General features: G+C 47.9%; 1 protein-coding gene across 1 annotated transcript; it reads right to left on the reverse strand.

Annotated features, from left to right (window-relative positions):
- Nucleotides 1-13,884: 13,884 nt before the first annotated feature.
- On the reverse strand, nucleotides 13,885-59,406 carry EIF3E (eukaryotic translation initiation factor 3 subunit E). The gene is made up of 13 exons (XM_073679769.1): nucleotides 59,226-59,406; nucleotides 55,686-55,803; nucleotides 55,239-55,356; nucleotides 44,203-44,245; nucleotides 44,008-44,112; nucleotides 34,176-34,301; nucleotides 33,805-33,929; nucleotides 30,419-30,545; nucleotides 29,325-29,426; nucleotides 27,283-27,392; nucleotides 22,258-22,360; nucleotides 14,781-14,915; nucleotides 13,885-14,028 (listed from the first exon to the last, which is right to left on the reverse strand). Exons 1-13 carry the CDS (start codon nucleotides 59,313-59,315, stop codon nucleotides 13,990-13,992), a joined length of 1,341 nt encoding a protein of 446 aa, XP_073535870.1. The 5' UTR covers nucleotides 59,316-59,406; the 3' UTR covers nucleotides 13,885-13,989.
- Nucleotides 59,407-72,089: the final 12,683 nt, after the last annotated feature.

Here is a 72,089-nt window from a genome sequence, read left to right on the forward strand (position 1 = left end):
TAAAGAAAGCTGTGTTAACATTTTTATAGTGGCTTATATAAAATAAATCCACATTCTTCATGTTTAATAGTAAGAAATGAGAAATGAGATCCAAACGTCAGCGGTCGGGTCAAGCTAAGACAGATAACCGCCACGCTAGACGGCACGCCATGTACTGGACGTCATGTTCCCACTTACATAAACACCGTAATGTATGGATGACACTTGGTATAAATCGCCATAATCCTCTTGGATAAATGCGTCACACATGGAGCCTCTTCAGATATAAAACTTTTTCTATTCACTGGGTGTTTGGTGATGTTCGTTCCGGATGAAATCTTACTTCCGGCTGTTTTATAAGAAAGGTTACAAGACTGTATTATTTACCAATGAGCGGCATGTGAGATCCGCATGCACGAGGGTCATTGTACATCTGCATGTCTCAAGTCTCCTCTATAAGACAAATCAGTCTTTGAAGACTGAAACCGTATATCAGAAGGACGGAGGATGAGTCACCCTGCAAACACTAATTTCTGTTGAGTGCAATATGGTATTTATCACTTTCATGACCTAGAAGTCAGATTGGAGGACATATACAATATGTTAAACTACCCATTGACTACCCATTGTCTACATATTCTGTAGAGCTGTACAGATGTCACAGTTTCATTAAAGGGGTTGTCAATGCTTAGAAAAACTGCCTTATTCTAATTATAGTGCCACCTGATTACAGTTTGCGCATGGTATTGCAGCTCAGAGCGCCAACGCCACACATGACTTGCAGACAAAGTTTTGGAAGAAGGCAGCCATGTTTTTCTAACCAATGCCACACATAACTTGCAGACAAAGTTTTGGAAGAAGGCAGCCATGTTTTTCTAACCTTTGACAATCCCTTTATTTAATGGTAGCCAGTGGTATAATAATCTGATTTCTCCAATTCAGGAAACAAGTTCCCCTGTGCATGTTTTAGGGCATAAGAGAAGCTTGTAAAACCAACGAAACCAGTTCAATAACAAGGTGATGGTACAAAACTTCTTCCGATGTTGTGTACAATACATTGCGGCGGTATCAAAACGAGAACCCCTCATGATTCACCTATTTAAAGAGAAACTCTCACAAGGTCAAATGTAGCCAGATTATTACTGTTATTTTATTTCTGAGAATTCTGATGCTTGTGTTTTGTAAATCCGCCATACGGTTCCAGAGATATGGGCCTGTTTAGTGCTAATTTTATAGTCTTTAACAAAGGGGCGAGGCTCACTGGGTTCTATTGGGGTGTGTCCTTAGACTGCTTTGCATAACTAAATTAGAGACACGTCCCCTTATCAAGGCCATAAAAATTAGCACTAAATAAAAAGGCCCATATCTCTGGAATTATATGGCGGATTAAAAAAAAAAAAAATGGAATACTCAGGGGAGCAGTGGGAATAAAATAAGAGCAAAACTTTTGACCTGATGACAGGACCTCTTTAGCCCGTACAGGGACTTTACCACCTTCCACTTCTTGGTTTGACATAGTTGTCACATTGTTTTTTTAAAGCTCCTTTGTACATTGCTTATGGGAAGTGGGAGCCCCGCTCTTACCCTGGGGCGGGAGTCCAATACTGGTTGGTCTTCTACCATCTCTCTCTTATATGAGATAACAGTGCATAGACCATGATAAGAGAAGCCATGCATGGAGTCAGTCTACTCAAAGGAAATGGGCTCAATTTTAGCTGAACTGTATTCCTATAGTAGTAGTAGACGGTGTCTATCCTGGTGGGGATGCATCGCTAAAGCTTCGCTGTATCCTCGTCATCCATTGGGACCCTGAAGGATCACAAGGCATTCCTAGAGACATGCCATCATATTCTGTGATGAGGTAAACTAAGCCTGGGCAATGGCAACCCCTCATTATTGAAAGCCTATGTAAGACACTTATGTAGGCCCTCAGATAACACAAGAGTTATCTCAAGATTAAACCCAAAGTATTCCCAGCTTGGTACCATCTTGTGACATAAGGGATTAATTTAAGAATTCTCTTAGGCCAAATCTACACATAGCATTTTAAAATGCTTTTATTGCGTTTTCCATGTGGCTTTTTTCCCCTTTAAATCACAAATTCTGCTTCAAAATTCTAAAGTAAAACCTCCCTGCACAGTGGTTTGGGTATTTGGGGTATTTAGAGTCAGTTTGTTACTCACCTGTCCCAGCTCCAGTGTCAGGTGCTGTGTCCTCCTGCCTCAATCAGTTTCTTCTCTTATAAGGATTGCTTTGTCGAAACACTTCTGTGATACAACTCTCTCAGGTCTTATATGCTGGCTCAGGTGGCAGAAGGTCGCCTGAGTATTTAGGTACCATGGACTGCTTTTTTTTTGTCATAGAAGCTCAGCTATATCAGCTCAACTCTGCCAAACCACTGTTCCAGCTTTGCCATACTTCTGTTTCAGTGCTGCATTAGACTCTGCTACAAACTCAGTTCTGCTTCATTGCCAAATTACTCTGCTACTTTTCTTGGCCAGGTTGGCCTCTGAATATCTTGTGCAACGCAGACCCGCCTAATCAATTCCTCATCGCTGAGTCTTCTCTGCTGCGTTTGGATTACAGCTCTGCTACACCAGCTACTGTAGCTTCATTGAATCCTGTGGTTCCAGTTTGCTCCTCATTTTGTCATCCAGCCACAAGAGCCTCCATTGTTCCATCTGGCTCTTTCTGCTGCACCATCATGTATCCGTGCTGTATAACAACTGCTCATCCGAACCAAAGGTTTCGAGCATCCACCAGGTGAGACATAACAGTTGCATTTCTTGTTTATGTTGCTTTGAAATGCTGCTTGCTTTGGGTATTGCATTTTTCTTATAGGCTTTTCTATAGGACTTCAAAAAGACATAAAAAACATGAATAAAATGTGATAAAATAAAAAAAATGCTGTCAAAAGTGAAATTCATTCATTTTTAAGGTAATTTAAAAATCCTGGAAAAATACTTTGAAGGAGGCCTTAGGTCATGTGCACACGGCGTCTTTGTCAAGCGGATTCAGCCCAGAATACGCTTGAAAAAGAACCGTAAAGACGCCCCATGAAATGAAGATGACATGTTCATTCATCTGGTGCCTTCTACTTCATGGTATAGAGCAAGAACGGCTGTAAGAACGACATTAAAGCCGCCTAAGGAAAACCACCTCCAACATTCTCTTGAAGCGGCTTTGCCTGGGAAAACTCTGCTCTGTGCCAGTGTCAAAAAGACCCCATGTAAACAAAGCTTTAAGGAAGTTTTGGGTCAGTTTTTAATCAAAGCCAAGAGGAAGATGAAGGAAAAAGGAAAGACTTACAGTGGGTACGGAAAGTATTCAGACACCTTTAAATTTTTCACTCTTTGTTTCATTGCAGCCATTTGGCAAATTCTAAAAAGTTCATTTTTTTCTCATTAATGTACACTCTGCACCCCATCTTGACTGAAAAAAAACAGAAATGTAGAATTTTTTGAAAATTTATTAAAAAAGAAAAACTGAAATATTACATGGTCATAAGTATTCAGACCCTTTGCTCAGTATTGAGTAAAAGCACCCTTTTGAGCTAGCACAGCCATGAGTCTTCTTGGGAATGATGCAACAAGTTTTTCACACCTGGATTTGGGGATCCTCTGCCATTCTTCCTTGCAGATCCTCTCCAGTTCCGTCAGGTTGGATGGTGAACGTTGGTGGACAGCCATTTTCAGGTCTCTTCAGAGATGCTCAATTGGGTTTAGGTCAAGGCTCTGGCTGGGCCAGTCAAGAATGGTCACAGAGTTGTTCTGAAGCCACTCCTTTGTTATTTTAGCTGTATGGTTAGGGTCATTGTCTTGTTGGAAGGTGAACCTTCAGCCAAGTCTGAGGTCCAGAGCACTCTGGAAGCGGTTTTCATCCAGGATATCTCTGTACTTGGCCGCATTCATGTTTCCCTCAATTGCAACCAGTCGTCCTGTCCCTGCAGCTGAAAAACACCCCCACAGCATGATGCTGCCACCACCATGTTTTAAGGATGGGATTGTATTGGGCAGGTGATGAGCAGTGCCTGGTTTTCTCCACACATACTTCTTAGAATTATCACCAAAAAGTTCTATATTCGCCTCATCAGACCAGAGAATCTTATTTCTCATAGTCTGGGAGTCCTTCATCTGTTTTTGAGCAAACTCTATGCAGGCTTTCATATGTCTTGAACTGAGGAGAGGTTTCCGTCTGGCCACTCTGCCATAAAGGCCCGACTGGTGGAGGACTGCAGTGATAGTTGACTTTCCCATCTCCCTACTGCATCTCTGGAGCTCAGCCACAGTGATCTTGGGGTTCTTCTTTACCTCTCTCACCAAGGCTCTTCTCCCACGATTGCTCAGTTTGGCTGGACGGCCAGGTCTAGGAATACTTCTGGTGATCCCAAACTTCTTCCATTTAAGAATTATGGAGGCCACTGTGCTCTTAGGAACCTTGAGTAATGCAGAAATTCTTTTATAACCTTGGCCAGATCTGTGCCTTGCCACAATTCTGTCTCTGAGCTCCTTGGGCAGTTCCTTTGGGCTCATGATTCTCATTTGGTCTGACATGCATTGTGAGCTGTGAGGTCTTATATAGACAGGTGTGTACCTTTCCAAATCAAGTCCTATCAGTTTAATTAAACACAGCTGGACTCAAATGAAGGAGTAGAACCATCTCAAGGAGGATCACAAGGAAATGGACAACATGTGACTTAAATATGAGTGTCTGAGCAAAGGGTCTGAATACTTATGACGATGTGATATTTGTTTTTCTTTTTTAATAAATTTGCAAACGTTTCTACATTTCGGTTTTTTTTCAGTCAAGATGGGGCTCAGAGTGTACTTTAATGAGAAAAAAAATGAACTTTTTAGAATTTACCAAATGGCTGCAATGAAACAAAGAGTGAAAAATGTAAAGGGGTCTGAATATTTTCTGTACCCACTGTATATTTGTCCTGTGGCGCCGGACTGGAAGATGTGCAGCCAAGCTGTATCTGAAGACCCCAACGCTATGTGGTTCGGCAACAAATCGGCAACACTTGAGTCTGCAGTCTTTACAGGTGGTTAGGAAGTTTTACCTGTGCAAGAGAACGTCCCAAAAACCACATGGACTTGAAGCCACAGCCAAAACTGTGAGTGCTGCTTGTGTAGACTTTTAAAGCACTCGTACCGTAATAAATAACTGATGATCATTGTAAAATGTATTTATGGTTGTTTTCTACCAAAGGGAGAATATAACATTTATTTGCTGTTAATGTCATTCATATTTAAACTAATTTACTTTAAACCATAAATCATTCTGATCGTATTCAGTCTCTCCACATATGTCTTCCCATTTCCTGAAATAAATCATCTATACTTGTGCTCTCCAAGGCCCAGTCAAGAATCCAGGAAGTCTGAAGTCTGCAATAAGCGGCAACAATAATCTTACAGATGTTCACGGATAGGTTTCCCAAAACCCCGCAGTTCACCAGCATCACCCATAGAGAAAGTGACCAACCTGACTGCTCATCTACAATGTACAAGATCATACCGAAGACAATCTGAAAAGAATCTTTTTTGTGTCAAATACATTATCTAGAGTCTTCCCTTCAAGGGGCAGAGTGACCAGTCTGGTCAACTGTACTAAATCTGGTGGGATGTATTCAGTTAAAATAAAAATTGTCAAAAAAGCACTTCTCAAAAAAATGAAGGGAACATTGCAATGACACATCGGATCTCAATGAACGAAAGATTCAAGTTGACTGATATAAACTATAGTTTGTTGAAAAAACAATATTCTGTATTAACCGTCGATAGAAACCAAAATCATCAACCAATTGTGGGACGGATTCAAAGTCACCCCGAAAATCAAAGTAAAAAATGTAAAATAAAGAAGGATCCAATGTATATGAATTTCATCAAGTAAATTCCTAACGTGACTCTGTAAGAGAAAAAAGTTTTTGGCTCACCAGTGTCCATACATCCACTACGACATATGGCTCCGGGACTTGCAGAGTAGCCCGTCGGCCAGGGCTCATATCACGATTCGATCCAAACAAAAGAGCCGAGATCTCCAGTAAAAGAATTTCTCTTTATTTCAAAATCAGTTACAATATCTCCATTGCTGACCGGTAAAACATTGATGACACATTTCGACCCTCTGGTCTTAATCGTACTATTAAGACAGTTGGTCGAAACACATCAACGATGTTTTACCGCCCTACTATGGAAATATTTTAAATGATTTTTAAATATAGAGGAATTATTTTACTGGACATTTCAGCTCTTTTGTTTGAGTGACTCTGTAGTGTGTGGCAAGCATGTGCCTTTTTGCACTTCTGACATCATCTGGGCATGCTCCTGATGAGACAGTAGATGATGTCCTGTGGGTCTTGTCCCAGACCTGGATCCTGGCATCAGTGAGCTCCTAAACAGACTTTGCTGCTACTTGGCATTGTCGGATACATAAGGTCTCAAAGTTTCTCCATTTGATACAAGTCTGAGGAACATGAGGCCTAGTCAATAGCATCAATGTCTTCAATGGCCTACATACTCTGGCCACACGAGGCCAAGCATTGTCCTAAACCTGGAGGAAGCTAGAGCCCACTGCACCAACGTAAGGGCTGACGATGCCTCCAAGTTCCTAATAGCAGTCAGGGTACCGTTGGCTATCACATGGAGGTTTGTGCAACCCTCCAAAAATATGACTCCCCCGTATGCCAAGATAATATGGTTCTTATTTGGTCAAGTCATAGGTTGCAGGAATTATGTTCTCCTTGGTGTCTCCAGACTCTTACACATCTGTCACATTCCCAGTGTAAATGTACTCTCATCGGTAAAGAAAACAGTACCGTAATGGCAGACCTACCAATTATGGTGTTATCTGGCAATCAAGCTACACGATGCTTGGCTACGAGCCCAGGCTACAGGACGTTAAGCCCTCATTGCACCTTCATGAGTTTGGTCAGAAATATGCACACTCGTGCCCAATGTAAGTCATTTTGTAGCGCTTTATCAGTGCTCCACCTCTTAAAAAGGAGTATGTACTGGTCCTGCTGCTTTATGGATGCCCTTCTACAGGCTTGTTCAGCTCTTCTTGTGTAATGGCCCGTGTTAGAAACACTGCTCCTTGTTTGAAACAGTGCTGGGAGACCTCGCAAACGTTCTTACGATGGTATGTGTGGATGTGCCATACCAAAAGGTGGTGCTGATCTACATGTGCAACCTGAATGGGCGGCTGATACTGCCTCATGTCTTCAGTATGAGAAGGACACTAACAAAATGCAAAACTAGAGAAGAACCATTCAGAAAGGAGAGAGTAGGTGTCTTAGATCACCACCTGCAAAATCCTCCCCCTTTTGGTGAGTTGTCTAGCTGTCACCTCTCCAGTGCTCCTGTGGTCACTTAAAGCTACATCAAAGCAGGTGAAATCGATTCTCAAACACTTATGCTTCCTAAAAGGAACACATTGATGTCCCGAAATATCATTGATTTGGGGTTATACTATGATGATTAAATGGTTCTTTAGTATTTTTTGAGTAATGTGTGTTTATATATTGGCTCCTTTTAACCCCTTAAGGATAGAGATACTTTGAGCATAAATGAAAGAGCCTCATTTCTTAAATCTGACATGCATCACTTTATGTGGTAATAACTCTGGAACATATCCCAATACATGTTATGCTTTATGTAAATGTAAACTTTGGTCGATATGATTTGCGTTTATGAAAATATCGAAAATTTAACAATTTTAACATTTTGCAATTTTCAAACTTTCAAATATTATGCCCTTAAATCAGATAGTTATAGCACACAAAATAATTCATAAATAACATTTCCCATAAGTCTACTTCACATCAGCACCATTTTTGAAACATATATATATTTTTTTTTATTAGGAAGTTAGAAGGGTAAAAAGTTTCAGCAATTTGCCAATAAAATTTACAAAATCTGTATATATATATATATATATATATATATATATATATATATATATATATATATATTTTTTTAGGTACCACATCACATTGGAAGTGATTTTAAGTGACCCGTTTTATAAACGACACCTCTTAATACAACAATATAGTGGTACAGTGAGCACATTGACACATTTCACAACATTTTCTACCATTGAGCAATGAAGGAAAATTAAATTTTGACCACTATAATGTTGTTTTAGCCTGATTTTACATTCTACACTTACAGAGCCTTAAAGTGCCCGAAGAGCAGAATCCCCCTGAATTGACCCCAATTTGGAAATTACACCCCTCTGGGAATAATTCTACAGGTGTATTGACGATTTTGACTCCATGGGTGTTTTCCAGAAACAAGCAGCAGTGGATGTTGCAGAGTGAAAATGCAAATCTGCCAGTGTAGTGCCCAGCTCGTGCTTCCGGAGACATGTACCCTGTAAATTAAGCAGGCTCTCATCATTACAGTAATGCCAAACATATGGATGCTGGCTGCAGTTTAGATACACTGGGGTTCATAAGGGAGGGGGGGCATTTAGATTTGGGAGCGCAGATTTTGCTGGATTTCTTTTGGTGGGAGCCACGTCACTTTTCCAGAGCCTTTGTGCTACCACTAATGTGGAAGCCCCCTGTATTTCTGTTAATAGATGATGCACCTGAGGGGGGACTTGTTTTTTTGTGGGTTGAGTAGAATATTTTATTGGTGGCATTTTGGGGTACAGAACATTTTGGATCACATTTATCCTGTTATCTACGCTGAGCACTTACATTGGGGTTTCCATATAAATCTACAAAATAAGTGATTTGGATGCAACCCCCCCCCCACCCCCTCTCCGGGATCCAGTCACTAATGAGGGAGCAGAGTTACTCTGGTCTCCGGCTTTTAGGAGGTGCACAAAAGTAGCAGACCGTGCTTTAATGCACGTCTAAAAAGACGGACCCAGCCGGATCATAGGCCAGACAGAGACCAGTGTCTCCATCTGCCTCATTATAGGGAATCTTCAGCTGGTGGTTCGGTCTGATTCACATTTCAGATTTTTACACGGAAACCCCGGTGAAAGCGCTCAGCAGAGAGCGCAGGATAAACAAATCAACATGTCAAGAATTGGTTTTATTTTTTTTATGCCGTTCCTCGTCCGATATAAGTCATTAGACAACTTCATTTCGGGTCGGTGAAATTACAGCGATACCAGATCCATATACTCTAAGTTTGGCTGCAGTCACACATTAAAAAACTTTTTTTTTTTTTTTTTTTTTTTTTTTTTACAGAAACAAGTTTTTGCACCTCCATATTTTGAGAGCTATAATTTTTCTATTTCTGCTGACAGTCATGTGAGGGCTTGTTTTTTTCGGGACGAGTTAACGTTTTTATTGGTATAATTTTTAAGCACAATATTTTTTGATTGTTTTCTATTCTGATTTTTGGGAGGCAGAACGGACAAAAACCAACAATTCAGGAACTGTTTTTTGCCGTTCACTATGTGGTAAAAGTGATGAGGCAGCTTAATTCTTCGGTCATAACGATTTTATAGAAAAACTATTGTTTTTGCATTGCTGTATTCTGAGAGCTATAGCCTTTTTATTTTTCTAGTGAGCTGTGCGGTGGCTTGTTTTTTGCGGGACAAGATGACCTTTTCAGCGGTACCATTTTATTTAGATTTGTCTTTTAACGCATTTTTTTCCCTTTTTTTCCAGTGCTATGATGAAAAAGCATAATATTTTGCCACGTTTATTTGTTTTACATTGTTCACTGAAGGGGTTAACGAGTTTGACAGATTGGGTTGTTCCAGATACGGCGATACCAAATGTGTATTTTTACAAAAATATGTATTTATTGGTGTAATATTTTGTGTTCTTTATTTTGTTTTTTTGCAATAATTTTTTCAATCTTCAATTTTTTTTTTCCTTAGTTCCTCTATGGGACTTTAACTTGTATTACTCTGATCACTGGAGTCATGTATTGCAATGTACCAGCACTGCAATGCATGAGACCTGTGATATTTCACAGGCAGATGACCTGTTGCACCCTGCCTATGGCTTGGTCTAACAGGCCACCATACCTGTGCTAGGAAGTCATTGTTTGACCTCCCGGTGCCATGATGACCATTAGCTCACCGTGATTTAGACCGCGGGGTGCCGATGAGGGTAAGAAAGTGAGCCCCCTCCTTTTCACAACCTTCTATATGCTGCGATCGCAGCATCTGAAGGGTTAGTTAGCCAGGGGTGGTGCGGGCATTGGCCCTGGCGGTTACCGCAGAAGCTCGGCTGTCAGCTGTGCCGAGCTCTCGGCGGTGATCGTGGGTGGAAATGCCGATATCTCAGCATTTCTCATCGATCAGATTACTTTGATCAGTCAATCAGCGAGGGGATCGCTGAAATGGGTCCCCACATCTCTAGCCGTGCCAGTCAGCTGTCAGTGTGTATGCGGATGGCAATGGTCGGACTGACTGCAGGCCTCCCAAACTGAACCTATACCGACTATATGTCTAACATTACCCTACTGAATAATGGAGATAGACCACAGAGTGCAATTGCCGAGACCTCCACTGGTTTCTACATATTTGGAATTTGATTCGCCAGGACCAAGAAAGTGACTAAGAAGTTTCAAGTCTACGGCATTGGTGAAAAAAAAAAAAAAAGCCACATAAATTTCAGCAAGGTGATGTAGACACAGTATGGGCATAAATGACCTATTTCTGCATAGTCCATAGAGCTACTGGGTAGATTTATAAAAGGTCCTGAATTGCTATGACGCGACGCTCCAGACATTGAATCATCACATTGTCTTCATGTAGTAGTTTTGGCCATTTTTTGGGCAAGATTATCCCCATGACAAACGAGCTACTGTTTACTGAACCACTGACGTAATAGATTGACCATCATCCATCTTCTAAGGAGAATTGCTCAACAATTATTTATTAAGAAATCTTGGTAATATTCTGGAACATCAGTCGTCACATTTGTCTCACACAGTGACGGAAGTTGTCTAGATAAAGGCAAGGCAGGGACTGGACCGTCACACCTTTATAGTGCCTGTTGCCCAACTGAAGAATGCATAACCTGGCTGGTATGTACTATTGGCTCAGATCAAAAGGATCACGCCAACCTGTAAATTCCTGAGAAGTGGTTTGTTACTCATACACACAATATATACAGTATCTAATTTTTGTCCGTTATTCCGCTCTCCCCCATCAGGACCTTTTATGACCCCTCCCCCCATCGTAAATACATAGGTGGGCCCCTTTGCAGCTATAACAGCTGCTGTTTTGGGAGGACTTTCTACAAGATTTTGGAGGTGTCTGTGTGAATTTTTGCCCATTTATCCAGAACATTTGTGAGGACAGATACTGCTGTTGGACGAGAGGACCGGGCTCATATGCAGCTACTGCAAACATCAATGAGATAGAGGATAACTTATTGAACTAGGAGTCTGACCGCTAGAACTCAGCAATCCCAAGAATAGTAATCTGAAGAGCCCCAATCAGAATGGAGTGGAGCACTCGGACCACCGTTGCCTCTCGAGATAGCCCAAAGCGGTATTGTTCAGCAGCCCCACAGAGAATGAATGCAACGGAGGTGCGGATGAAATATCTTCACTCCATCTTGAGAACACTGGAGATCTCTGCCGTTGGACCCTCAGAAATCCAGATTGATTGGGGATCATTAACAACTTGGTAAAGGCCCTTTAGGGTCTATTCTGGCAAAGGCGCACGCAGCTTATAATCAGAAATTCGTCTTTCTCGTGTCATGGTATGATGCATGCAATGACCATCATTAGATTATGACGCCCCAAATTGAACAAAGTTGCTCTTGTGGCCTCTTCAACTGACCAGAGGCTTCAGATGGTAGGAAACACCTCGATGGTCCATACACATGATCCAATAATAGCTCAGTGCCATCCCTCATTGATATGGAACTGGTCCCAGTCAGTGGGATCTACTGGATCTTATTTCTTCCAAGGAAAAATTCTTCCATGATACGAAGCTGCATAAATGTGTCAAAACTCCAGGTAGGTGGTCTGCTACACGCTGTCTAATTGGGGGATAGACAGATCCAAGAGATCGTTCCAGTCTAAAGGGTGCAATTAGGTGCCCCCATAAACAAAGGGCAATCGATTTATTAGCGTGTGTACAAGGAGAGGCGCTTGTTTATGGCTCTTTTACAGGGACAGAATGCATTAATGATCAATTGTTCCTTCTCAATTATCGGCACATGTAACGGTGGCAGAAGTCACCCAACTACCAGGAGCGGCTGTATGGTTAATGATCTTTATGCTGGCATACTCAGCAGCACATCACGCAGTGTAAATGTAGAATGTGCTGCCGACATCATGGATGCTGTACGGGGACAGAATAGTCTTATCAATCATTCTGCCCCCATTAATTTGTGTCCGCCCGTATAAATATGCCATTTAACAAGCTACAATTGACTTGTATATAATTGATTGGTGTTTGTTGTTAACGTCCCGAAATCTAAAAGGACCTTTACACGGGGTGATGTGCTGCCCTCACAGATTATTTAATAACTCACAAAAGGATCCCATGAGATGTGAATAAATCCAGACATTTTATAAGTCCAGGTATCCTATATCATCTCAATCATCTCACCCCAACCGGTATTATACCACCTGTTATATATTCTAAAATAGTAACTACATACTTTACTTTTAAACATAACATCGATAGAAAAAAAGAGAATAAGAAACTATTTTATTAGAGAAAAATGCCCCTTTCCAACTATTATCACTTTGTCTCTTTCACTAATTACTCAAAAACTGCTCAAATCTGTATACAGGTCTGTCTGCAATGAGGGATGAAATCACATCTGCTGCCTCTATGTGAAGGGGAGATGAAGGAGCTGGAGGGAAATAAAAGCAGAAAGGCATAAAGGAGAAGCTACTGAGAGTTCAAGTGCAAAACTTCAGGATACAACTGATGTAATGGCCAGAAATAAGTTATTCTTCATACACGCACATCAGCTCCTGGAGACATTTACATTGAAACCTTTGAGTTAAGCAGATGGGAGGATCGAGATTCATTATGATGTATAAATGTATCGGGAAGATAAGTTTGGTGCGGTTACCGGATACACGGAGCAACGATGCCATGAATTTCAGATGTTCGGAGCTCCGTGTAGATGGAGAGGTTTCTAATGAGACCACGTCAGACGGCAACCAATTCCTTGTGACAGTAAGTACTGGAATACCTAATACAACATATATATTAGTTATGGATGACACATAAAAAGAATTGCCGTCTGGAGGCCATGCAAATGAGAACGTTGGTATCAAAGTTTACATCATCAGCCTTGATCACATTGGAGAATGGCCTCCATAATTCAGAGGTCACATGCCTTAGGTATAAGGCAGCCTCAGGGGGTAAACACGGACGTTGAAGGGTCTCTGCACTTTGTACAATCTCTTTGGTATAAGGCTTCCCTGGATATCCTATTGGTGCAATCCCCAGCGATCAGCGGTTATCTGTGGAGAAATCCTGCAGCACTCCCGCAGGAGATACAAAGTATTACACCGTTCACAGTAACATCAGTATGTTGTCCAAGTAAGGAGCGTATAGATGTATTGGTTCTTCCAGAACGAGAACCCTTCTGTGCTGTGGCTAATGGATAAGGCTACCAAGCAGGCAGGAAGGGTCACCACCCGCCGTGTCTCCATACAGGATTGTCACTAATTTATTTGCTTTGTAAGAGGAGTCATAAACTGGTGGTGACATGTGCCATCATGAAGAAGAGAGCTCAGACAGAGAGGGGTCCAGCCGAACCATTGTGGACACATGAAAAGAGTTCCAAAGGAAGGGGAGTGCGCATGTACCATCCAAGGGTAATTTGGCACTGCCACTTCACATCTTTGTTACACGGTCGTGCAGCTTATACCAGAGAGGGCAGAATCTCTGGTATAACCAAAATAAGAGAGAAATTGTAGACAGACATGTAATAAACTCTTTAACACGCTGTTAAAAGGAAAAGTAGCCAATTTTATTCTAAACATACTGTAACCACCTTACACTGAGTCGGGGAAACTGTAAGACGCAATATAATATATATTATAGGAATTGTGGTCAGTAGAAGCCGGAGTCCTGAGCCGCCCAGTTTGGTGCCTGCAATAGAGAGAAAAAAAAAAAGATGATGAAACTTTTGCTGGTAGAATATCCTCAATCCATCTTTAAGTGCAGGCGAAAGTAATGACTGACAGCCTGGGTGCTGAGAGGTGCAGGCGCCAGTAAAGACTGACAGCCTGGGTGCTGAGAGGTGCAGGCGCCAGTAAAGACTGACAGCCTGGGTGCTGAGAGGTGCAGGCGCCAGTAATGACTGACAGCCTGGGTGCTGAGAGGTGCAGGCGCCAGTAATGACTGACAGCCTGGGTGCTGAGAGGTGCGGGTGCCAGTAATGACTGACAGCCTGGGTGCTGAGAGGTGCAGGCGCCAGTAAAGACTGACAGCCTGGGTGCTGAGAGGTGCAGGCGCCAGTAAAGACTGACAGCCTGGGTGCTGAGAGGTGCAGGCGCCAGTAATGACTGACAGCCTGGGTGCTGAGAGGTGCAGGCGCCAGTAATGACTGACAGCCTGGGTGCTGAGAGGTGCAGGCGCCAGTAATGACTGACAGCCTGGGTGCTGAGAGGTGCAGGCGCCAGTAATGACTGACAGCCTGGGTGCTGAGAGGTGCGGGTGCCAGTAATGACTGACAGCCTGGGTGCTGAGAGGTGCAGGCGCCAGCAATGACTGACAGCCTGGGTGCTGAGAGGTGCAGGCGCCAGTAATGACTGACAGCCTGGGTGCTGAGAGGTGCAGTGAGTAGCAACTAGAGTTTTTCCGCCGGGCAGGGCCCTCAGTGCAGCATTCATTATTCTCACCTCGGTTCTGGTGTTCTGGTTCATCTTCTTCTCTATATTCATCGCCAGCATCTGACTGCGGAAGGCCAGACTCTTCGTCTTCTCAATGACTTGCTGGTAGGGCGATACGGCATTGTTTCCCATTACAACATGACCCTAAAATAAAAGCAAGAGGCACATTATGCAGCGACCGGCCGTATTTATCATTCGGCTAGGAGAACAGGCTGTTCGGACCAATTGTAAATCAAATGACGGTGCAGGGAGAGGGACGGCTTTGCATTTCTGAATGATGCAAAGTGCGAAGCTTCACAAAAAGTGGTATATGGCTGCATAAGGGCGGGAGACATGACGCTATAGGTTTAAAATAGAAAATATGAACCACCACTATGTCTAAAATAATAAATTGCATGACGGAGGAGAGGAAAAGCTGAAGGTTAAAAGGATTATATGCCCCCTCCCCACCTCTGTCTAGGCAGGATTTGGCATTGTGAGGTTGTCCTGTGACGTTAGGAGCTGTGTAAATCAGCAGACGTGCTCCCTCAAAATCAGTCACTGACATCAATGTCAAAATTAGAAGTGTTATTCCTCTATAAGGGTTGCTCTACGTCTAGAGAGGCGAGAAGGACACCAGTGATTTGCACTCCCCCCAATGAGAGGATCGCACCATGTACATCTAGTCATGATTAGGGCATGTGTGCACCTCATAGTATCTCCAGACAATATGAGATGATCACAAGGACAGCAGAATTTAGTTTTGTGGGGTGTCCTGATAATAGTCCTACTGAACACAGTAATGCAAAGGAGGTTAAATGTATAATCGATGACGTGAAACTGCAAATGTGAATGGAGTAGTGGTGCCCAGACTTCCTGCGCTCCATTCATTTCTACAGGACAGAGCGAGCAGCCATCTCTATATACGGCTCGCTCAACATGCGGCCCGCGGAGAATCAGGAGACTCTGGTTCTTAGCTTCCTATATTCAACTGTATTTGTGTCTTACACACACTGGGGCGGACAGGGCGGGGCCGAGAGGGGCCGAGAGGGGAAGACGGGGCCGAGAGGGGAAGACGGGGCCGAGAGGGGAAGACGGGGCCGAGAGGGGAAGACGGGGCGGACAGGGGAAGACGGGGCGGACAGGGGAAGACGGGGCGGACAGGGGAAGACGGGGCGGAGAGGGGCGGACAGGGGAAGACGGGGCGGAGAGGGGCGGACAGGGGAAGACGGGGCGGAGAGGGGCGGACAGGGGAAGACGGGGCGGACAGGGGAAGACGGGGCGGAGAGGGGCGGACGGGGCGGAGAGGGGCGGAGAGGGGCGGAGAGGGGAAGACGGGGCGGAGAGGGGCGGAGAGGGGAAGACGGGGCGGAGAGGGGCGGAGAGGGGAAGACGGGGCGGAGAGGGGCGGAGAGGGGAAGACGGGGCGGAGAGGGGCGGAGAGGGGAAGACGGGGCGGAGAGGGGCGGAGAGGGGAAGACGGGGCGGAGAGGGGCGGAGAGGGGAAGACGGGGCGGAGAGGGGCGGAGAGGGGAAGACGGGGCGGAGAGGGGCGGAGAGGGGAAGACGGGGCGGAGAGGGGCGGAGAGGGGAAGACGGGGCGGAGAGGGGCGGAGAGGGGAAGACGGGGCGGAGAGGGGCGGAGAGGGGAAGACGGGGCGGAGAGGGGCGGAGAGGGGAAGACGGGGCGGAGAGGGGCGGAGAGGGGAAGACGGGGCGGAGAGGGGCGGAGAGGGGAAGACGGGGCGGAGAGGGGCGGAGAGGGGAAGACGGGGCGGAGAGGGGCGGAGAGGGGAAGACGGGGCGGAGAGGGGCGGAGAGGGGAAGACGGGGCGGAGAGGGGCGGAGAGGGGAAGACGGGGCGGAGAGGGGCGGAGAGGGGAAGACGGGGCGGAGAGGGGCGGAGAGGGGAAGACGGGGCGGAGAGGGGCGGAGAGGGGAAGACGGGGCGGAGAGGGGCGGAGAGGGGAAGACGGGGCGGAGAGGGGCGGAGAGGGGAAGACGGGGCGGAGAGGGGCGGAGAGGGGAAGACGGGGCGGAGAGGGGCGGAGAGGGGAAGACGGGGCGGAGAGGGGCGGAGAGGGGAAGACGGGGCGGAGAGGGGCGGAGAGGGGAAGACGGGGCGGAGAGGGGCGGAGAGGGGAAGACGGGGCGGAGAGGGGCGGAGAGGGGAAGACGGGGCGGAGAGGGGCGGAGAGGGGAAGACGGGGCGGAGAGGGGCGGAGAGGGGAAGACGGGGCGGAGAGGGGCGGAGAGGGGAAGACGGGGCGGAGAGGGGCGGAGAGGGGAAGACGGGGCGGAGAGGGGCGGAGAGGGGAAGACGGGGCGGAGAGGGGCGGAGAGGGGAAGACGGGGCGGAGAGGGGCGGAGAGGGGAAGACGGGGCGGAGAGGGGCGGAGAGGGGAAGACGGGGCGGAGAGGGGCGGAGAGGGGAAGACGGGGCGGAGAGGGGCGGAGAGGGGAAGACGGGGCGGAGAGGGGCGGACAGGGGAAGACGGGGCGGAGAGGGGCGGACAGGGGAAGACGGGGCGGAGAGGGGCGGACAGGGGAAGACGGGGCGGAGAGGGGCGGACAGGGGAAGACGGGGCGGAGAGGGGCGGACAGGGGAAGACGGGGCGGAGAGGGGCGGACAGGGGAAGACGGGGCGGAGAGGGGCGGACAGGGGAAGACGGGGCGGAGAGGGGCGGACAGGGGAAGACGGGGCGGAGAGGGGCGGACAGGGGAAGACGGGGCGGAGAGGGGCGGACAGGGGAAGACGGGGCGGAGAGGGGCGGACAGGGGAAGACGGGGCGGAGAGGGGCGGACAGGGGAAGACGGGGCGGAGAGGGGCGGACAGGGGAAGACGGGGCGGAGAGGGGCGGACAGGGGAAGACGGGGCGGAGAGGGGCGGACAGGGGAAGACGGGGCGGAGAGGGGCGGACAGGGGAAGACGGGGCGGAGAGGGGCGGACAGGGGAAGACGGGGCGGAGAGGGGCGGACAGGGGAAGACGGGGCGGAGAGGGGCGGACAGGGGAAGACGGGGCGGAGAGGGGCGGACAGGGGAAGACGGGGCGGAGAGGGGCGGACAGGGGAAGACGCGGCGGAGAGGGGCGGACAGGGGAAGACGCGGCGGAGAGGGGCGGACAGGGGAAGACGCGGCGGAGAGGGGCGGACAGGGGAAGACGCGGCGGAGAGGGGCGGACAGGGGAAGACGCGGCGGAGAGGGGCGGACAGGGGAAGACGCGGCGGAGAGGGGCGGACAGGGGAAGACGCGGCGGAGAGGGGCGGACAGGGGAAGACGCGGCGGAGAGGGGCGGACAGGGGAAGACGCGGCGGAGAGGGGCGGACAGGGGAAGACGCGGCGGAGAGGGGCGGACAGGGGAAGACGCGGCGGAGAGGGGCGGACAGGGGAAGACGCGGCGGAGAGGGGCGGACAGGGGAAGACGCGGCGGAGAGGGGCGGACAGGGGAAGACGCGGCGGAGAGGGGCGGACAGGGGAAGACGCGGCGGAGAGGGGCGGACAGGGGAAGACGCGGCGGAGAGGGGCGGACAGGGGAAGACGCGGCGGAGAGGGGCGGACAGGGGAAGACGCGGCGGAGAGGGGCGGACAGGGGAAGACGCGGCGGAGAGGGGCGGACAGGGGAAGACGCGGCGGAGAGGGGCGGACAGGGGAAGACGCGGCGGAGAGGGGCGGACAGGGGAAGACGCGGCGGAGAGGGGCGGACAGGGGAAGACGCGGCGGAGAGGGGCGGACAGGGGAAGACGCGGCGGAGAGGGGCGGACAGGGGAAGACGCGGCGGAGAGGGGCGGACAGGGGAAGACGCGGCGGAGAGGGGCGGACAGGGGAAGACGCGGCGGAGAGGGGCGGACAGGGGAAGACGCGGCGGAGAGGGGCGGACAGGGGAAGACGCGGCGGAGAGGGGCGGACAGGGGAAGACGCGGCGGAGAGGGGCGGACAGGGGAAGACGCGGCGGAGAGGGGCGGACAGGGGAAGACGCGGCGGAGAGGGGCGGACAGGGGAAGACGCGGCGGAGAGGGGCGGACAGGGGAAGACGCGGCGGAGAGGGGCGGACAGGGGAAGACGCGGCGGAGAGGGGCGGACAGGGGAAGACGCGGCGGAGAGGGGCGGACAGGGGAAGACGCGGCGGAGAGGGGCGGACAGGGGAAGACGCGGCGGAGAGGGGCGGACAGGGGAAGACGCGGCGGAGAGGGGCGGACAGGGGAAGACGCGGCGGAGAGGGGCGGACAGGGGAAGACGCGGCGGAGAGGGGCGGACAGGGGAAGACGCGGCGGAGAGGGGCGGACAGGGGAAGACGCGGCGGAGAGGGGCGGACAGGGGAAGACGCGGCGGAGAGGGGCGGACAGGGGAAGACGCGGCGGAGAGGGGCGGACAGGGGAAGACGCGGCGGAGAGGGGCGGACAGGGGAAGACGCGGCGGAGAGGGGCGGACAGGGGAAGACGCGGCGGAGAGGGGCGGACAGGGGAAGACGCGGCGGAGAGGGGCGGACAGGGGAAGACGCGGCGGAGAGGGGCGGACAGGGGAAGACGCGGCGGAGAGGGGCGGACAGGGGAAGACGCGGCGGAGAGGGGCGGACAGGGGAAGACGCGGCGGAGAGGGGCGGACAGGGGAAGACGCGGCGGAGAGGGGCGGACAGGGGAAGACGCGGCGGAGAGGGGCGGACAGGGGAAGACGCGGCGGAGAGGGGCGGACAGGGGAAGACGCGGCGGAGAGGGGCGGACAGGGGAAGACGCGGCGGAGAGGGGCGGACAGGGGAAGACGCGGCGGAGAGGGGCGGACAGGGGAAGACGCGGCGGAGAGGGGCGGACAGGGGAAGACGCGGCGGAGAGGGGCGGACAGGGGAAGACGCGGCGGAGAGGGGCGGACGCGGCGGAGAGGGGCGGACAGGGGAAGACGGGGCGGACAGGGGAAGACGGGGCGGACAGGGGAAGACGGGGCGGACAGGGGAAGACGGGGCGGACAGGGGAAGACGGGGCGGACAGGGGAAGACGGGGCGGACAGGGGAAGACGGGGCGGACAGGGGAAGACGGGGCGGACAGGGGAAGACGGGGCGGACAGGGGAAGACGGGGCGGACAGGGGAAGACGGGGCGGACAGGGGAAGACGGGGCGGACAGGGGAAGACGGGGCGGACAGGGGAAGACGGGGCGGACAGGGGAAGACGCGGCGGAGAGGGGCGGACAGGGGAAGACGCGGCGGAGAGGGGCGGACAGGGGAAGACGCGGCGGAGAGGGGCGGACAGGGGAAGACGCGGCGGAGAGGGGCGGACAGGGGAAGACGCGGCGGAGAGGGGCGGACAGGGGAAGACGCGGCGGAGAGGGGCGGACAGGGGAAGACGCGGCGGAGAGGGGCGGACAGGGGAAGACGCGGCGGAGAGGGGCGGACAGGGGAAGACGCGGCGGAGAGGGGCGGACAGGGGAAGACGCGGCGGAGAGGGGCGGACAGGGGAAGACGCGGCGGAGAGGGGCGGACAGGGGAAGACGCGGCGGAGAGGGGCGGACAGGGGAAGACGCGGCGGAGAGGGGCATTGTGGGGGAACATTATGGAGAGGGACAATTTGGGGGAGGACATTGCTTTCTATAGTGTGGGGAGGGGATACTTTGTACTGGTAGCACAGTGAGCAGCAATTATTTATTCATGGGCACACCATGGGAGATACTTTTGCTTTCAAGGGCACTGCCTGCAGAAGTGAAATTTCTGCATAAGGCTAGAGAAGAGGGAAGTCTGGAGAGATGAGCTCTGGGCTTGAAATCTCATCATGGCGCCTGTACTATGGCAAAAGGGGTTGGAGACAAAAGGGATGGGAACGATTTAAATCCGAAAAAACATCACTTCTAGGTTACCTGGATGTTAATGCTCATTTGTGATACTGACTACGTCTCATCAGTACTGTGGTTCCTGTATGGTCTGCAGTCTTGACGATGGCTGTTAACAACTCCCAATATCTCCATTACAAGGACATACTGGGAATCGGATGTTCACATGATACAAGTGTATGTGGGTCTGACCCAAAACCAACTGATCGCTGTACTAAGCTTGGTGATGTGATGTATTCTTGTACTGGCAGTGGTTCTGGTGCTGCATTCATGTACTGGTGGTGATTCTGATAGTGTAGCAATCTATAAGAATCTTAATGTTAAAAATGAAAAATCCTCAAAACTTAGTTTTGAGATTATGACAAGGATTTGGTTGAGTTTCTGCTCCAATAACGTAGTGCATGTTTGAGTGTGTTCACAGATTTTTTGAAGCAGAAACTCTCCAAATCCTTCTCAAATACTAAAAACTTGGTTCTGATGATTTGTTAATGTACTGATGGTGGTTCTGCTGATACATTCATCCCTTTTAATTTTTTTAGGGCCCTTCAGATAGGTTTAGTATGACAATGTGGCCCTTGGACCAAAAAATGTTATGCACCCTTGGTCAAGACAATAGAAGTGAATGGAGCCACCAGGATGCATGAAATCTTCTGCCCCATTGAAAGGGGACTTTGCTCTGAAGATCAGTAAGGTCCAGAAGATCAAGCCCCAGCGATTATACAGATCTGTAAGTGGGGAAACTATTTCAACAAATGACAGGTGCCATCCACTGTTACTCAGCAATACAGAATATAAGATTGTGGTGGGAGTAGAGCAGACACTGTACCACCCAGTTAGGGTTGAAAAGTAACTAAGATTTAGCGAGATTTTTTATTTTTTTTTTATATATATGTTTTACGCTGTGTGCCCACTGTGCGCTTTTCAAGAATTTTTGCAGCGGAATTTCCGCAGCGAAAATGCTTAAACTCTTGGTAATACGTGCCCCATGGTCCCCAACGGTAATCCGTAAGTGCTGTGCACATGTTGCAGAAAATTACGCTGGAGATTATCATTGCGGAAAAATCCGCAGCATGTCCATTAATTTTGCGGACACGCAGTGTAATTGCCGCCATTGAAGGTGAGTATAATGTTTATTTTTTTACCATTTTTATTCTTTTTTTAACTATTAACTTGGTGACACTAAATAAATCCATGCCAGCTGCATGGATTTATATAGTGTGACCAAGTTGTCAAGCACTTTTCCTAGTGATGCTAAAATCGCTTGGAAAAGCGCTTGATAACCCGCATGCAAAAACACTTGACGAACGCTTCTACCTGGCAGGAAAAACGCATGTAAAATTCGCATGCGTTTTTCTTGCCAGGGAGATGCAGAAAAAATATGCAGCATTTCTGCATCGTGGGAACTTAGACTTAGGCCCTTTAATTCTGAGCAGATCAATGGGGTTTAGGTCCTGACGATCACTCACAAGACTTCTCAAAAGTGTGCGGCTCAGAAGAAAGGAGCATACAATAGACAGCCTACGACACTAAATAATGCCGGTCATGAAGGTAATAAGTGGAGATGGGACACTACACAGTGCCTGAAGATGAGATATGACCGGTCCCAGTGCCTGAAGCAGACTGCACATTCTCAAGGATGGGTCTCCATCATTGGAGGTACATTGAAATCCTCAGAGCATCCAGGTAAAATCTTACCAATTTGGAGTCTATCTTGGCATCCAGTCTGGCATTTCGAATTAAATTGACAATCCACCGCTCCGCCTCTTCTGGGCTCATATTCAGCTTATCGGCCAACATGCTGCAAATGGGAAACAGAAGGGGTTATTACAGGATGTAAAAGGTGCTCCAATCACAGTGTAGCATTCATGTCTTACAGACTGTGCATCACCTAATAATAAAAAGCCGTCACAATGGCAGGTACTAGCAACTCAGAAGAGCTCACCCAGAAGAGCTCACCCAGAAGAGCTGGCACCACATCTATTACAGCCAAACGTGTAAAGTGCGACCACCTAAGATGCCAGAGCAGCAGAAGGCCAGGACCTCAAACTTATAGGTGTGTGTATGTAAATATGAGCACAGGCACCTCATGGAGGGGAGATGATTGGGGCTGGTTTTGCAGCCACAGGACTCCTTTGTATATCAAATTATTAGAGAGTCATATGCGAGACCATCTATCCAAAATCGGATCATGCAACCTGACCATGATGCCACGTATACAAGCAAATCTACATCGGGATACTACTAAAGGAGCCACCGATTCATGGGGTGTACTTAATTTTCCTCACACTGTTTCTACATTATGGCCTAGTTTGGACACGGATTTGTTATATGTTGTTGTCCATCTGAGGTTGTATTTCCAGCCCTCGTACGCACCAGATGGTTTATTCTATTTCCTGATACGTAAAATCATAGCACTTTGACACTTGTGGGGATAAAGAGCGAGGTAGCGAGGACCATCCCATCCTAGGACTACCACATCCTAAAATATTATTCAAATGGAATATTCTATATCAATTACACTTAGTGAGAATCAATTCACAGGACTCGGGCCATTGGCCAAGTCCATGATGTGTGGCTGCTGGACGGGTCCGGGGAGAACCGCCTCTTACTTGCCAGCAACGTGGCTCTTCTTTTGATTAGCCGGCCCGGTGCATTGTCATGGCTCCCGCTAGTGTCAACAGATCGCAGACGTCTTATAAATCGATTTGCACCCAACTCTATTATCAAGCAGTTCTGTATGATTGGATTACTGGATGCTGAATTAATGGAAACTTGCTATACTGGAGATTTCGCCTCTTTGTTGAACCTTAATGAAAAAGTATAGATGGAAGCAAGAAGCTAAAGGGGTCCGCCCTTCCCATCTACTCGTTTTTTTTGTATGAATTATCTCCTGCAAAGTCAGAGCAGTCAATCAAGTTAGAGGGGTGTGGAGACCGACGCACAACAAGAAGGTGGGAAGGGGCGCTGCACTTCACGGCCCCAAACAACGAGCGCTGACTAAATTGTAATAATGGCAACATCAGGATTGGCGGCGAATCCAAAGGCCAGAGCACCCTTCAATCAAAGTAACGGCATATCTGAGCAGAACGCTGGTACTTTAGAAAATAGGAGTACCCCTTTAATTATAGCCATAATACTACAGGTTCTAACAATTATTAAAAGCTATTCATTGCAGGGGAAACTAGGAGGGAGAAGTTTTATCTTGTTGTTGTGTAACCTTCCAGGCATCACTGGGTTAACCCCCGCATTCAGTGCTACCACCAGCCTTTTATTGCATTCAGTTCCCGATTCTCCAAATTCTGTCCAGACTTGTGAGATAATAGGTCTGGAGAAGTGTTTCTTATTAAGTCAATTAGTAAGATGGTAGCGGCAGCTGGATGTCGGCTTTGATGTTCTTTGTCACGACACTTGTTCCCAAAACATCACAGGCGGCCCCCTCCCCACTAAACCAACATCCATCCCGTGCCAGTGGGGGCCACGTTTCTGAATTCTTACTGCCGCATCATAGGACCTAAAAATACATCAGAGGTTACACACAAGCGTTTCCTGAAGATAACACAGGGGCAACTCCCGGCCTGGTGCAATTGTTTAATTAGCCCTGGACATGAATATGTCGTGCGGGCGGCCAGGCACCGAGCGGGCGGCCAGGCACCGAGCGGGCGGCCAGGCACCGAGCGGGCGGCCAGACACCGAGCGGGCGGCCAGACACCGAGCGGGCGGCCAGACACCGAGCGGGCGGCCAGACACCGAGCGGGCGGCCAGACACCGCTTTCTCCCATATTTACTGCTTCCTGCACAAACAGTGAGTAAGTCCCGGCCGGAGCAGACAATTCACTCTCACGCCAGACATGCGAGTACATAAACCATAAAGCGGCTGCACGGCCGCCCGTGACTCAGGGGTTTCAGCCTCGGATCGGGTTTCCTAAATCCTTTTTTTTTTCTCTTTCTTCTTCCACTTGCATGAATGAGATATCATGACCTGCAGACAGAAAACACTGGAGCGAAGGCTCGGTGGTGCATGGGTTAATAAAGGCGGAGTGGTGGAAACTACTTAAAGGGAAAGTAGAGTCTGGAGAAGGATCACTGGACTGTAATGATGGAAGAAAATCACCTAGCATTTACACAGGCTGTGGATGTTTGTCGCTCGCACAACTAATATTATCTATTCTATTTTTGCTAATCAAATATTTTTTTAAAAAGTTTTTTTCTACATTATCACAGGACAAATGGTCATGATAAAAAAAAATAATTGTATTTCCCATATACATTTTCTTATATCGATGTCGTACTGTTCCGCTCTTATTTCTATAATATGGTCAAAAGCGAATAGACACTGACTGTTTAGGACACACCCCTTCAAGAATAGTAACGCCTACTTGTCAATTTATGCAGAGAATGGGGATTCCAGCTCCGGAGTCTTGCAGTATTATCCTCCTACAGGAGCACGGGCACATCAGCTTGTCAGACATTACCGGTGAAGAGATATCCGGCGCTCCGAGAGGTCCAACATCTTCACATTTATTCCAGGAACATAAATATAGACTGGACGGCTCAGGCAGCAGAACCAACGCGTTTCGCCCAGTAGGTCTTCATCATGTGGTCAATGATTAGTCCGCTCCCGGAGCGCCGGATGTCTCTTCACCGTTATCCACTGTAAATTTAGCTGTACGTTTCCAGGGGAAATAACAGAGGGAACTGCATAAAAAGAGGACTACTAAAAAAAATAATAAAAATTCTACCCATAAATTATTATTTCATGTTAAACAGACAAGTCAGGAGAGCTGCCGATCCTCTTTAAAGGGATTTTCTAAGAGATTTATGGCAAATTGCTAGGGTATGCCAAAGTTTACCAGTGGTGGTCTTTTAGCTTTCTGCCCCTACGTTGCTTTACTGTCTTTGGAGAAATGGCATAAAATAAGTCAAAATGATCCTATGAAGTGGGAAAGGCAGAGCGATTCACTAATAAAAGGCTTATTTCAGTCATTCTGGCATGGATTTTCATAGTAAGCACACCAGCTTCATCAGGTTTGAACTCTATTTAATCCTGTATACAGTTTGTATGATGAAATCTGGTAACAGATCTATTTTAATAGGGGTTATTCCATAAACGACAACCCGGAGGAGGCAGAACGCCGAGTATGGAGGAGAGAGACTACTTTTTTTATTAAATCTCCCTGGGCCTATTAAAAAGGGGTTACTAATAGTGGACAACTCCTTTAAGTGATGGAAAAGGATTGGCACCGAGCATAAATGGGACGTCCGAGTGTCACTCACACTATGCAAATAAAACCACCACCAGGAGGGCCCCGGGCCGCCCCCCACCACCAGGAGGGCCCCGGGCCGCCCCCCACCACCAGGAGGGCCCCGGGCCGCCCCCCACCACCAGGAGGGCCCCGGGACGCCCCCCACCACCAGGAGGGCCCCGGGACGCCCCCCACCACCAGGAGGCTGTTCTGGGGAACAAGTGCATACATGCTACCTCTAGAAGAACAGATCCTTGGCCACTTTATAGTCTCAGTAATTCCTGGAAAGATGAAGTAACGGGTGAACGACAAAGCAGCTCTGTAATTAAAATAACTGAGCAGCCCAGCGCCCCTCGTCACGGGATGGAACAAGGTATCCACAGATAAGGCCGCCATTACCACGTTATGTCAAGGAAAAAATATGAGAAACAGACAAAATATTGAGAATTTAATAAAGCAGATCTGCTGCACCTCTACTACGGCCAGATATCACCGGGAAACCTCAAAAAGGCTGCAGCAAATCGGACTAATCAAGATGGTGTAATTATAGGGCAGCGACAGCGCAGGACATCCAGCAGCCAGATGTGGTGTGGACACCTCCATCATGCCCAGGACGCTCACATCTCGACGCTGGGTACATGTGAGCATTAGATTTACTGCCGATGGCCAGAGAAATATTTGAGATCCAACCACTGACTGATTCTTCCATGAGAGGTCTCCATCGCCGGGTGTCCCTCCTCGGGTTACTGATCGGTCTGAAAGGAATTATGGAATTGGTGGAGGCAGAATCAGCTGCTACAATGGCAGAATTTGGACTTTAAGGGGTTGTCCTGTGATCTTTTTTTACAGGAGCGCAAAGCTTCCCAGCCTCAAGGCTTTTCAGAGGAAGAAGCCGAAATCCCAATTTACAATTCGGATCAATGTCGTAACTGTCCCAAACACTGCGCTCTCCTGGTCCGGTTTACCTCTCCAGCATCGGAGCAGCGTAGAGACACTGAAGCTTGCCAGATCATTAGGTCTACCCAGAGTCAGATCTGCGCTTACAAGCTGTATAGAGATTAGCTAGTAAGGCCACTCCTTGCCTAGGAGACTCGCCAGCACTGACTGCGGCGGTGGCCGGTAACCCAGGCAATGATCTATACACTATAAAACGTTGAGGATCCCTCCATTCTTGAGATCGGAGGGGATTTTTAACAATTAAATTGCCAATACGCTTGTTTAAACAATTGCGTGATCAGTGGGACACTGCTGGGACACAAACGGTCCCTAAAAGTGGCGCCAGTGCCCAAGTCTGCAGGTAACCATGTAAGTGCATCTATTACATTATAATCACCATCATTTCTGGCTTGGCCTATCAATTTGCCAGAAAGATTTGTGGCAGCAGATCCTCTTATGTTATGTGACTGATTGCAGTTTATTGTCCTCAGTTATCAGCCATGTCAGACCGGGACAGAGGTGTAAGGCTGAGTGATCTTACCTGATGCTTATACATTGATGGATGCGGCAGAAGGTCTCGAATATAAAAAGTCGGGCGTTTTCGATGAAGTCTTCCAAACATGCCACAAGGAAGAAGTCGTTCACCAGCACCTAGGAATAAGACAGCGAAGGGTTAGTAAGAAAGCAAAAGGAGAAATCTACCCGACGGAAAGGCTGGGGCTAGATGGCGACTCCAGCCCCGGGCACATGCTACACTGAGAGATGGCAGGAAAGCAATGCTACAATTTGCCCCAAGTGCGACCGGCGGGCCCCAAGTGCGACCGGCAAGCCCCAACATTCCATTTTGTGGAGTTGCAACATCCCCATAACGAGTGAAGCCTTGTCCGTCGGCGGCTCGACAGCAGGTCGTCCCGTCCACCCGCCCTCCTTCCACCGTGCACACATGTAATAGCTTCAGAATTAAATATTCTCAGTGGAAGCTGCGCAGTGAGAAGAACCATCCATCATTATTTTCCATGTGAGAAGACAAGGTGGTCTTCCCCATGCTGGCGGGGTACAAAGAAGACCTAGAAAAACACTTTCAGCTGCGGCTCGGGAAACTGTAGCATTTCAGCTGCTCTATGGGGACTATGGGTTGGACATGAGTTACTAGAGCCGAACGTACAAGTGAGTAGAGCACGGCTATGCCGTGAATCCCACCAGGACGGACCTTCTCCCATAAATGGGCTTATGTGAAGGGTTACACAAACTACCTCCGCGTCTGTGACTAAGTCCTCGCAGAGCTCCGCGTTTCTACCCCCATGACTCACGAGTCGCCGCCATTAGTAAGGTCGTTACAAGTTCTCCACTTCAATAACTCCCGGCTAATTACTAGTAGCTGTGCTCTTGGTGCATCTGACTTCTATTGCCTCGTTACACAGACAGGAGCTGGTCGTCGGCGGACATCAAAGCAGTGGGGTAGAGCTGAGCAGGACACCGCTGTATGAGGGCAGATCCTGCACATGGTCGCTCGGCCTGTAAACTACTCCAAGGACGTATGGTTCTCATTACAGAACAGGGTTCATGTGTACGGCCTCCTACACATACTGGAGCCGGCAGCATCTGCCTGTCATGTGGTGTATGGGCCAGTAATGCTCGAAAACGGCTCGTATGAGGGGTTAAGAAGATCTGCTACTACCTGCAGAAGATGGAGAAACCCTACTGGAAGTGTGGATCGCTGGCACTTCTGGCTGTTATAACCTGCTGCAAACTATGCATAGCCAGACAACAGTCTCTGACAGATCTTAATTTTTTTTTTTTTTATCTCATTCCTCATGGACGATGGCCCCCCGTTCACTAATATTCTTGGGTTGTCAGAGAGGGTGCAAAAAGTCAAGAGAAGAGATCATTGCCTCGCACAAACAGGGAAAAGGATTAAAAAAAAAGTATAGAAAGCAGTGAATGGTCCTGGAGATACAGAGGCAAAGTCCAAAATTAAAGGCACACTGGCAGCACTACCTGGGTGTAGCAGAAAGAGGGCGCAGTTACAAGATTCCTGAGGAGGCAGGTGGTTAAAAACCTTTAAGCGGCTGCAAAAGACTGGCAGTAAGATCTGGTGGCAGCAGGCAAGGAGGCCTCAGTATGTACAATAACGAGTGTACTAAATACTGAAAATCTCCATGCCCGGTGAGCCCAGCGCCGCCATCTGTATAGTGGCCACAGCGGGGTACTGCAGATCCACTCCAATTAATTCAAATAGGGGCAGACGTGCAGTACTGGCCGCGACCACTATGCAGACGGTGCTGTGCAGCTCAGCAACTGGTGACAACAGCGGTCGCGGGCACTGGGAACAGCAGATCGGCGGGGTGCAGAGTGCCGCACCGACACAGATCAGATACCGATGACTGATCCTAAGGATTGGCCATCAATAGAAAAGTACTAGACAACTCCTTACATAAGGGAAACAATGTGTGCAGGAAACCGAAACCGCACAAATAAAAAGACAGGGAGTTATATTGCCGGTCACCCGGCTTTCCCAGAAACAGATTTTCAGCTCGCTCCAATATCCGCAGTCAGTGACAGACAACCCTCCCACCCACTTACCGATTCACACTCTCTCAACTTCTTCTGAGCCCCATCAAAGTCAAAATTAACATATAAACACTCCACAAATTCAGTGATGGGGTCCTTGTAGGTGTAAGATTCCTGTACAGGGGAAAAAAGGAAATGGTTACTGAGCACAAGTTTCAGACAAGGCTCAGTGCGGCAATGGTGGCGGCGGCTCAGTGCGGCAATGGTGGCGGCGGCTCAGTGCGGCAATGGTGGCGGCTGACTGCCACATCAGTCTGATGATGTTTTACCAGCAGCATCTGCAATAACTATGTATTCCCACTAGACAGGTCATCCGCCACCTTCAGCCTCCATGTACTACCGGTACAATGGTCTCACCTACAAGCAGGGAGCAGTCAGATTAATAGATCTAATTCCCCACTGCTGCTCTTTGCTTTCAGGTTGCATTTGGTGAAGGGAAGATCAGATGAACTGTCAAAGTAAAAGTTCTCCCATCCCTGGGACCAGCTGTGATCACAGAGGTAAGCCTGTAGGCTTATATTAAGTGGCCTGTACAGTGCCACGGCTTCATGGTGACCGTTAAAATGAATGCCAGTTCAAAAGCTGCCGCTCCTTTATTCTCTGGGCTGGTGGGGGTCCCAAGTGACTGTGTACAACATACCAAATACTATAGATACTTTGAAGTGGTTACCTACAGCTACCAGAACTAACCTGACAATGAGATCCATGCTGCCGGTACCGCGTTACTGCAGCCGTCTAGGTGTTCTACGGTTCTCCCGAGAAAATATACTATGAAAAGTTGGAGACTGTGCGTCTCAGATGATTATTCCGAGGAGACTTCTCCCTGCTCCCCGAGACTGACAGGTATCTCCCCAGACACATAGGGAGAGACCGGTCAGTGTATGGGGAAGGTTCGAGTGCCGGCCTTGGACTAGTCACCAGAGAAGCATAGCCAACGGCTGATTCTTCAAAGTAAGTTTTCTCTGAAATGCTGCATTGTCTCAGAATAAAACCCACATGGCTGCAGTAACTCCGCCGGTGTGTGATCCATGCTGCCCGTAGCTCAGCCAGCGTGAACCTGTCAAACCTTCCCTTTAAGCTGCCCTGCGAGCAGTAGTGGCCCTTACCTGCTGGATCACCTTCACCAAATCTTTCAGGACCTGCCGCCTCTTCCTTACGTCTTTGTTGGTGATGACGGCTGTGGTCAAGTATCGGAGAATGTGTGGGCACATGGTCTGGATGGCATTCAGGTATCTAAGGAAAACGAAAAAAAGATTAAAAAGTCGGCTATGATTTACCAGATGCAGAATCTAAGCCAACGGCGTTCCATCTACTTCTAGCAAACTCTTTGCCTTTTTACAGGTGGAAGCGGAGAACAAGCCCTCGAAATGATGACGTCTTGTCAATAAACAGACATGTCTCCTTTAAGAACGAGGAGAAGGCAATTTCACGCGCTGGAACACCAAGCGTAACATTTATCCTAAAAATAAAATCCAAATGTGACCCGATGCGTTTCGGTAGCACGTGGACATCTGTAGAAGGCTTTTCATTTCTCGCTCTAACGAGAAAAAAAACAAAAAAAACAAAACCTGATGGCGAACAGATGTGCGGTGAGCGGGGACTCGTGGCTCGCACTTTGATGTGCAGCTGGAATCTCTGCTCCGCGCAAATATCACTGCTGGTCAGGTAGAACGTACTGCAAGTCTCAGGAATAAACTACAGAGGACGGCTCTGCGGGGCCACAGGAAAAGCTACAACGGGACCGTCATATACAAGAAGCTTAATCAAAGGGGTATTCCCATCTGCAAGATCCAGTCCCAATAGGTAGTAGGTGTAATATCATACTAGTAGTAAATATCTCCAATTACAAACATAGTATAGTTCTTCTGATTAGCTATGTCCCTTACCCCATGTGCAGGGCCTAAATATTCATGGTTACAACTATTAACAACTGTCACCATGGATACCTAAGCTACTGCAATGCACTGCCCTGCACATGGGGTAAGTGACATACTGAATCAGTAGAACTATACTACATTTCTAATTTTCTAATTGGAGGTAATTGCTATTATTATTACACCTTCTATATTTTGGGATATAATCTTGAAGATAGGAATACCCCCTTTAATGAGAACCTATCAGCATGTTTTTGTTATATAATCAGAGAGCTGCATGATGTAGGGACAGAGAACCTGATTCCACAGAGGTGTCACTTACCGGGCTGTGCATTACTGTTGCAATGAAATCAGTGTTTTATCAGCAGGATATTATGACTACAGGACTAGGTGTCTCGTGCTACCTAGTCTACTGCCTTGTGTAACCCCACCCCCATCACTGATTGGTAGATTTCTGTGTATACTGTACATGGGCAAAGAGCTGTCAATCAGTGGTGTGGGCGGGATTATACAGAGATCAGCATTCAGAGCTCTGCTAGATCTGCAGCAGAGAAAACTGATTGTATCAAAATGACAGCAAGCAGAACAGTAGTAAATAACACATAACTGGAATCAGGGTCTCTACCCCTACAACATGCTGCTCAGATTACATAGAAAAACTTACTGACAGATCCCCTTTAATAATTTCCTTTTTTTTTATCCGTCATAAATTTAGTTATAAGATAAATTGTTTCATATTTGGAAAAATCTGACTTACAGAAACAACATTTTAACCATTTGTTTTTTTTGTTATATATTTTTAGGTCCCCCCTAAGGGGACTACACACTGACACAATAGCGCAGTATATTGTCAAATTACAGCAGGGACTCATCGAGGGACCACAATGGCGGCAGTGACCGGAGATCACCATCTTAGTGACCGGTCCTGGCTGTAGAATACATTGGGGCTCGCAGGTTTTGTACCTGCACCAGACATGCTAAAAGTACGAGTATGTCATATGATAGGCTTGGGTTAAAGGACATGGAGGCGGTTTTATTTATTTTACTTAAAGGCGTATATTTGGGGCTAATAACAATTGGGTTTCATTAAAAAAAAATTGCATCATTTAGCTTTTATGGATCTTAGTTTCCCTGCACAAATGAGGACATTGAGAATCTGTCAGCGAGCTCGTTCTGATGGGAAATGAACATTTATAAAAGCACGCTCAACTGGTCGTATATGCCGGCATTGCAAAACAAAGTACCTGAAGGCATAGTCATAGACTGAGTGGGAAGAAGCCCCCGTTACGGATGTAAGAGGACACAGCTGAGAAGGGCGTAGAGCTTTATACGCGGCCAATTTCATCAAAGTGGTCGGCCCCTCTAATTTTTTTTTTTTTTTAATAAATCCACATTCCCCGGAGGGACAGATTGTACACAACATTGTGGTCACGTACAGCCACCGGGAAGTTATGGTCGCACCCCCCACCGAGAACCAAAGGCCGCTTTCCTACGCCTCGAGGACGGAGGGGAAAAGAGCACTCCCCCTGCTCTTTACATTAATCTAATCTGCAGCTGCAATACCAAAAACAGCATGAAGTCAAAAGGTGGCGCACCTGAGCTGTGGGAAGAGCAGAGTCTGACTTCCTACAGCAGAGACGCTGCTAACCAGGAGAATGAGCGATGGTTTCCTAGTGCAATGCCTCCGCACATGGCAGGACAGAGGCTCGAATCAGACCCGACGGCCATGCATGTGGCCGATCAGACAGACAAGATGTGAGAGCGTTGGGATGAAAGCGCCGACTGCCCACATATCAGCGCTCACCATCCTCTATAATCAGCCGCTGGTAACTAGCCGCGGCCGCAGGCAGCAGCATCCGCAGGCAGGAGGATCCGCCGCACATTTGTTACTGGTTATAGCAGCAGAGCCGCTTGTGAAACAGCAGATGCGCTTCATTTGGAGCCTTCAGACGGCTGATTTACAGCTGAGTAATGGAGGCATTTACACAGGATATTCTCAGACAAATATCGGGTACTTTAGGCAATTAGGGGTCTGACAGATGCTTGACTCTTATTTCCTAACCTGTCACATTTGTTCCGAGTCATCACAGTCCTCAGGAGAGGCGAAGAAAAGAATCGAAAGAGAGCGCCACACACGGGACGAGAAAAGGGGGCATCAAAGGTCTACACTTTATACCACGCACGCTCCCATCCTCCAACATCGACGTGAAAAGTGACCATAACTGGCACTCGCCTCTCCGGGACCACCTACAATTAGGGTAGATACCTCCACAGCATAGGTGATAACTTTCTGATCACTGGCTGTCCGGTGCAGGTCCCAGCGGTCGATCGGCACAACGGTGAACTGCTACCCCATCCGATCAGTGGTGCGGGTGACTGCCCCATAGGAAGTGAATGGAGTGGAGGTCGGGCATGTGCACTTTCCTCCATTCTCACAGCGCTAAAAATGCCCCATTCTGCAAGACACAGCTGTCGGACCTCCACCAGTCAATAAATTGTCACCGATAGTAACCTGTTTTCACCCAAAAAACCCTCTATGTGACTTCTGCTGAAAGAGAATTTTTTATTTTTTTTTACAAAATAAAAGCACATATAACACTGGGGTACGGGGCACTTACTGAGGCTGGTAGAGGAACAGGTCAATTATATTGTCTCGTCCCTTAGGGTGGTTGAAGAAGACGAAGAGAGACCAGTGGATGAGCCAGGTCCTGTGCTGGAGAGACTGGAGCGGAGAACTGACGGACTGGAAATGCAAAGAAACAAAGAGAGGAAAAATATTAATTCTATCCACTTTGCTCCATTAGCAGCCGGGTCACCGGGGTTCTCTCTGCACGGGCGAGAAGCGCCAGGGCGGCGCACGGGCTAAATGCAGGATTTGCTTTTGTACTACTCGGCGCTGCCAAGATCTGGTCATAAAACATATTTTGGTTGCTCTGGAGGCGAGAGGTTTCCAGCACACGACTCCCCCAGGAGATATGGAGCCACTTACATTGTTATCGATGGTTTCCTTCAGCCTGGTCAGGTCTTCCATAGCGGCATCCCAGTTTTGCATCAGGATTTCTGAAGCCAGCTTTCCCCAGAGGGAGCTCAGGGCATTTCTGTCTGTGGAGGGCACCTGCAATCAGAGAAAAAGCAAAAAACTAAGTGCGATCCCAAGACAGCCGGCAGGCTTGTTCCGGATGCGGAGAGTGCAGAACGTTACACGTCTTATTCCGTCAGACGATCACATAAGAGCTGTGAACACTTTACCATTTCCTACTCAAAAGTAGCGGCACTGCGACATCTTCAAAGTGCCAGTGAGGAGAAATGGAGCACAGGGACATGCAGATGAGCCAAGAAGTGCACTGTGGGCGTGTCACTGTACGACAAGTGTATAAACACGCCCCCAATGCACTTCCATGCTCTGTCTTACACAGGCATGTTTGCACTCATAAGGATCGCTGATCATCTATATATAGGTCAATCGCTGCCCGTTTATGGCCCTTTCAGACTGACAGATAAAACCCTGTATGGGGACAGGACAATCGATAATTCGGAGTGTATAATTTCGGCAGCACATTCTGTATCAGGCCAGGTACGATCCCCAGAGAGGTCTTTGTGAAAGCCATTTTATGGCATACTAGCAATACACCCTCATAGGTGTCCGACAGCCCAACCACAAAAATAAATATATATATAAAAATATATATACAGTACAGACCAAAAGTTTGGACACACCTTCTCATTTAAAGATTTTTCTGTATTTTCATGACTATGAAAATTATACATTCACACTGAAGGCATCAAAACTATGAATTAACACATGTGGAATTATATACTTAACAAAAAAGTGTGAAACAAATGAAAATATGTCTTATATTCTAGGTTCTTCAAAGTAGCCACCTTTTGCTTTGATGACTGCTTTGCACCCTCTTGGCATTCTCTTGATGAGCTTCAAGAGGTAGTCACCGGAAATGGTCTTCCAACAATCTTGAAGGAGTTCCCAGAGATGCTTAGCACTTGTTGGCCCTTTTGCCTTCACTCTGCGGTCCAGCTCACCCCAAACCATCTCGATTGGGTTCAGGTCTGGTGACTGTGGAGGCCAGGTCATCTGACGTAGCACCCAATCACTCTCCTTCTTGGTCAAATAGCCCTTACACAGCCTGGAGGTGTGTTTGGGGTCATTGTCCTGTTGAAAAATAAATGATGGTCCAACTAAACTCAAACCGGATGGAATAGCATGCCGCTGCAAGATGCTGTGGTAGCCATGCTGGTTCAGTATGCCTTCAATTTTGAATAAATCCCCAACAGTGTCACCAGCAAAGCACCCCCACACCATCACACCTCCTCCTCCATGCTTCACGGTGGGAACCAGGCATGTAGAGTCCATCCGTTCACTTTTTCTGCGTCGCACAAAGACACGGTGGTTGGAACCAAACATCTCAAATTTGGACTCATCAGACCAAAGCACAGATTTCCACTGGTCTAATGTCCATTCCTTGTGCTCTTTAGCCCAAACAAGTCTCTTCTGCTTGTTGCCTGTCCTTAGCAGTGGTTTCCTAGCAGCTATTTTACCATGAAGGCCTGCTGCACAAAGTCTCCTCTTAACAGTTGTTGAAGAGATGTGTCTGCTGCTAGAACTCTGTGTGGCATTGACCTGGTCTCTAATCTGAGCTGCTGTTAACCTGTGATTTCTGAGGCTGATGACTCGGATAAACTTATCCTCAGAAGCAGAGGTGACTCTTGGTCTTCCTTTCCTGGGGCGGTCCTCATGTGAGCCAGTTTCTTTGTAGCGCTTGATGGTTTTTGCATCTGCACTTGGGGACACTTTCAAAGTTTGCCCAATTTTTCGGACTGACTGACCTTGATTTCTTAAAGTAATGATGGCCACTCGTTTTTCTTTACTTAGCTGCTTTTTTCTTGCCATAATACAAATTCTAACAGTCTATTCAGTAGGACTATCAGCTTTGTATCCACCAGACTTCGGCACAACACAACTGATGGTCCCAACCCCATTTATAAGGCAAGAAATTCCACTTATTAAACCTTACAGGGCACACCTGTGAAGTGAAAACCATTTCCGGTGACTACCTCTTGAAGCTCCTCAAGAGAATGCCAAGAGTGTGCAAAGCAGTCATCAAAGCAAAAGGTGGCTACTTTGAAGAACCTAGAATATAAGACATATTTTCAGTTGTTTCACTCTTTTTTGTTAAGTATATAATTCCACATGTGTTAATTCATAGTTTTGATGCCTTCAGTGTGAATGTACAATTTTCAAAGTCATGAAAATACAGAAAAATCTTTAAATGAGAAGGTGTGTCCAAACTTTTGGTCTGTACTGTACATATAAATATATATATATTATATATATCTCTTGGGATGCCATTACACCCTATTGTGATGTAGGGAGCCCGTGCGTTGCGGCAATCTTATCACAGCCATCTGGAATCACCTAATCATAAATCACCAATCACTAGAAAAACTTACTAAACAAAAAAAGGTAGAAAAAAAATTATGGGGTTTCCGTCAGGTTACAATATGGAAAAAAAGAATTCCTAGACGTCTCATTGTAAGCAATGTGTTATGAAACAGAAACCTGCATCCCCCCCAGATCAGCAGGCGCTCCCCTCCCACCACCCACTTCGCGGGATCTTGAGAACAGGTCTAGTTATTTTATCTAGTGGAGTTCAAGTCTTCAGAAAGCGGAGGGTAACGGCGGGGTCATAGAGCTGTAATTTATACAACTCTGAACTACACTAGGTCATTGAGAGTGTCAAATTCTAATCTCAGAGCGGCCGCACAATGGGCCTTTCATGGCTTCTGTTTCTCCAGCCATCACTTTAAATGAATCTTCACCCGGCAAACGGGTCCCAGCGTAGGGAAAGTCAGAGCAGACACTGAAGCTGGGCTAGCCGCCGATTCCCAAGGGAACGCGAGTGTGTAGACTTTCCAACGCAGCAGCCGCGAATATTATACATATCTGCTGTCCATACAATTCCTACCAACGAAAGATCATTTCTAGGCCAATAAGGGTCTTTCTGTCCTATTTTTCCTAAAAATGTGGTTATGACTGTAAAATATATCTAAAAAAAAAAAATGTACAATTTCAATTGAAGGGACCTAAAACCAACACTTAAAGATGACTGGATTTCCTGCTCTCTCCTCCACTGATTCCAGAACAGTTTTTATTTTTTTCTGTGCCATTTTGTTTTAAAGTTATGCCCCCTAGTAATAATGCTGCACATTTTTCCCTTCTATCAACTGGGCGTGTACAACAGAACTTCTCTGTGGGTGTGTTCTTTTTCCTCCTCTTACACTGGCCAATCAAAACAAAGCCACGCCCACAGAGAAGTTGTGTGTTATAATGCCCAGTAGGATGAAGGAATAATTTGCAGCAATATTACCAGGGGGGGCATATCTTTGGAATGGAGGGTCATAAAAAAGAAAGAGAAACTGATCCAGAATCAGTGGAGGAGTGGCAATTGAAGGAACAACTCTGTATAAAATTAAAAAGCCAGTGAAATCTCCTCTAAGTAATACTAGACCCTGGTTGCTAGAGACATCAGCCTGACATCCTCTTCTACAAGTATGTTGCCATTAGGAGGAGAATCTGTTGCAATCAACCTGTCAGACAAGACACCGCTATATAGTCTTGACGGAAAGCTCTGGCAGTGCCATTAAAAATGAGATCTCACCAAGGACACAGTTACAATTGATGGCCCATCCCAAGTCTTTATCTTTGACCATGGACGGACCCCTTATTTTACTGATTTGACTGAGCTGCAGTACCAGGCAACAGGGTAAATAACGATGGGGCTGTAATAGAGAGGCCAGCAATTCTTCAAGTCTGACCCCTGTAGATCCCAGCGATTACCCATCAATGTTTCTGTACGGTATAATTAATGCAGACCAATAAATGATGTGCGTCATGTCTCCCAACTGAAGTATGGGCTGGTATATTGGACAATTGTCGGATGCCCAACGGCTCACTTGCATAGCTTTGCAGATCCACGTTTGGACTTGTAGTGCCTACAGGCTCCCCTTGAACGTCTAATTTTTTTTTGACGTTGGGAGGAGTAGGCAAGACGTGCTTCATAAGTAGAGACGGACTTAGATGTGCCTGTTGAATTCAGGTAAGGAGACCCACACGATTGGTGTGGACATCGTGGTCCGTACTCGCATCATAAATGTCAGAAGTGTGAAACCTGCCTGGCAGACGATACAGCAGGTAAATCCCGCTCCCCTCCCCAGTCACCCAGGTGCTGCGATGTCCTATCATACATACTAACAGCTCCTACAGACATCACATTGCAGTTGTATTAAACGACGGGTTAAGACGACCGTATTAAAAAAAATAAATAATAAAAAGTGTCTTTTTTAGTCTTTTCGCCAGCAATGTTCACTACACCAGGCACGGAGCTGTGATGTTCAGCTCCATTATTTGGGGTTTACATCCATCCTACGCCAGAGCTTAAAGTCGGGGTGCTGTGTGTTGTCCCCCCAACGATGGGATATTTATGACCCCGGTTCAGTTGAGCAGATCCATGCAAGGTCTAGTGATACACCTTTTGCTGTACAATTGCCCATATGTCACATAAGGCCCATATGTAATACACACCACCTGATGATGGCGCTATATACATATTTCAACAAACCGCTTCATACTGGGGCACAGAAAGAGTTAGGAGCACCCCGGATAGTTGTGTGTGACACGTCTGGTAGCAATGTATACAGCCCCACACATCTCAGTGACAAACTCCCATACAGGGATCATTAAAAACAGATTAAACCGGCGCAGTGGCTTCAGGCCTCGGATGTCCTTTATTCATCTCCGTCCCAGACTGATGGATTTGCTTTCCTGCTGCAGAAGATCCGTATTCTGCACAGCACAAAAGCCGTCCCTACATGTGGCTGACAGCTCCCGGCACAGCCAAAGGACGGCCTTAAATGTCTGCACCATTGTGTTTATTCATGTACAGTAAAAGAGTCTGCACTCACCGCCTGGCATCGACCGTCTCCCTGCCCGGGGGGGGACAACGACAATGCAGAGCTCACAGCAGGATTCACACGCCATCCATAGCACCATGCTGACTCTCCATGTGTGAGACTGGAGGACCCGTCCTGTCCTATATTACACAATGATTGCGATGGGCACTGTTACAGTTACTCCTGTAGGGGCGCTACAGGGAAAGTCAGCACTTATTGCCAGGTTTGCCTCCCGATTACAGTTCATCGCTGCAGGGAGATGCTGCGAGCTGTTCATCAACAAGGGACTTGTAAAAAGTTTCATGAAACTCGACTAGCCCTTTAAAGAGTAAAGTACGGTCATCATTTAGTTTCATCAGCGCAAAAACATCTTTTTTTTTTTGGCCCGATGTATCATAAAATAAATAAAAGACAGATATTTAATTAAAACTGCAGTTATTTCATATTTTTCTTTGTATACAGTTACTAAAATAGATCAATATGTATCCACGGTAACAGACTACAAGCCTTGTGTAGTCTGATCCTGCAGTAATAGTCCATTTTAGCAAGATGGAAGGCACTGCAGGATCAGATTACACAGGGCTTTTATTTAGTCTGCAGCCATAAAAAACTATAGATTTTTTTATCTAAACTATTTGCAGAACAGATTTATTTTTTATTTTAAATTCAGAACAAAAAAAAAAAAAAAGTCGATTGCAAACGTGTCCTGCGTCAACTTCAAAGGCGAAAACACAACAAACAGACGTGCACAATCACTGCATTTGCGCCTTTTTTGGTCTAGTTTTTGATTTGTGCTTTATTCTTTATATTTATGCCTTTTTTAAAGTTTATTCTATATGAGTTTGCCTGTTTTTGTCTTTTTTTCTCTCATTGTGGGGTTTCCAGATGTATTCGTCTGATTAATCAATCAATTGAGACTTTTTAAAAAATTGCTAAATTTTTCAGCAAATGTACTCCAGCCCCCCCCCAGTGTTTTTAGAAATCTAGCTAAGTTTTAGCGCAACACACAATTTTGAGCTAAAATTTGCAAAAAAGGTTAAAACGCACACAAAAAAAACTATCTTTTATTTTGCGCAGATTCATTAGCCAAGTGCGCCATTTTTAATTTGGCACAAAGAAAAAAAATCAAAAAAAGAAAAGTAACAAAAAAAAAAAACTGTAAATGTTGAAGAATGTCTGATCGATGAAGGTCTAGGCAAAAGAATGGCGAGATGGGTGCTCAGACCGGGCTCTCATTTCGCCTTTATGGGAGATCTGGAAATTGACAGTAAGTTGTGGGACCGCATCTATTAGACATTCAATCCTGCGGATCTACCATAAAATGCCTACATTTCCCATCCTTATTTCCGAAATAAAGGGGGTATTCTAACCATTGAAAGATGTGACCTATCCACAGAATATATGAGCACTTTCTGATAAATGAAGGTTTAGCCGCTATGACCCTCACCAATCCAGAGAACATAGGAGTAGCAGACACGCATGTGCGCCGCGGCTCCATTCTATGGAGCACTCAACACTAGAGCGCTCAGACTTTTCCGGCTGCTCTAACGTCTAAGGGTTATTCCAGAGCCCTGTTCTTGAGACTGGTCGGAGAAAGGCCCTGATCAAAAAGTTATGTCCATCCTACAGATTGGTCAAAAGTTTTACATTTTGGGAATAACCTATTAATGAACCAGGAAGCTCAGGATGTAAACAGGTAGATCCAGCAATCCACGGTATTGTGGGCAAAAAAAATACTAGAAACTTGATTATTAAAATGATTATTACTAAATGCCAGATTATAGCAGGTAATCAGATTACCCCCAGGTCCACCAGGTTGCGGGGGCTTTTCTGTATACTGTGGTGCGCTGGTTTCCCTTAAGGCGAGGGTTCATGTGAGCTCTTTGGCCCGGCTCCATGTCATTACAGTTGGCTCTGCATACTAACCTTTCAGGAGAGGATATGCTAGAATAGTTTCAATATCTGGATTTTTACAGGGGTTACCTAAAGTTTCCATTTGCTGGGGGGACGGCCCATTCAGTCACCGGCCAGCAACAATAAATTTACTGTGCGGAGCCTCGAACAAGACATTAAATCTTCATTCTCAAAATTCACTCCCAGCATTAACAAATGATATGAATAAGCAGCTCTTTTCAGGGGCCGGTAATGAAACCACGGCTCGGCTTTTATGAACCTCATTTAAGCTGTTTACGTTTCCCCAGTAAATGACTCTTACTCTCCTAAATCCCTAGTAATATTCCAGCAGAGGCAGATGGAAGTGGCCGATAAGAGGCGGCCGGGCCGCCGCAGGACATTACTGACGATTACCTTCAATTTGCCAGTCTGCTTTTCAGCATTTGAATTTTCTGCTGGAGATTTAGATTACAATCGCTGCTGTCGTCCCCACCTGGTCCGCACCAAGCGGCCCCCCGGCCTCACCGACCAGGCAGCCCGGGATCGGCCGCCGTGCTCACGGGACGACGAGGTTCAAATCTGTCATTTGTTTTTAAAACTACAGCAAAATAATTGACTAATGAAATAAAAAAGCATAGTGTGAACGCAGCTTTAAAGGGGTTGTGCACCATGGGGCAATCCGTTCTTAAAGGCTTACATGCCGACATAAAATGTAAATGTAAAAAAAATAAATAGGAGCGTCGCCAGTCAAAGATGTGAGTATTTGGGAGATATAATCAATTTCAGAAAATAGTTAGGTAGTGGACAACCCATTTAAAAAGGGAACCTGTCACGTCCACTATGAATGGTTAATAGTGTGTTGCAATGCTTTCTGGCCGCATTACTGAAAACCCGGTTACTTGGAGAAAGTGGGGTTAATTCCTCCCAGGAGCCGTCCGCTTTCAGCCGACCATAGATGTGAGCCAGAGGGGCGTCAGTCACCGTTCAGTACACCGTGTGAGCGAGCTGTCAGTCGTCGTGCCAGGGCGCGTACAGCCGCTGCTTACAGTGCTGCGAGTGGGGAGTTTAGCGGCTCCGTGCATGCCTGTAAGACAGTGCAGCTCGCGGCAGCAATAAAGTTCATTTTCTCCAGGTAGTCACACTTTCAATATTATTAACCTGCAGATTAACCCATTAACTGCAGATTAAAAGTGTTTGGGGAAATAAGAGGTTTCCCTTAAGGCCTTTGTTCCTATCACTAGTCTGTATACACTCTGCATCAAACAGCCGACAAATGAGCACAATGCTCGCTCGCTGGATGACTTGTCTGTGGGTTATTGAGTCGTCCTTTTCACATGGCGCTGTGCAGCCGATCATACACATGTGTATGGGGACAGAACGATCATGGATGACTGCTCGGTTCCCATACACTTTGGATGTGCTGAAGAGATCGGGCCTTTACATGAGCGCTTATAGCCAGCCGATCAGCACTGACTATCGGCAGAAACCTACTAATATCCAGTAGGGATGAGTGGACGCGTGGAAGTTCGCTTCAGGCACCAGATCTGTAACCAAACTTGTTCCAGAAACCCAACCCCATTGAAAAGAACGGGGACCCGAACGTTTGAGCTGGAAAATTCTCTCTGTCTCGGAAGCCGGTGTCCGGTGTTTAACACCGTATACTAACCCCAAACTTTTAAGTTGGGGTTCGCGCATCACTACTAACCAGTCTTAAGGACCAGATTGGCTACGACCAGGTTGTTTTTTTAACCTTCTTCTGAATTAATAGGAGAAACTACAGCTCTATCCGGTCCACATTGACGTTCTTGCTCTGTCCTTAGTCAAACTCAATGGATAGATGTATTTACGACCACAATACTTATGTAATAGTGACCCCAGGTCCTCGTTAAGGGCTCATTCTGACGGCCATGTTTTTGGTCGGCACATTGCCCAATAGTAACCTCTGTGCTAATTTCCTGGATCACGCACCGGTCTGGTCCATTTGGAATAGTAGATGACATAGCAGACAGATTTGGCACATGAGCCTGCCATCTATGCAACCGGCCTGGATTTGATTGGCCCACTGACAATCACGGCCGTCTTAAGCCCTAAATAAACCAAAGGCTTCTATTCCAGGCACTAATGACCCCGCACATCTGTAAGGCCCCGTGTGGCCACATGGGTGGATCAAGGTGGAAACCATTGCTGAGCCACCTACATTACATCTTAAGGAGACATGGGCGCCCCCTACATTACATCCTAAGGAGACATGGGCGCCCCCTACATTACATCTTAAGGAGACGTGGACGACCCCCTACATTACATCTTAAGGAGACGTGGACGACCCCCTACATTACATCTTAAGGAGACATGGGCGCCCCCTACATTACATCCTAAGGAGACATGGGCGCCCCCTACATTACATCCTAAGGAGACATGGGCGCCCCCTACATTACATCCTAAGGAGACATGGGCGCCCCCTACATTACATCCTAAGGAGACGTGAGCACTCCCCACAATGCATCTTAAGGAGCCGTGGGCGCCCCCTACATTACATCTTAAGGAGAAGTGGGCGACCCCCTACATTACATCTTAAGGAGACATGGGTGCCCCCCTACATTACATCTTAAGGAGACATGGGTGCCCCCTACATTACATCCTAAGGAGACATGGGCGCCCCCTACATTACATCCTAAGGAGACATGGGCGCCCCCTACATTACATCTTAAGGAGACGTGAGCACTCCCCACAATGCATCTTAATGAGCCGTGGGCGCCCCCTACATTACCATCTTAAGGAGACATTGACCCCCTCTCCAAGAAGGAAGGAAGCCAGGAGAGCGGTGCACTGCTGAAAAAGAGACACCCCTCTTAAGGAATATTTTGTGAATATAAAGTGTGTCAAAAAAGTTTATAATACAGAGATTACTACACTCATACTCTGCACATTCAGAGGAACCATGAATGAAATACATGCCGCCTTACCAGCACCCTAAAGAAGTACAAGTACTCGGCAGCCCCGGAGTAGTTCCCGCACTCGTACTGGAACTTGGCGTATCGGTACAGGGTGTCCAGGTACTCCTGTCTGAACTGTAAGAAACAAGAGTCATACACTGGAGACAAGATACACGTAGGCGACATGGAAGATATATAGGAGATATAGAAAGATATATTCCTTACCCCATGTTTATCAGCGAGGTGGTCAAAAAGCATCCGTCCATCCCTGAAAGGAAAAAGACATGGTAATTCAGTCAGGTCTAGAAACAACTAAAGGGTTAATCCCCATCTGTAGCTGGGATGCGTCACCACATTATAATCAGTGGGCTCTGACATTTGGGACCCCACTGATCCTGAGGAAGGCAGCGACATGGCCCTAATTTACAGTGAATGAATCCTTGCTGCAATTCCCTGCATGGGCCACTGTGCAGGGAAAACTGAAAAGGACTTGTCTTCAGAAGGTCAAGAGAACAGACACTCTCCTGTGTGAGACATGTAATGATAGACAGCCCTGTACTAAACAGCCCTAGCTTTCATCTCATGGCAGTCAGTGTGAGTCATTACGAACACCTCTGCAGCTGCAGCTGTCCCCACACACAGCCGTCAGTTCTGCTATACTACTCTTTTCCCACACTGACTGCCATGACATGAAAGCTGGAAGTGTTTGTAATGGCACTCAGGTTTGTTCTACTCTACACAGTGGCTGCAGAGATCAGCCCTGTCTGCCATTACATGTCTCACATGATAAAGCCCGTTCTTCCAACCTTTTCAGGGCATGTTCTTTTTTCTGCTCCTGCTTGTGATTGGTCATAGTCTTGCAGGGGAAAAAGTACACGCCGAAGAGAAGCCTGATCGGCTAATCATAAATTCAACTCTAAAACGTTACAAGGTAATATTTCCGCAAAGAGGAGGAGAAATAATACTAAAAAAAAAGCATTTCATCCAGCTTAACATCCGCTAGTCCATGATGTGGCCAGTTTAATATGCCAAAACGGTTTAAAGCTCCTTTTTAAAAAGGGGTTGTTCAGTGAAAACTAGTCATCGCCTATCCATGGGATATGTGATAACTTGTTGATTGGGGAGGATCCGGCTTCTGGGACCTGCACCAAAATCGGCAGCACGGAGAAGAACAGGGAAGCAGTGCCGATGCTCAACCGCCAATTCATTCACTCGGTACGGGGTACATCCCCATCAAGAATGAATGGTAGGTTGTCCAACCTGAAATGTTTTGTAAAGGGTAAAAGTTCCCCATTCTGCTGATTAGTGAGGGTCCCAGCGGTCAGACCCCCACCGATCAGTAAATTATCAACTAGCCTGTAGATAGGTGATAACTTGTTTTCACTGTACAACTCCATTAATGTCTGATGCGAGCCCCAGGGCTGTGGAGTCGGAATAAAATGAACCAACTCCTAAAATGTATAATAAATTGGGTACAGTAGTCCAATGCAGTTTGTGGGGAATATTTTTTTCATAAGAATTTGGGAAAGTTATGAAATGTCCTATAAATGTCTGTCCTATTCCTGATCGAAGGGTCTAGACTTTTAGCTGAGATGAATCTGTGCTACAGTAAATTTATCACTTAATCATGAGCCATGTATGAGGGAGTCCAGAGTCGTGGAGTCGGTGACATAGAAATTGAGGAGTCGGAGGTTTGGCTTACCGACTCCACAGCCCTGGCGAACCCTGCAGCACGTAGATAGTTCAGTGCTTGGACGGACTGTCCTCAAACAAAAGTATCTGCTGCTACCGATCACCACAAGAGACCATGTCCAAGCTGCCAGCGACAGAAAACTTGAAATAAGGGAGTCTCCCAGATCCTTTGATCATCCTCATATCTACGGCATTAACCCTTAGGCTAAACATAAGAAAAGTCATAAATAACACAACTTCATTGGACGTAAATGCTCCCAGGACAGCCGGACGGCGCTAATCTGGTGACATGGTCGCCATCTCAGATGCCAGAGACCAGAGCCAGCTTGTGAATTCCTTTCGGTCAGTTCACCTGGGATTTCCCGCCATCACTAATTAACTTTAGTGTGCACTAAAAGCCTACAATCTCATTAGCGAACTTTACAAGGTGACGTCCAGCAGCTCTTGCGGTTTACAAGACCTAGGTGCCTCAGAAAGGGATGAACAGCATTTTATAAACATCGCCTCTTAAGGTTACTATAATGCCGCCAACATAGAAGACATAAGCATCTCCACGATTAAGACGAATGTTAGGCAACACCTCAATACGACCACTGACACCATTCCTATGCCTACGTGGGCCAATGAAGGCTACATGCACTAGGAATAGCACAGATGTGAGGGTGGTAACTGAGGTTCTGATAAATTCGAGTGGCCACCAATAACCCCTACAAGCTTGGCAACAAAATGAGAAAAATCTAAGAAAGCAGCTGGAGAGCAATGACCGATAAAGCTCTTTCTGGACAAATGGCTTTGAAGATTGGTGTATTTTCTTTCAAGCAATGCAAAACATTACACTTACCCTAGTAATATGCTGTCACTTCATGATTCGTGGGGTTCAACCTTTAGGATCCCATTGTTCCTGAGAACAAAGGTTGCATCGCTCGTGTAACATTACAACCCCTTCACAAAGCACCTTGCCCAGCTATGGAGGCAGCTGGACAGCTATGGAGGCAGCTGACCGGGGCTGGTGGCGCTACCCGCAGAGACGAGTGGCTAGAAGCACTCTGTACAGGCAAAAACCAGCGCCGTTTCCTTCCAATTCAGTGGGGGCCCCAGAAGGTGGCTTCCCACCAATCATAAAGCGATGGCCTATCTTCATCACTGATGTTTCATTGGACACATGAAGTAAAAAGATAGAAGGAAACCTTTGACTAAGTCAACATCTGCCCAAGTCCAAGAGACAGGCTGTTAAGGCCCCTTTACTCAACATCGGACAAACCTGTCGATATTGACGGGCTTGGCCGACTGTCAAGCGTGCATTGAAGATTTTGCCATCATCTGATCATCAGATAAGGAGCTGGCAGGTCCAATTTAAGACTGTTGATCTTCTTGTTCTCTAGAGATTAGTCACCACCAAAGGAGTCTGGCAGCCGCTAAGAGAACACAGGAGCAATCGGCCAAATTTGCGCTCCTGTGTATGGGGCGAGAGCGCGGCTACCAAATGGACATTCAGCTGACAGCATCTAATACGTACAGGGGCTCTAATGGCTCTCCGCATTGGCTCTAATAGAACATATGAGTTCTAGTGGAACCACAAGGATGAGCTAGATTCACAGTGTGCGGCAGAATTTCTTCGTTGCATTCACTGTGGCGTTTTTTTAAGTGTGGTTTAGGTAAAAAACACAACTGGAAAAAAAAAGTCTATGTATAGAGAATTTTATTTTGTTTAGCACTTTTGGGTCTTATTTTCCTGAACATAGCACGCTCTGGGTGTGGGCTTTTCTATATGTTTTTTTAAATCGTTTTACTTAGCTGATGGTTACCGCGCAGTTTTGCCCTGTCTTTGATGCGATTTTTGAACCGTTTTTGTACATCAATGAATGCTTTTCGGAGGTAAAGTTATTTGGTGGGACATCGCTTTAACCCTTGGATTACTGGCAAACCAGGGGTTTATTGGTTAATTTAATGATTAAAGAATGTGTCTGTTGTATTGCAAACAAATGTGTATTTAACGCTTTACTTTAATTAGGTTTGGTCATGAAAAGGTCTGATTGACACCTTGTCATCACCAAACAAAAGAGCTGAGTGTCAGCTAGTCCCATGCACCCACTCTTCATTAGCATTTCTATTCATGTAATCTATGCAGCAGCTGAGAGCTGCTATTTTTAGCCTGGGAAGGTGCCATTTGCAAACATGGTCCCTGGCCATTATTAACAGCTCACAGCTGTTTTGTTAGCCACTATGTCCCCCGATCAGCACTCAGGAGCGCTCTGGACGCAGCATATTTTTGCTCTGTACAAACGCCGCACTTTTGTTGTTGGTACATGTGAATCCACCGCATATAATGACACTTCAGTCAGTCAAAATCTGCAGCGGAGACTAGCGTGTAAGCTACAGAAATTGACATGCGGGTGAGTTTGCCACGGTCAGGAGCCACTGCAGGTTTGACGCTACGTGTTTATACAGCGTCAAACCCACAGCATCCAGATGTTACATTATAGTGGATGGGATCTCTAGAAATCCCATGTCCGCTATGCGTGCATCCGAGGCTGCAGATTACCTGTGGACACTGACATGCGGCGCATCTTTCAGGACAACAGCATGTCAAAGTCTCTTGCGGAGTCGCTAGTCTCCGCAACAGAAATTTGACCAATAGAATGTATTGAGTGCGATAAATCCGCATGGTTCAGTTAACACATGTGGATTTACCTCCGTTCAATACAATGCAACAAAAAAAAAAGCGCTGCTTCGTCCAGATCGTGGGCACAGAGGCTAAATTTTTTTTTTTTTTAAAATTGGCGTGGGCTCCCGCATCATTTTTATAACCAACAGGGGGAAAGCCGACCGCTGGGGGCTGATATTAGTAGCCGGGGAAGAAGCCATTAACCAAAAATGTTCCCTGGCTATTAATATTATCCCACAGCGGTCTGTTTAGCCTTTACTGGCTAGATTACAGGGGGACCCCAGAAAAAAAATTGATTTGGTGTCCCCCCCTATAAAATCTAACCAGAAAATGCTAAACAGACAGCTGCGGGGTGATATTAATAGCCAGAGAAGGGGCCATGGATACGAACCCCCTCTGCGGCTATTAATATCACCCCTCAGCAGTCCCAGAAATGGCGCATCCATAAGATGCACCAAATCTGGCACTTAGCCTCGTTCTTCTCACTGCCCTGTAGCGGTGGCGAGTGGGGTAATGGGATTGGGGTAATGTCAGCCGTTGGCGGCAGACATGAAGCCCAGGTTAGTAATGGAGGGCGTCTATAATACGCCCCCATTACTAACCGTGTAGTAAAATGGTCGCCGCTTTTTCAATAAAAACAAGGCCAGAAAAAAGTATTTTAAATTAAATAAAAAAATTTTTAGAACCGTGTGTTTTTTTATTACCCTGTCAGTCCCCGAATCCTGTGTCTCCTAAAAAAATGTAAAACAATCATATTCCTCACCTGTCCGCCGTCAACGACGCAGTCCACGAGTACCCCTTGGCGCCGGGTCACTTCTACAGCAGTGACATGAGCAATAACTGATGTCTCTGCTGTAGAAGACAGCACTGTATACTGACAGGAGTGTAAAATCACTCCTATCAGTATACACTGCTGTGCAGGAGGTCACTGAGGTTAATCAGCTGAAGATCAGCCCCGGTGAGCTTAAAGAAATTGTGCACTACTTTAGATTACCTACCAGCCCCCACCCCCACCGGGGCCCCTAAGCCTTTCTGTAAATACCTTCCGTTGCAGATAACGCCTGTGAGCGGCGCTATCGGTGGCCGCTCAAAGGCATCAAGTGACCCCGCGCTGACGTCGCGTCTAGTGAGGCGTGACTCAGCGCTTGGGTCCCCGCGGTGGCTTCTGGGTTGTGGGCGGGGTTACCCCCCGCGTCACACCCAGCATCCACCGCGCGCTTTCCCAATGAATGGGGCGAGGCAGAGCGCGAGGTGGATTCCGGGTGTGACGCGGGGGAGGGGGGTAACCCCGCCCACAGCCTGGCATCCACCGCGCGCTTTCCCAGTGAATGGGGAGAGGCAGGGCGCGAGGTGGATGCCGGGTGTGACGCGGGGGAGGGGGGTAACCCCGCCCACAGCCTGGCATCCACCGTGGAACGCAGAAGACAGAGACCCCCGGCTGCTGCCAGCACTTGTCGTGACGTCAGCGGATGTCAGAGCTGGCTGCAGTGATAGCGCCGCTCACAGGCAGTATCTGCAAAGTAAGGTAATTACAAAAATCCTTAGGAGCCCCAGGGGATACATGGGGGGGGGGGGGGTAATCTAAAAGTAGTTTACAACCCCTTTAACGCCATGGGAATATTCTTGAGAATGTCCCCACGGGGAGGTCACGTGAGCAATCAGCTGATTGCTCATGTGACCGCAAGTCCTGGCAGCACAGTACACTGCTGGGAGCAAGCATGCTCCCAGCGCAGTATACCGCCGGGGAGAGAACATCAACAGAGACCAGGAGGACACTGGGGGGCGCCAGACTGGGGAGTATGTTTTTTAATTTATTTCTTTTCTTTACTCACTGCCAGTGGTTCCCGGCTCTCCTGAGGGAGAACTACTGCTCCCCTCAGCAACGCCGCTCTCGCTGTTATCAGCGGGAGCAGCAGTCGGATTAGAGGAGTTGTAGTCCTCCTCTGCCGACCGGGTACCACCCACCCCATTATACAGATCAATGGTGGAGGTGCAGAGAGCAGGATCACACCGATCTGACACTGATGCTGTACCCGGGGGGAGCTCATCAATACACCCATCCTGGAAAACCCTAGAGAGGAGGGGGGGGTGCAAATCAATATAAAGCCAAGTAAAGGGGCTTGGATTTGATGACTTTACATCTAAGCACATGGTGGTATTACATTTTCAGCTTGCCTCTGGTTTCATTTTTATTTTATTGTAAAGATCCAACAGAAAAAAAAATACCTCTATCCCATTGTATATCAGCAGACTACTCCTTGAAGACTACAAAGCTATTGCACCTCCTCCCCCAAACCAGCAGAGCGGGGACGGCCCCCCGCCATAGGAATAGGGCAGATTAGTAGAGGAGGCTTCCAGCCGCTCGTCCTCCACCATTATACAACTATATCAAACGCTGGGAGAAGAGAGGACCTCGCTGCCGTCTGTGTAAGTGGTCCGCACATTGCACAATGTCTACGACACCCCGTGTTATTAACTGCTGAACGCTGCAGGCTCTGAACCATGAAAGGCAGACAATCCCCCATAACCTCTAATAATGGCAACTACAGAAATACCAACATTTGGAGATAATTACACAGAAAGAACAATTTCCTCATCCTCGTTAAAAAGGATGAACCGGCGGCTCCTAACTACTTGGGAGAGGATTACTGCGATACACTGGCAAGTGTCGGCCCTGCAGGTGGAGTAGACTGGATGGCAGCGCTGGTGGGAACCGAGGACTCCGCACCCTAGAGGCTCCTGCGTCCTAAAGCCACGGGCCTGGATTACAGCTCCCCGCAGAATAGTCTGTACTAAGTGTGCAGAGGCACATGGAGGTGATCACCCACGACATTTCCTCCAGGTAGGGACCAGATGTGGCAGGGAAATAGGGCAGCGTTCATACAAAGCTGCCGTCACGTGCCCCAGCTACTTAAAGGTGTAATCTGGCTCCTCTCACCTCCGCAAGGTGACACCAAACCCACAGATATTGGCTCCTGGCATGCTCTCGCAACAGGTATCACTCAAGATACCCATCCTGTGCGCGAACGGCTGGTATAGCGCATCTGTACTGTTCTGATGACCAGGACGGGTGCACAATGCAGTACCTAGCCCATTTGTAGATGTCGCCGGCCCCACCAACCTCCCAATGCAAAGTTCAATAGAGGAGCATTACTCCTATAACCATAATCTACACTAAAACAAAGCTTGTTCAGCCTGGAAAACAAAGAGAGGACAGTAAGTAAAGTGTCCTGAGCTACATGTGCTGCGAGTCCAGCACCAGAGATGATCACTGAAGCACCTTCCAGACACGGACAATTTTTTTCTATTCTGACCACTGTCCCTTTATGAAGCAAAACCTCTGGAACACTTCAACGGATCCCACTGATTCTGAGACTGTTTTTTCGTGACACATTGTACTTCGTTAATAAATAACATTTCCCACATGTCTACTTTACACTTGCATCATTTTTAAACCACTTTTTTTTGTTAGGAAGTTAGAAGGGTTAAAAGTTGACTAGCAATTTCTCATTTTTGCAAAACAATTTACAAAACCATTTTCTTTAGGGACCAAATCACATTTGAAGAGACTTTTGAGGGGCCTTTATGACAGAAAATAGCCCAAAGTGACACCATTCTAAAAACTGCACCACTCAAGGTGCTCAAAACCACATTCAAGAAATGTATTAATCCTTCACGGGCTTCATCAGAAATAAAGAAATGTGGAAGCAAAAAATAAAAGTTACACTTTTTTCCACCAAAATATTGGGATTTATACCCAAATTTTGCATTTTTTCAAGAGTAACAGGAGAAAATTGTCAGTACAATTTGTTGTGCAATTTCTCTCGAGTACACCGATACCCCATATGTGGAGGCAAACTACTGTTTGAGCGCATGGCAGGGCTCGGCAGGGGAGGAGCACCATTTGACTTTTGTAGTACATAATCGGTTGGAATTGTTAGCGAACGCCATGTCGGGTTTGGAAAGCCCCCGATGTGCCTAAACAGTGGAAACCCCCCACAAGTGACATCATTTTGGAAACTAGAACCCTCAAAGAACTTATCTTGAGGTGTAGTGAGCACCTTGAACCCACAAGTGCTTCACAGAATTTTATAATGTCAAGCAATGAAAAAATTATATTTTTCACACAAAATGTTGCTTCAGTCACAAATTTTTCATCTTCAAAAGGGTAACAGGAGAAAATGGATCATACAATTTGTTGTGTAAATTTCTTTTTAGTACAACGATGGCCAATATGGGGTGGAAAACTCCTGTTTGGACGTACAGCAGGGCTCGGAAGGGAAGGAGAGCCATTCGACTTTTGGAGCACAAAATTGGCTGGAGTAGATAGTGGATGCCATGCCGCATTTGCAGAGCCCCTAAACAGTAGAAACCCTCCCCCACAAGTGACCTCATTTTGGTAACTAGACCCCTCAGGAATCATCTAAGGGTGTAGTGAGCATTTTTAACCCTCAGACTATTCACAGAATTTTATAATTTTGGGCAGAGTCAATGGAAAGCTACCATGTTTTCCACTAAGATATTACTTTGGCCTAAGTTTTTAATTTTCAATAGGAATAATGAGAAAATGAACAGTACAATATGTCGTGCAATTTCTTCTGAGTGCAACAATACCCCATATGTGGTCGAAAACTACTTTTGAGGCACAGTGCAAGGCTCAGAAGGGAAGTGCTATATTGGAGTTCAGATTTTGCTGGACTGGTTTGCGGGTGCCATAACCCACTATGAGAGCCCCTGAGGTGCAGAACAGCAAAAACCCCCATAAGTGACCCCATTTTACAAACTACACCTCTCAATGAATTCATTTAAGGGTGCAGTGATCATATTAACACCGCGGTTGGGTCACAGAATTTTATACCATTGGGCAGTCAAGAAAAAAATTATTACATTTTTACCCCAAAAAAAATTGTTTTAGGTTTAGATTTTACATTTTCACATTAGGAAAATGGGTAATAATGGCACCAAAAGTTGTTCCACAATTTCTGAACATGGAAATACGTCATATGTGGCTGTACAGTACTGCTTAGCCATACGGTGAGACTGGGGAGGGACGGAGCGCTATTTGCTTCCAGGACCACAAATTTTCCGAGAATAGTTTGCAGACTCCATATACAGAGCCCCTACGTGCTAGAAGAGCAGAACCCCCCTCAAGTGACCCCATTTTGAAAATTACACACCTCTGGGAATCTACAGGTGTGGTGAGGATTTGACTTCATGGCTGTTTCCCAGAAACAAGCAGAAGTGGATGTTGCAGAGTGGAAATTGCAAGTATGCCGCAGTGACCGCCACGTTGCAGTGACCGCCACTTGCTTCTGAAAACATGCACCCGTAAATTAGGCAGAAATACCAAACGTGGTCGCTAAATGTGGATTAGGCACACTGTGGGGCTCAGAAGGGAGGGCACATTTGGATTTGGGAGCACATAATTCACTGGATTTCTTTTAGGGGGCGAGGAGCCATTTAGTTTTTCCAGAGTCTTTGTGCTACCAGTAACATAGAAGCCCCCTATATTTCCAATAACAGATGACGGACCTGAGTGGGAACTTTCTTTGAGGATTAAGTTGAAGCTTTTATTGGGAACATTTTACATAACATTTTGGATCACATTTATTCGGCACTCTACACTGAGCACTTATTATGGGGTTTCCATCTAAATTATACGTGATTCAGATGAAACCCCCAACGGGTCCATTCACTATAATGAGGCAGCAGTTACTCTGGACTCAGTCTGGTGTTTAGCGTTGTCCTTTTCAGAAGTGCACAAATCTGTGGCCGACGGCACTTTAATGCATGCCTAAAAAGATTGACACAGTCAGATCACAGGTCAGACGGCATCCACAGTGCCTACATCTGCCTCATTATAGGGAAGCTTCCGCCTGGGTTTCCGTCTGAATCACGTATTTCAGAGATTTACAAGGAAACCCTGGTGCAAGCGCTCAGCGCAGAGCGCAGGATAAATGTGAGCCGAGCCATACTAAGATCTTTGGGACGCAGAATGAACAAATCAGCAGTAGGTGAAGAAATGGTGTTAATTACTTTTTACGCCGTTCCTCGAGCGGTATAAGTGATTAGGCGATTTAATTCTTTGGGTCGGGCAGAATTACCAAAATCCAGCAATTCAGGGAAAGGTTTTTGGTTGTTTGGTTCCGCATGTGGTAAAGTTGTTAAGGCAGCGTTATTCTTTGGATCAGAACGATTACAGAGATACTACATTCAAATTTTATTTTTGTGTTTTAACCCTTAACCCAATAAAAACTATTTTATAGAAAAAAATATTTATTTTTGCGTCACTTTATTCTGAGAGCTATAACTTTTTTTTATTTTTCTGCTGATGGAGCTCTATGGCGGCTTGTTTTTTTGTGGGACAAGATGTCATTTTCAGCGGTACCATTTTTATTTTCATTTGACATTTTGATCACATTTTATTCCACTTTTTGTTCGGCGGTAGAAGCAAAAGCAATTTTTTGCCACATTTTTTTATTTCATTTTTTTTTACGGTATTCACTGAAAGTGTTAACTAGTGGGACAGCTTTATAGGTCTGGTGGCGATACCAAATGTGTGTACTTTGTGGGTTTTTTTTGTTAAAATATTATACAAATAAAAAAAATATTTATATTTTTTATTCTTTTGTGATTTTTTTTTTTAAAAATTTTTTCAATTTTGGTTTTTACTGTCTTACTTAGTCCCTCTATGCACTTTAACTTTTATCACTCTGATTGTTGGTATTATGTATTGCCATGATGTACCCATACGTCAATGGCTGTGAAGGGGTTAATAAACACAAATATATAGCAGTAATTTCCCCCTTCAACGCTTAGGAAGAACTGATCACTTTACTTTATTTTAATGGCTGAAGACTACAATAATTTCATTTTATTAAAACCCGTTACATCAGGCAATTACCTTGTCGACTGCATCTGCCGCGTTGTTTCAGGATCCTCGAACATCTTCACGATCGGTTCTGTCTCCGCTTGAAGCTGTTTTAGTTGTGCGACAACTGTGGTTCTTTTTTCCCTTAAGGCTACAAAGAAACAGCCATGTTAGACATTTTATACAAGTAACAGATCGGCCGGGACGAGAAAGACACGGAATATAACACGGGATCATCTTCAGCTTCATGAAGATCGAGGCCAATGTCAGTGCACAGGTGACCGCAGCCCCAAGAAAACATCTGCGTCTCATGTCGGAGGCTCAGGAGCCAAACCTGCACCATACCTAGCAGATGCCGGCTGTGGTCCTGACTTTACAGGACCACATGCGGATATGGCACGTCATCACTCTTCTGATAACACACCAGTAGATCTACTATGACAACCTGCTAACAGACGGTCGGGCAAAATGAAGACTCACCATGCGGGATCTCTTTGTCAGGATAGAGGTTTTTATAAACATCCATGGCAAAGTCCACCATGTTGGTGTCACTGAGGAGGTCCAGCTTCCCCTGCAGCAGCTCCTTCTCATTGTAAATCTGGGGAGAGAAAAGTCACATTAAAGAACAATAAAACGTATATACTAGACGAACAGAATCTTGGGGTGATGCCGCTCCCACAACCCTCCGCTCCCACAACCCTCCAGTCACAAGCGCAGTGCTGCTAAAGAGCCAACTAAAGGGGGCATGTCAGCACAAAATGACTGCTCAAACCAAGCAATCTCGGTGCACACGAGCAGATCAGTCCACATTCCCTCCTACTTGTCATCCATCTATCCCATCTTCCTCCTGAAATGTCAGGCTTCAATCGGGGAGGAAAGAGACGCAAGACTGTAAGAAGCTGCACTGAACCATTTGGCCATGACAAGGCGCAGGGAGCGCATGTGTTTAGTTTGGACAGTCATTTTGTGCTGACAGACTGCACTGAAAGAAGCCAGGAGGAATGCAGGTACCATAACTCTTACATCACCAGTGTGGTCACTAAAGATAACTAACTGCGGGCTGAAATGGAAAAATGACGCGGGATTGGCAGCGATCAGATACGCGGCCTCCCTGATGGTGAGAGGGGGAAGACAACTATTACCAGTGTGGGTCATTACCAGCGACGTGCAGAACAGGAAGTGTAACGTACAGCCAGCCCAGCCCGGCCCGGCCCCTGCCGACGCGACAGCCAACCCGGCCCGGCCCCTGCCGACGCGACAGCCAACCCGGCCCGGCCCCTGCCGACGCGACAGCCAACCCGGCCCGGCCCCTGCCGACGCGACAGCCAACCCGGCCCGGCCCCTGTATGCCCTTATCTGTAGGCAGAAGGATGTGCAGTGGGTTCGAGCTCAGACATACACAAGTGCGGAAGGTAAGGGGATCTGTGAGAGGGGCCGGAAGTGTTATCACATGAGCACTGATCCACTGAAGCTGGACGTATAGAAAACTAAGTTGGGGAAGATTTACAGAATCTAAAAGGGACTGTCAGTACAGAATGACTGTTCAAACCAAGAACAGGAACTCAGTGCAAAAGGGAACATTTAAAGGGAACCTGTCAGGTGAAAACTGCATGATGGCTCAGTGGTTAGCTCTGTTGCTTTGCAGCGTTGGGAGTTCTGGGTTCAAATCCCACCAAGGACAACATCTGCAAGGAGTTCGTATGTTCTCCCCGTGTTTGCGTGGGTTTCCTCCGGGTTCTCCGGTTTCCTCCCACACTCCAAAGACATACTGATAGGGAGTCCAGATTGTGAGACCCAATGGGGAGGACAGTGATGATGTCTATAAAGCACTGTGCATTTAATGGCGCAATATAAGTGAGTAAAGTAAACAAACATGCAAATATGGGGTTTATCTGCAGGTTATTAGTGCTCTGAACCTGTGTGGAGCCTGCACTTAGAGCCGTTCTGCTGGGAGGAAATGACCGTATTTTTCAGACTATAAATGGAAAATAGAAAAAAAAATTTAAGCTAAAAATGTGGTCATGATGCCCTGTTAAGGAGGAGGGGGTCTGCTGCTGACACTGTTATAGGGGTAATGTCCCCCAATTCTGTTAATATCCCTCATCCCTGTATGTATGGCCCCCTCCGTGCCTCATCCCTGTATGTATGGCCCCCTCCGTGCCTCATCCCTGTATGTATGGCCCCCTCCGTGCCTCATCCCTGTATGTATGGCCCCCTCCGTGCCTCATCCCTGTATGTATGGCCCCCTCCGTGCCTCATCCCTGTATGTATGGCCCCCTCCGTGCATCATCCCTGTATGTATGGCCCCCTCCGTGCCTCATCCCTGTATGTATGGCCCCCTCCGTGCCTCATCCCTGTATGTATGGCCCCCTCCGTGCCTCATCCCTGTATGTATGGCCCCCTCCGTGCCTCATCCCTGTCATGCTGCACAGAAAAAAAAAAACTTTCATACTCCCCTCCAGCGCTGCACATCTCCCATGATAGAGCGCAGCAGGAGCCGCGCTGCGGCTACAGCGTGCGCGCTGTTAGGGAGAATGAATGGTCATTGCTCCCCACACATGCAGTCCCGGCGTGGGGAGCAGTGACTATTCCGACAGAGCGAGACAGCGATGGTGGAGAGAAGAGGCGAGTATGAAAGCTTATTTTTTTTTCTGTGCAGCGTGACGGGGATCTGAGGGTGCCATGCATTCCTGGGATGAAGGGTGCCATGCATTCCTGGGATGAAGGGTGCCATGCATACCGGGAGCCGCGCTGCAGGCACACTGTGCCGGTTATTAAGGAATATTCATTTTCTTTAGTAGCGGGCACAGTGTAGGCTGCAGCAGGCGGCTGCTGCCTCCTGTGCCCCCCTACTTAGCCACTATCGCTTCCCCCACCACCCACAGCCACAATATTTATGTACATCAGACTATAAGACGCACCTCCCACTTTCCTCCAAAATTATGGAAGAAAAAAAAGTGCGTCTTATAGTCCGAAAAATACGGTAACTTTATTCCCCTGGCAGCATGGGCTCAGTCACTTCTGTGTACAGAGAGATGTGGCTGTAACCTCTGAATCTGTGACTAAATCCAAACGCTGCCGGGTAAAAAAAAAAAAAAAAAAAAGCTCATTTCCTCCTGGCAGTGGGGCTCTCAGTGCAGCTTCAGAATGCCATTAACCTGCAGATTAACAGCTTTTTTTCACGTGACAGATTCCCTTTATATGTCACTTTCTTTTGGGGAAAGTTGGTTATGTGATAGAAGGCCCCTCTTCAAAAAGTTCTGCCAAGTTCAGAAGTTATCGGGATAGGTGTTAACTTCCTGATTTCTGGGATCCTGACCACTAGGACCCCAACAGATCCATAGATTAGGGGCTCTTCATTCTGCATGGAGCAGAGGTCGATCATGCAAACTCCCCTCCATTCATTCTCTATGGGAATGCAGAAGATAGAGTGCTGTGTTTGGCTGGTCTTCTGCCCTCCCCAAAAAAAAAAAATGAATGGTGTGTCAGTGTGCATGATCAACCGCTGCTCCATCCATCTGCTCCGGGGTCCGATCTCTGGTGCTATTTTGTCCCTCTTCTGCTGATTAGGGCAGGGCCCCAACCATCAGCAAGTGGAGAGGTGACAATGTGCTCTCACTGGACGCCCCTTTAATGACCACCCGCGGATGCCACATCACAGGCTGGTGACACAGCGGGGTCCGCATAGTGGAGGAGTATCAGGGGCCCCTGCGTGTAACACAGCCGCCTCCTGGGGGTGGGGGGGGGGGTCCCTGCTGGTTACTGGGGGTCAGGGGAGTTTATAGCACCAGCCCCTGGGGAAACCCCATATATAATGGCTGACTGATACGGGGAGATTACAGACAGTGAAGCTGCCCTTTAATTGCCATCACAACAGCAGAGGACTGGCCCTGTGCTGTACCATGTGTGCACTGATTCCCATCCGGCGCCACATATGGCCCAGGCCGCAGCCCCCCTCACATGGCCCAGGCCGCAGCCCCCTCTCACAGCCGCAGCCCTCTAGTCACACACAGCAGTTACCTCTTTCACAGACAAGAACTCGAGCAGCGGGAAGACCAGATGCCGGTCCAGAAAGTGTGCGATCCGGGTGGTCAGATCGTAATCCGCCATGATGGCTGCCGGGCCGGCGTGAAAAGGAAGGCTTCAAAACCGACCAAACTTTACTCGTACAGCGGGAGACAAAACACACAACGTCCTAGGACTCACTGAGAGGCGTGGCCGCCAGGTGGGCGTGGCGTGCGCGATGACGTAAGCGATAGAGCGCCAGACGGAACTCCATCCAGTCCAGTGTCCACGATGGCGCCGCCATTTTCTTGGAGTCCAACAGGTTTACGTACTTTTGTAACCAGAGTATAGGGGGCAAACATGCAAAATTCCCTTTTTTTTTTATTGACTGAGCTACAGTCATATGTGTGTGTCCTGCCCGGGGAGAGCAGAGGCCCCTACTCCCTGACTCAGGCTTTCTTTCTCCCCGGGTTATTTTCTGTTTGTTTTGGCAGTGACTATTCTTGCAGACTTGTTTCTGGCCTCTGTTTGTGTTTGGGGGCATTTTTTTTAATTATTGCCCAAAATTCAATATTTGCGTTTTTTTAAGTGATTTTATTTGTCTTCTCTTTCATTTGGTGGATTTTGCACAAATTCACAGATGATTTCTTTATCTTTTCCTTGCTTTGCACCTCTTTAGAGGTAAGGGGGTCTTCTTGTTTCAGAAAGCCCCTGCCCCCCGGCTGCAGCTTGTTTAAAAAACAAAACTCTTCTTTACTCACCCTCCCCAGGTCCAGTGCCGAGTCTCCGTGTCTGTAATTGTCTGCAGCGCTGACTTCAGTGAGCACAGCAGCTTGTGCTGTTGGCGTGGAGTGGCAGATGTCCGTGATTGGCTGCAGTGTTGTCAACAGAACATCAGCTTAACAGACATTGTGAGACTTAGTCCTGGACCCCGGGAGGGTGAATGAAGCACAGTTTTGTTTTTTTTCGGTTATTTTTTAATTGCAGCCGGGGGACAGGGGTTTACTGAGACTGGAAAACCCCTTTAAAAGTGGCCCCAAGGCATCGGTTTTGTTACCCCTGAGTGTGTGCATTCTGGGTGTTACCCCTTTGCAGACCACAAATGGTTTGATGGTACGAGGACCTTGGAAATACGCGACGAATCAGTGAGACCTGAATCCATTTTAAAAAGATTAAAATTACTTTACTGCAATTCCTCAAACAGGATTTCACCAATTGCTCGCAGGCTCGATACTTTCTGGACTTTTCTTCTACATCATGCAGAGGCGTTTTGATAGTATAGTGTAAGATGGCTGCGCACATATCCTCACCCCAAGGCGTGTGTATAAAATGGAGACCCAGTGTCACATTCAGTGTCTGTGACTGGAGGTGTGGAGACCTCCGGAGTGTTTGTGCTAAAGGACACTGACACTGACCGTGAGCGGGCGAACCCACAGTATTGTACGGACTGTTTATTTTCTGTTTTGTTACACTGTGCCAGACAAGACTGCCTTTTGTTTACTTCTAAAAGTGCGGTTTATGCAGCATAATAAACCTGCCTTGGACGTTTTTAAAGAAACAGTATCCTGTGTCTACATCTAACGCAGCTGAGTGAGTACCAGACGCTACAATAGGTACAATTCAAGAGTATCAGAATACTCTGTTTTTTTATGCAAATTAAAAGCTGCATTTACAGTACCAACAAAAGCTATGAGATCTCAGAAATCTCATGCACACACATTAGTTTTTTTTTCCTTGACTGACTTGGAAAACTGCTGCATTTTTGTAAATTGCAACATGTCACTTGTTTCAGCGTTTTTACACCGATAGAAAGCAATGAGAAAGTGCAAAAAACGCAGGTGTCAGGTTTTAATGCAATTTTGGTGCCAAAACTTTAGGGTATATGCAGACGTGCAGACTATTCAGAGCTGGCTGCGGAGAAACCGCCTCCGGCTTCCGCTCATTATGCAAATAAGCGCCTGCCTCTTTTTTTTTGTTCTTTTTACCTGCAGACTTTCCCCATAGAGATTATTAGGTCTATGGGGAAAGCCTGCATGCGGACCCGCAGGAGAAATTGACATGCTGCAGTCTGGAAAGTGCCGCAGACGCATAGTGGACATGGGATTTGTATAAATCCCATCCACTATGCTGTAACACCTGGCTGCTGCACTTGGACTGCATCCAATCCGCAGTGAACACTGATCGTGTGCACATACCCTAAGAAAGTTGCATCATCTTTTATTTTCGGGGGCACTAAACTTTATCAGCATGCACAAGAACCAATAAAAACACAGCAAAAAAAATGTAGCAAAAACTCAGCAAAACCTGCTTTTTTCCCACGCTCGCACTGACATCAATGAGTTGAACTGAGTACATATGAAATGAACCCCGCTCAACTTGACGGCACCGCGAGTCACTGAGTCCTATGGATGCACCATTTCTCAGACGGCTGAGGGCTGCTGTTTTTAGCCTGGGAGGGGGGCAATATTCATGGCCCCTTCCTAGGCTATTAATATCAGCCCCCAGCTGTCTGCCTAGCCTTTGCTGATGATTAATTATAGAGGGACCCCATGTCAATTTTTTGGGGGGGTCCCCTATTTTAATAAGTAAAAGCTAAGTATTCAGCTGGGGGCTGATATTAGTAGCCTTTGAAGCTCCATGGGTATTACCCCCTTCCCAGGCTAAAAACATCCGCCCTTGCTGTCCGCTTTCCCTCTGCTGGTTTATAAAAGAAATTTAAAACACCGCTTCTCTGATTGGTCGCGGCCAGCCGATCGCAACCAATCAGCGACTTGCGCAGCCCGGCCGCGAATTGGCGCCGGATTTGAAACACGCAGGCCTCCGTCGGGAGATCAGCAGCGATGCAGCCGGGAGATGACCGGTGCTAGCCGGTCATCTCCCGGCTCCTCGCGGCAGAAGTACCCCGACCGGCGGCCTCGCTCCCCGATCCTCCTTTCACACTTGTCGTCGGGAGATCAGCGGCCCTAGCCGCTGATCTCCCGACGGTAGCAGATATGGAAATTTAACAGTAGCTGTTGCATTTCCCACCCTAGGCTTATACTCAAGTCAATAAATTTTCCCAGTTTTTTGTTGTTAAATTAGGGGTCTCGGCTTATACTCGGGTCACCGCGCACAGGCAGCATGTGACCCCCGGCTGCAGCTGGCTCTTGCTTCCGCTTATGTCACGACTATTTGCGGCTGCTGCCAAGGGGTCTCCTGTTTCGCGTTCCACGGTGAGTGATGGGCTGTGGGCGGGGTTATCCCCCATCCCGTCACACCCGGCATCCACTGCACGCACATTCATTGACAGAGCGCGCGGTGGATGCTGGGTGTGACACCGTGGAACGCGGAACAGGAGACCCCTGGCTGCAGCCGCAAATGGTCTTGATGTAAGCGGAAGCAAGAGCCAGCTGCAGCCGGGGGAATTATGTGCTGGCTGTGCGTGGTCAGCGATGTTGTCACAAGCAGTATTGACAACATGACGTAATTACAAAATTCATTAGGGGCCCCGGGGGATACATTGGTGGGTTAATTTAAAGTAGTGCACAACCCATTAGTCGCGCCCGGTCGGCCGCATACATATTCTAGAATACCCGATGCGTTAGAATCGGACCACCATCTAGTATATTATATATAGAGTTATTACAAACAGAGTGATCTATTTCAAGTGTTTATTTCAATGTTAATGTTGATGATTATGGCTTACAGCCAATGAAAACACAAACGTCACTCCGTTTGTAATGACTATATAATATATGAGTTTCACTTTTTGTATTGAAAAACTGAAATAAATTCACTTTTTGATGATATTCTAATTTAATGAGATGCACCTGTGTAACATACCTGGCGGCGTCCTTGCATAGTGGTCCATCTCCCACTGTGCAAGAGCGCGCACTTGATCTCCAGTCCAGTCTGCTAGCCTGGCTTCCCTCCATGCTGTCTGCTTACCTCTGTTTCTGCTGCTTAAGGGCGGTGCCCGATCACTTCCTGTTTCTTGTACCTGCTGCGGGCACACCCCTTGTGCGTCCTCAGCCTATTGCTGTCTGTCACCTGGTATTTAACCCAGCTGCTCCAATGAATCCCTGCCTGAGCATTGTGTTTCATTCAGTGTGCTCTTTCACTTTGAATGTGCCAGGTCCCTTTCTGTGTTTGCTTGCCTGCCCTTCCTGGAGGCTGTATTTCCAGGCCTGTCTGAACACGCTCCTTGCCTGTTCGTTCCGCCTTCTAGGGGCCGCATACCTAGATCCGCTCCAGTATCTTGTCTGTCCTGTCTGAACACGCTCCTAGCCTGTTCCTCCCGCCTTCTAGGGGCTTCATACCTAGACCCGCTCCTGTATCTTGCTACTGTGTCTGTTCTTGTCTGTATACTCTTCTAGCCTGTTTCCTGTGTTTCTCTATGTCCGTACCTTTCCTTTTTCTGCAGAGTCTGTACTCGTACCTAACTCCTGCTCGTTGTCACTGTACTTCCGTTTGTGAGTTTGTGGTCCACTCGCTACTTCACTGCAAGTACCCTGTGGGTATCTGGTTCTGCCTTTCCCTTCCTGCCTGTTCCGTGTGTACAGAGCCCTGTCCCCCCTGCTCTGCCTTGCTCACCGCTCCGGTGGCTCTAGCCTGCTCTGCCTTGCTCACCGCTCCGGCGGCTCTAGCCTGCTCTGCCTTGCTCACCGCTCCGGCGGCTCTAGCCTGCTCTGCCTTGCTCACCGCTCCGGCGGCTCTAGCCTGCTCTGCCTTGCTCACCGCTCCGGCGGCTCTAGCCTGCTCTGCCTTGCTCACCGCTCCGGCGGCTCTAGCCTGCTCTGCCTTGCTCACCGCTCCGGCGGCTCTAGCCTGCTCTGCCTTGCTCACCGCTCTGGCGGCTCTAGCCTGCTCTGCCTTGCTCACCGCTCCGGCGGCTCTAGCCTGCTCTGCCTTGCTTACCGCTCCGGCGGTTCTCGCCTGCTCTGCCTTTGCTCACCGCTCTGGCAGTCTCGCTCCGCTCTGACCCTTTGCTCACCGCTTCGGCAGTCTCGCTCCGCTCTGACCCTTTGCTCGCCGCTCCGGCAGTCTCGCTCCGCTCTGACCCTTTGCTCGCCGCTCCGGCAGTCTCGCTCCGCTCTGACCCTTTGCTCGCCGCTCCGGCAGTCTCGCTCCGCTCTGACCCTTTGCTCGCCGCTCCGGCGGTCTCGCTCTGCTCTGACCCTTTGCTCGCCGCTCCGGCGGTCTCGCTCTGCTCTGACCCTTTGCTCGCCGCTCCGGCGGTCTCGCTCTGCTCTGACCCTTTGCTCACCGTTCCGGCGGCCTCGCTCTGCTCTGACCCTTTGCTCACCGCTCCGGCAGCCTCGCTCTGCTCTGACCCTTTGCTCACCGCTCCAGACGGCCTCGTCTTGCTCTACTCTTGCTCACCGCTCCAGGCGGCCTCACTCTGCTGTGTTTGTCCGCCACATCTGTGGTTCTGTTCCTAAGTCCCAGTGTGTACTGGGTCCTATCCCGCCTGTGTTCCTACCTGCTAGTGCCTCCCTGTCTGCACTCTAGCCATGCTTGCCTGTACCCCCCTGCCTGCATACCCGCCTGCCTGCATACCAGTCGTGCCTGCCTATACCCACCAGTCTGTGTGCCAGCCTAACCTGTCTGTTCCTGTATTCCCCTGTGTGGGTCAACAGCCGTGTCCGGGGTCTGTCCTGGAGTAGCACCTGGTCCCTCTACTCGGTTCCTCCTTGGTGCACTGGCGTCCTATGCCGTCGTGCGACCCTGGTCGGATCGGGTGAATACCTAGTTACGCCCCTCCAGGCATTCACTCTCTGGCACGGTCCAGTGGAATCACACGCACACGCCGCTCAGCCCGGGCGTGTGCATTACAACCTGTACATAGTGTGAGGACCTGGCCACTTACTAAATACTTTTCCAGCACTGAGCACCCATTGTCATCGATCTTATTTTTGTATTTTGTTACAGGGAAAAAAATAAATAAATATATACAGTAAAGACCAAAAGTTTGGACACACCTTCTCATTTAAAGATTTTTCTATATTTTCATGACTATGAAAATTGTACATTCACACTGAAGGCATCAAAACTGTGAATGAACACATGTGGAATTATATACTTAACTAAAAAGCGTGAAACAACTGAAAATATGTCTGATATTCTAGGTTCTTCAAAGTAGCCACCTTTTGCTTTGATGACTGCTTTGCACTCTCTTGGCATTCTCTTGATGAGCTTCAAGAGGTAGTCACCGGAAATGGTTTTCACTTCACAGGTGTGCCCTGTCAGGTTTAATAACTGGGATTTCTTGCCTTATAAATGGGGTTGGGACCATCAGTTGTGTTGTGCAGAAGTCTGGTGGATACACAGCTGATAGTCCTACTGAATAGACTGTTAGAATTTGTATTATGGCAAGAAAAAAGCAGCTACGTAAAGAAAAACGAGTGGCCATCATTACTTTAAGAAATGAAGGTCAGTCAGTGCGAAAAATTGGGAAAACTTTGAAAGTGTCGCCAAGTGTTGTTGCAAAAACCATCAAGCGCTACAAAGAAACTGGCTCACATGAGGACCGCCCCAGGAAAGGAAGACCAAGAGTCACCTCTGCTTCTGAGGATAAGTTTATCCGAGTCACCAGCCTCAGAAATCGCAGGTTAACAGCAGCTCAGATTAGAGACCAGGTCAATGCCACACAGAGTTCTAGCAGCAGACACATCTCTTCAACAACTGTTAAGAGGAGACTTTGTGCAGCAGGCCTTCATGGTAAAATAGCTGCTAGGAAACCACTGCTAAGGACAGGCAACAAGCAGAAGAGACTTGTTTGGGCTAAAGAACACAAGGAATGGACATTAGACCAGTGGAAATCTGTGCTTTGGTCTGATGAGTCCAAATTTGAGATCTTTGGTTCCAACCACCGTGTCTTTGTGCGACGCAGAAAAGGTGAACGGATGGACTCTACATGCCTGGTTCCCACCGTGAAGCATGGAGGAGGAGGTGTGATGGTGTGGGGTGCTTTGCTGGTGACACTGTTGGGGATTTATTCAAAATTGAAGGCATACTGAACCACCACGGCTACCACAGCATCTTGCAGCGGCATGCTATTCCATCCGGTTTGCGTTTAGTTGGACCATCATTTATTTTTCAACAGGACAATGACCCCAAACACACCTCCAGGCTGTGTAAGGGATATTTGACCAAGAAGGAGAGTGATGGGATGCTACGCCAGATGACCTGGCCTCCACAGTCACCAGACCTGAACCCAATCGAGATGGTTTGGGGTGAGCTGGACCGCAGAGTGAAGGCAAAAGGGCCAACAAGTGCTAAGCATCTCTGGGAACTCCTTCAAGATTGTTGGAAGACCATTTCCAGGGACTACCTCTAGAAGCTCATCAAGAGAATGCCAAGAGTGTGCAAAGCAGTCATCAAAGCAAAAGGTGGCTACTTTGAAGAACCTAGAATATAAGACATTTTTTCAGTTGTTTCACACTTTTTTGTTAAGTATATAATTCCACATGTGTTAATTCATAGTTTTGATGCCTTCAGTGTGAATGTACAATTCTCATAGTCATGAAAATACCGACAAATCTTTAAATGAGAAGGTGTGTCCAACCTTTTGGTCTGTACTGTATATAGTGACAGAGTCACTAGTTGGATCCATGAGGGGAGGTTTTTGTCACACAGGTTGCTAGCCTGTGTGAACTGAAACCAATAAACTTTCTGCCAGCATGTTATATACTGGAGGGTTAACTCATTTAAAGGGTGTGGTTTTATGGGAATGACATAGAGATGGGAGGGAAGTCATTCCCCCTACCTCCCCTCAGGGTGTCGCTGAGCAAGGTTTAAATGCTCAGTTAGCTTTGTTTCTGTGGAGTGTGTGTGGTCTGGAGAGTGAAGTCTCCAGGCTCTGTTTGGGTGAAACCAGAGAGCAACACCGGAGGACTGGTGTTGCTGAAGACTTCACTGTGCCACCTGCAGCAGGCCGAGCCTCGCTTACTATTGGACTCTGTCATACCTTATCTTTTGTTTTCCCGTTAACCCCAAGAGGGACTGTTTATTTTTATGGGACACTGCTGGGGTTTATGCCACAGAATAAACCAGCAGGAAGTTTTACCCAAACCGTGTGTTCTGTGTCTGCCTTTGGAGAGCCGAGCAAGTGGGCTTGCCACAGTTGGTGTGAGAGTGCGTGCAAGATTCCAGGAACTTGTGTACCTGCCACAGAGACCGGTGGATGTCCTGCGTGAAAGCTGTCAGCCAGCCAGAGATGTCCGGCAACATGGAAGAGCTTATTAAGCATTTAGCCCAGGGCCAGCAGCTGCAACATCAGCAGCACCTGCAACAATTACAGCAACACCGGGAGCTACAGCTGCAGCAGATCCTGCAGCTGCAGCAAGCTCAACTGGAGACGACCAAACTGTTGCTTCAGCAGATCCAGTTGCAGCAAAAGGCGCAGCAGCAGCACCAGCAGGAGGGGATGATGTAGAAGCATTTTTGACTGTCTTTGAGCTGGTGGCTGATCGGGAGAGACTTCCACCAGAACAGTGGGCAGAGGTTCTGGCGCCATGTTTGCCTGGTGAACCCCAAAAGGCATATTACCACTTGGCACTGCAGGATGCCAAGGAATATTCCAAACTAAAGACAGAGATCTTAGCACGCCTGGGAGTGAATATGGCGATGAGAGCCCAACGAGTCCATCACTGGGCGTATGCCAGCGACAAACCCCCCCCCCCCGCTCGCAGATGTTTGGCCTACTGCATCTCGTTCAGAAGTGGTTGCAACCAGAGTCCTCCACTCCGGCACAGATGGTTGAGCGGGTGGTGATTGACAGATTTGTGTATTCCCTTCCCAAACCAGTACAGACCTGGGTTGCCCAGCGCGATCCCCAGAATGAAGATGATTTCATCGACCTGGTAGAGAGGGAGAAATCCCTCGGGAAACCGGATATAGTCACTTCTCCGTACTGGGATACCCAAAAGGGGGCGGGTTCACCATGGGAGAGGTCTAAAGCCACCACTGGGGGGCGTCCCACTCCCACTTAAGGTGCCACAAGGACTGGGGTTAAGGATATAGTCTGTTGGCGGTGTCACAACCCTGGACACGTAGCCGCCAGGTGTTATATGTCCCCTGAGCCCATGGACTGCACCCTGGGCAGACTGGTCTCCTATTATGCTTACCCAGCCTGCAGTGTGGACTGTCGACCTGGCGAGGGGCCGCAGGCATGTGCCGTATCCATTAATGGAGTTAAAGTGCTTGGACTGTTAGACTCTGGGAGTCTTGTGACCTTAATCAGAGCTACTCTTCCCCACCAGTTGATCCCTTCCAAAACTGTGGGCGTTCAATGCATCCATGGCGACACCAAGGACAATCCCGTGGCCACATTACAGTGGGAACAGACTGTGGTGCCCAATCTCACGAGGTCGGAGTAGTTAAGGACCTGATACATACCGTCATACTGGGCCGTGATTTTTCTTTATTTTGGGACTTGTGGGGGAAGGGAACTGGACTAAGTAGTGTGGGCCAAAGCCAAGTCCCCGGAGAAGATCCCCTGACGAAGTCTCAGGTGGATGATTTCCCACTGTGCGTCTTTGCCGGCGACGAGGGCGAGATGTGACCGAGGAGGCCAACCTCCCTGAGTTAGAGACTGTCCGGAGAGAACTTTGGGACTGCTCAAGTTTGAGGCCTGACCTTAAAGGGGGCGTTTGACCAGGTTACTGTATGTACTGGGGTTGCCCAAGAGCTGGGGGCCAACACCAGGTTCCCCCACTTTGCAGTGCAGGGGGAGTTACTATATCGGGTGGCCACACTAAGGGTGGTGAGATAGTGGAACAGCTGTTAGTGCCGGGGCTATACAGACGGAGGGTACTAGATATGGCCCATTCATATGTTCTGGGGGGACACCTAGGGGTCAAGAAAACTCAGGAGAGGATACTGAGAAGGTTTTAGTGGTCCTTCAGATAGCTCAGATTCGGACCTCGGTTTATCATCCGCAGACGGACGGCCTAGTGGAACGTTTAAACAAGACCTTAAAGGCGATGCTCAGGAAGGTCTTTGAAAAGGATGGGCGAGACTGGGACTACCTGCTCCCATTTCTACTTTTCTCTGTCAGAGAAGTTCCTCAAGCCTCCACTGGCTTCCCTCCGTTTGAGCTCCTATATGGGCTGCATCCAAGAGGTCTCCTAGACATCGCCAAGGAAACCTGGGAGGCCGAGGTCACGCCACACTGGAGTATTATCGAACATGTCGCCCAGTTACAGGAGAGAATGTCGAAGGTGATGCCCATCGTGAAGGAACATCTCCTCCAGACGCGGGAAGCCCAGGCGAGAGTATATAACCGGCCAGCGAGACTAAGACAGTTCCAGCCCGGGGACCGTGTTTTGGTGCTAATCCCTACCGTCGAGAGCAAGTTCCTGGCCAAAATGGCAAGGTCCGTACGAGGTGGTGGAGAAAGTCAGCCGAACAAAACTGCACCAAATATACCATGTGAACTTGCTCAAGCCGTGACGGGACCGGGAACCTGTGGAAACTCCTTGCTTGGGAGCCGCACCCGAAGGCAAGGTGGAGGAGGTTACTATTGCAGAGACTCTATCGCCGGCCCAGAAGCAACAGTGTCGAGAACTACTACAGCGGAATCGGGAGCTGTTCTCAGTTGCCGGGGCATACTCAGGTGATAGAGCATGACGTGCTAACAGAGCCACACATAAGAGTGAATCTGAAGCCGTACCCGATCTGGAAGCACACCGGGTGGTGATCTCGGCCGAGGTGAAGAGGATAATTAGACCTTGGGGTGATAGAGGAGTCAAAAAGTGGGTGGTCGAGCCCAATCGTCCTCGTGCCAAAACCCAATGGAGAATGGAGGTTTTGTAATGACTACCGCTGGCTGAATGAGGTATCCAAGTGTGACGCGTACCCGATGCCCTGCATCGACGAACTCATCGAGAGGCTTGGACCGGCGAGGTACATCTCCACTCTTGACCTGACGAAGGGCTACTGGCAGACCCCATGTCCCAGACGGCCAAGGAGAAGATGGCTTTCTCGACACCTGATGGGTGTTTTCAGACTTCAGGGGGCCCCAGCCACCATCCAGAGGGCTATGGATTGGATCCTAGCCCCACATAAGTATGCCGCAGCCTACCTTGACGACATTGTGGTCTTTAGCCCAGACTGGGCTAGTCATCTACCTAAACTACAGGCCATTCTGGGTGCTCTGAGAAAGGTGGGATTTACTACAAATCCGAAAAAATGCGCTGTTGGAAAAGAGGAGGCCAAGTACTTGGGCTATGTCGTCGGGAGAGGCAAAATAAAGCCGCAAGTCAAGAAAGTGGAGGCAATCCAGACCGGCCCGCAACCGCTCTCCAAGAAGCAAGTAAGAGCATTCTTGGGAATGATAGGATATTACCGGTGGTTTATTCCAAATTTCGCCATGATGGCCGCACCACTGACGGATCTTCTAAAAGGCACCAAATCAACCATGGTGAAATGAACGGAAGAAACAGAGACCGCCTTTCAACAGTTGAAGCTAGCACTGTGCAAGCAGCCGGTCCTGGTAGCGCCAGACTTTTAGAAAGAATTTATGATCCAGACGGACGCTTCAGAGGTTGGTCTAGGGGCCGTACTTTCTCAAGAGATAAATGGGGAAGAGCATACCATTCTCTATTTGAGCCGGAAGCTTTCGTCCTGCGAGAAGAACTATGCCATAGTAGAGAAAGAGTGTTTAGCCATAAAGTGGGCCGTGAATACAGTAAAATATTACTTACTAGGGCGGAAGTTTAAATTAGTATCTGACCATGCCCCAATGAGATGGTTGAGGGGGAAGAGGGGAAAAAATGCCAGGGTAACTAGATGGATCCTAGGGCTCCAAGATTTTAACTTTCAGGTGGAGCATAAGCACGGGAAGTTATATGGGAGCGTGGATGCCCTCTCTAGGATTCCCTGCCTGGTGTCGGAAGGTGCCCAAACCACCGGCTTTGGGCAGAGAGGGGGGATATGTGACAGAGTCACTGGTAGAATCTATGAGGGGAGGTATGTGTCACACAGGTTACTAGCCTGTGTGAACTGAAACCAATAAACTTTCTGCCAGCATGTTATATGCTGGAGGGTTAACTCATTTAAAGAGAGTGGTTTTATGGGAATGACGTAGAGATAGGAGGGAAGTCATTCCCCCTACCTCTCCTCAGGGTGTGGCTGAGCAAGGTTTAAATGCTCAGTCAGCTCTGTTTCTGTGGAGTGTGTGTGGTCTGGAGAGTGAAGTCTCCAGGCTGTGTTTGGGTGAAACCAGAGAGCAACACCGGAGGACTGGTGTTGCTGAAGACTTCACTGTGCCACCTGCAGCGGGCAGAGCCTCGCTTACTATTGGACTCTGTCATACCTTATCTTTTGTTTTCCCCGCTAACCCCAAGAGGGACCGTTTATTTTTATGGGACACTGCTGGACTTAAGGAGTTTATGCCATAGAATTAACCTGCAGGAAGTTTTACCCAAACCGTGTGTTCTGTGTCTGCCACCGGAGAACCGAGCAAGTGGGCTTGCCACAATATATATAGAATAAATATATGTTAGCCAGTAGATAGAAAAATATTTAGATTTGAGAGTCCTCAGTGGTTGATACCTTTTAATGGCTAACTGAAAAGATGGTAACAGGATGCAAGCTTTCGAGACTACTCAGGCCTCTTCATCAGGCTAATATAACCCAAAATCTGAAAAGTCACATATTTATACACAATAGGGCACAGAAATAATGCAACAGATAATAATAATCATCTTTTTATTTATTTTTTATAGCGCCAACATATTCCGCAGCGCTTTACAATTCAGACAGTTTTACAGACATTATGGGCACTGTCCCCATTGGGGCTCACAATCTACATTCCTTATCAGTATGTCTTTGGAGTGTGGGAGGAAACATTTAAATCTAATTATTTTTTTATTTTGTTAGAAATTTGCTTCCTGT

Source organism: Phyllobates terribilis, unplaced genomic scaffold (genome assembly GCF_046119375.1).
Source record: "Phyllobates terribilis strain yellow unplaced genomic scaffold, ASM4611937v1 Scaffold_4__5_contigs__length_816908805, whole genome shotgun sequence".
Taxonomy (NCBI): domain Eukaryota; kingdom Metazoa; phylum Chordata; class Amphibia; order Anura; family Dendrobatidae; genus Phyllobates; species Phyllobates terribilis.

Bases quoted from the DNA above. Each gene is read 5' to 3' on its own strand.
- EIF3E (XM_073679769.1), bottom strand. From the start codon at position 59,315: ATGGCGGATTACGATCTGACCACCCGGATCGCACACTTTCTGGACCGG. The intron at 30,546-33,804 runs GTAAGTGCCCCG...CGTTTTCCTTAG, and splicing joins CTGTTCCTCTACCAGCCTCA to ATACCTGAATGCCATCCAGA. The intron at 22,361-27,282 runs GTAAGATCACTC...TCCCATTTGCAG, and splicing joins CATCAATGTATAAGCATCAG to CATGTTGGCCGATAAGCTGA.